This window comes from Cibotium barometz, chromosome 51 (genome assembly GCF_041138505.1).
Source record: "Cibotium barometz isolate CiBa-2024 chromosome 51, ASM4113850v1, whole genome shotgun sequence".
In the NCBI taxonomy this organism is placed as follows: Eukaryota; Viridiplantae; Streptophyta; class Polypodiopsida; order Cyatheales; family Cibotiaceae; genus Cibotium; species Cibotium barometz.
In genome coordinates, this window is record NC_141096.1 from 2449747 (window position 1) to 2510694 (window position 60948).

Here is a 60948-nt window from a genome sequence, read left to right on the forward strand (position 1 = left end):
AAGTGGGAATCACCACAAATACTTCGTCACATCATTACGGGCGCCCGTCCAAGTTGTAGCTTTGGACACTATTGCTTCATATCTTGAATGTATGACCCTTTGGTGTATCTATTGTGACTCCTTGATGTAAGATAATGGTGGTAGATCTTGTTAACCCTAGGAATGGGTTAACAGTGTTGCACCTATCTCATATGAAGTGGGAAGATCCTGTAGTGGTGAGAGGTTTTTGAATACAAGGGTGGCAGGGCTGGTAGGTGGTGTTTGCAGTATCGACTCTAGAGCTGTGGTCTTAGAGGGCAACCTCTTTGTTAAGCTCATGCTCTCCATTCCCAATTATGGGTCGTGTGGTTGTTACGTCTGGTGGTGCTTGGTGTTCCTCAAGAGCCTGTTGATATGAGGCAATGTCTTTTAAGACCTCCATTAGTCTCCTCTTCCACCTGTTTGTAGGCTGTCCCTTATCTTTTTAGGCTTCCTTGGCTTCTTACCTTCCTTGTTTCCCTTGGCAATGCCCTATATAAGCTCTTTTGTCTCTTTAAGGATAGCTTATCCTTGTTGCAGCTCTTCCAAGGGTACCAACCCTAGAACCCATCAATGAGGAACCACCCAAGGATGAGGAAGTCCTCGAACCAAGAAGAAGTGGACAATCTACCTAGGGCACCTTCAACAAGGAGAATATCGGCTCTATAGAAGAGAGGATATACATGACATGATGAATGATCCCACATTCTTGCAACACATGGAACTTTTAATTCAACAAAGGCGAGCTGCGATAGCCAATGGTGAGCCAGGTAACGATGATTTACCCGGACCTAGCCATAGATCCAAATTGAATAGAAGAACCAATACAAGAAGAGGACAAGGTCTAGGTAGGGGAGTAGCTCCTTGAAGGCCAATTGTGGATCCTAGCACAGATCTAAATGCAATTACAAGGGTGGATCTGTTGAATATGGCTAGATAAATGGGCAAAAGGCATGGTTAGGGAACTAGGCATTGCCCTTGAATCCATACCATCTTAGATGAAGCCAAACATCATCTCAAAGCTTGTGCAACAGTTCTCAGGAGATGGGGACCCAATCCAACACATAGAGGTCTTTGAATCAACCTGTGAAATATGTGGGCCAATGAGCGATGTAACCATGATACATTCTTTTTCTCTAACCCTAGAAGGGAAAGCCAATGGTATCGAACCTTAAAGCCTGAGGAGCTTAAGAATTTGTTTATACCAAGCTTTGCTCACAGTGGTGATAGATGGAGTCCTGTGTGTCTCAGCTCCATAACATCAAGCAAAAGGAAAATGAGTTTATGTGAGATTATGTTTCTTGGCTTATTTGAAAATGTTACAGATGGCATCCTCAGAATCCTCCGATCCGGGGTGTGAAGGGAACTCCGGCCACCATCACCCAAGCTAGCACAACAGGATCATCAGCCGTCAAAAGAAAGCAGGCGCAAAGGGGCACAAAGTAAACATATCTAGGTCCATATGCATAAGATTTAAAAGGGACTATGTCCAAATAGATATCCAGACCAATCAAGGAAAAATTATCTTCCAATACCATAGCCTAGAGAGTGCCTAAAGATTATGGAAGACACTGATGTGCATTATAAGCTAGAGAAGGTGGGGCTACGAAAGATGACAGAGGTACTCTCCCAGACAATCAACCCATCACTATGTGTAGAATTTATCAAATCCTATGACAAGAATACAAAAAGGGGGACCATCACAAAGCCAGATGGATCTGCAAACATCATCACTAAAGCCATAATCAGAGATGCACTACAGTTACCCCCTCCCATTCTGACACATGTGCAACCATTAGATCAGATGCCCATGGAGGACACGCTCAAGAGGGTCTCCTATAATTCCAATCGGGCTGAGTATGAGAACATATGGGAGGAAGCAGATGAAAAAGCCTATCGAGCAATGTCGATGCTCATGCAAGTGAAACCAGTGGACAGGTACAACAGGATCACTCTCCATAGAATCACCAAAGTACATGAGGAGAGCTCTAGTACCAACTTAAAAACTAGTTGTAAAGATGCTCACAAACACCAAGAAAGACACACATACTAGCACAAAGATGCTCTCTCACAACACTCAAGAAAAGAAGCACTTCCATGGAAGGGAGCTATGGGAAGGGAGCTTTGATACCAACTTAAAAATTAGATGCACTAAGCTGAAATAAGCTCTTAAGGAGCATGAATCAAACATAAGAAAGAAGTACTCAACACAATCACCAAGAAAGAAGCACTTCCATGGAAGATATATTTGAAACCAAATTAAAAATTAGATTCACTAAGCTAAACTAAGCAAGAAAGAACCACAGTCTATGAGTAAGCAACACAATGCCAATCACCAAGAAAGAATGCACTACTAAGCTCCTATAAGGAGCATGGATCAAACATAAGAAAGAACCACACTCTATGAGTAGCAACATAATGATAAAATCACAAAGAAAGAACTTAATCAAGATGTGAATGACTCTACACATGCTTAAGAGAAAAGGTAAGCATAGAACATAAGTATTCCACAAAGCAATCAATAGAAGCACACGTTTATATAAGCTTACCAAGATCTCTCCCATGACCTAAGTAATGATGTCAAGGGCATGCCACCTAGCCCTATATCTATCCTAGGTTAATTTTAAGGCCTAGTTTCACCTAAACTAATGTGCGTACACAATATATGGATACTAGAGATCACTCATATTTTCAATAGAGCTATCCATAACCTCATGTCTCATGAGACTTGGTGCTCATTGGGCTGGCTTACACTAGCACATCTAATCAAGCACGGATAAGAAATGTTGACTCTTTTTAGGTTGCATGCCCTTTACTTGGAAGGGGAGTTATGTCATGCCTGTAGAGCAGTATAATGATCACAAACACGAAGAAGTACTCCTTGTACAAGGATAGGTAAGGCACAACAAATGATTGGGATTCAAGAACAACCTACAACCTCAAGAAGTAACTATGATCATGACATATGAAGAACCCAAATCCCTAAAGACTTGAAATAACCTAAATCCCTAAAGACTTGAAAGGGAAATGATGGTATCACTTCCACAGTGAAAACTCTTCAGAGCTTAGGATCCCCATTAAAAGAAACCTCACTATCAACCATACTAATTAAGAAGAGGCCTATTCTTCAACCATACTAATCAAGAAGAGTCCCATGCTTCAATGATGGTATCACTTCCACAATGAAAATTGTTCCTAGCTTAGGATCCCCACCACCATTAAAAAGAAACCTCACCATCAACTATAGTAATCAAGATGAGACCTATGCTTTAACTAAAGACCCCAAGGTAAGTCACCCCATTCCTTTCAAAAGCCTCTCCAACACAGGTGGCCTCACCTTTGGCCACCCCCAATGAAGTAATTACTCTCACCTACTACTAACACTATGAACCATTCCACTAACTCAACTACTTACACTATGAACTCTTCTACTAGCAGAACTCAACATAGGCTCTTTTTGAGCAAATTGTCATGAGACCATCCAAGCCTACCCATCAAGAAGGTTAGAAGTGGTTAGACCATAGACCATACAAGTTTACCATTAGTCCAAAGTGGTGGGTGCCTAAGTGTGTACTCCAAGCACAAAGATATTATGAAGGCAATGGTATTATTATTAAGACCATCCAAGTCTACCATCATGAAGGTCAAAAGTGGTGGGTGCGTAAGTGTGTACTCTAAGCAAAAAGATATTATGAAGTCAATGGTATTATATGGAGTCACAAAAATGGAGTCAATGGTATTATATGGAGTCACAAAAATGTACCCATCATTACCCCTACTAGGAAGGAAGAAGAAGCAAGAGCCTTAAGCCTCATCCCCATAGACATGGTGGGTCAAGGATGATCTATAGGCACACATGGACTCTATGAAGGTGGTAATTCACAACTATGGCCTCCTAAGACAATAGCCACAACCTTCTCACCCTAAAAAGATAACAACATCAGAAGTGCCAAAGAGGTGACTTTGTCTCTTTCTAAACAACTATGGCTTCTTAAGATAATAGCCACAACCTTCTCACCCTAAAAAGATAACAACATCAGAAGTGCCAAAGAGGTGACTTTGTCTCTTTCTAAACAACTATGGCTTCCTAAGATAATAGCCACAACCTTCTCACCCTAAAAAGATAAGAACATCAGAGGTGCCAAAGAGGTGACTCTGTCTCTCTGTCTCTCTCTCAATCACACTCCACATCTAGTTAAAAATCACAATTAAGAATCAAGCAAGCTTATCTTAAACACACACACACACTCAAGCACTCACACATGCAAGCAAGCAACTTAACAAGACTCTATAGCACACACACTCAAGCACTCACACATGCAAGCAAGCAACTTAACAAGACTCTATAGCACACACACTCAAACACACACACTCAAGCACTCACACATGCAAGCAAGCAACTTAACAAGACTCTATAGCAAATGAAAAACATAAACATGAAAGCATGTAAGAATCAAGAAGATATTAAGACAAGTAAGAATGAAGGATCTCTCAAGCTTGAGCTCAAATGTAGATTATATTATCAAAAGTGCCTTTACACACAGAAGTCACTTATCTACAATTGGGTTTTGCCTACCCTGCCCACACTTATGTGGTGCCCAAAACATGTTCTCATTATAAATTCAAGTCTTTTATGGGCTGGATTTTGTTACAACGGTAGGCCTTTGGCCATACACAATGTGAAACACTTATGCTAGAAAGTACAAAAAGGAGTAACAACCTCCCTGCCTAGGCTAGCTTCCATCCTTCGAGGTGGTTATCTGAAGAGACCATTTGTTTGGTGGGAAAATTGTGGAAAGCTTTAATCAGAGGAGTGGATTAATTGAATAGGGCTAGAAAATCTTGGACATCCCTATTTGGAAAAATTCAGTCAAAAAACACTCTTCGAAGGTCTATAGATGGTGGGTTAGAAGGCCCTAGACTCACTCATAGTAGCTATAGATTTGTCGATGGGTCACAGGCCGAGGGCGAAATTAAGCGCTAGCTATTGGAAAGGGTGCACATAATAGCCTTTACCAATCTTAAAATTTTCAGGCAAATCAAAAGTGTTTTAAAAAATTTACAGGTCATCTGCACATGGAAATCTTTTGAATTGTGATGTTCTTCCAAAAAGTATCTCATAACTTGCTGCATCCAATCTGCATCCATTTGCTCTCACTTTGGCAATGATGGTAGCTTCGAAAAGTTTACTAATTTTATTAGAGCTTATTTGAGTACTCCCTCTAGCCATAGATCTTGGATATTGGCATGTACTAGGGATCAATCCTCTAGGTAGTAGGGGCATGTATATAAGTGTCTCTATAAAGGCGGCCCTTTGCAGAACCAGGGAAGTTTCTATCTTGGCTTATTTTGTATGGTGCCCTAAGTATAGAAATTCCCCTTTATGGATCATGTGAAATTAGCCCTAATGTGCTTTGGATTATTCTGCCTGCCACTCTTCCCATCTAGCATCAAGATAAACCTTCAGTATTGGCATGCCGATTCGGTATATGTGCGAGGTAGACTCTACTAGCTTATGGTGGTGTGGACAACAATTGCATAGATTAACCTATTATACTTTGTGATGTTGTTGCACTATAGTAAACTGACATCTTCTGGTGGCAACTCATAAACATCCTCCTTTGACAGTTGGTCATCATCCGTCTAATCCCATTCAGTGGGAGGAAGGTTCCAATGTGTTATTACCTGCCCTCGTTAGGTTTGGCTATTTGAATTTTGGATTCCTCTGGGTTTGGCAGCGGGGGAGGTACTTGTTTGCATCTCTAGAAAGTTGTCACCACCTTCTTCCACTTTTCATGAGTCATCTATCTTGTGCTCTTCTTTGCTTCGTTGACTAGAGTTAGGCTTGCCCTTGGCTTCCTTGGCATCATCCTTGTGTTCTACCCACTGCCCTCATCCTTCTTAGCGTCATCTTAATCTTTGTCTTTTCTTAGTTCCTGTGGGCTTTTCTTCTGATCACCCCCTCTAAATCTTTGTCCTTCTTTGGTGGCCCATTTTCAATCTCTGTTTATAAGTCATTAAGATCATTATGCTCATCTAGCTGTAGATGATTGAGGTATGCAACATTTTCAATCTCTGTCTATAAGCCATTAAGATCATTATGCTCATCTAGCTCTAGATGGTCGGGGTATACACCATGCTTTGTGTCAAAGAAGTAGGCATTTTCTTCTCCATATGTTTGCGAATTCTTAGATACAATACCAAAAATTATCTCTAGAGGATAGGCTGGGTACTTAAGTATACTAAGCTTTTGGTACCATGTGAATTGCTAGCCTTTTATCCCTGTCTACCATTTAATGTATTTAGAGCACTCGTCAACTTGAAAGAGTGCCTTGTGCATAAATAAAGCAAGTTTGGCTATGATTTGCATGTTCATAGGGAAGTCTAGCAAAGTTTTGTGGGTTTGACCTCATGATCGTTATGCATTTTTGCCATGTGGATAGGTATAATATCTATCATTTTCTTTTCTTTTTTCGCCTAGGCTTTAGCTTCCCGTTGGGTTCATCTCTTCATTTTAGCCTCCTGTTTTCTCCTTTCTTCAACCTTGTGAATGGCTTGAAGTTGTTCATAAGACAACGACCCATAGTAATTTCTACATTTACTCCCATCGAGGAATCCTTTGAATGGCTTGAAGATGTTCATAGGACAATAGCCCATAATACTTTATACATTTACTCCCATTGAGGAATCCTTCCATTTGGACTCTATCAAGAATCTAGGTGTGTTACCCCTCTAGTCTCATGAGTTCATAGATCTTGAAAGAACCCATCCCTCTCAACTTCAATTTCCTTTTATTTTTCTTGAGGTTATAAAGTAGGACTAGGTCCGCTTCCTTGAACTTCTTGGTTTTGATGTTGGTACCGAGCCACCTTTTTCTTCTCTTTTTCTCATATATTCATGCCCACACTAACTTCTTGGTTTTGATGTTGGTACCGAGCCACCTTTTTCTTCTCTTGAGGTTATAAAGTAGGACTAGGTCCCCTTCCTTGAACTTCTTGGTTTTGATGTTGGTACCAAGCCACCTTTTTCTTCTCTTTTTCTCATATATTCATGCCCACACTAAGTACAGCCTTTAGACAACTCATTGCCCATCAATTTGCTACCCTCAAAGTTAGGATCAGGAATTATACTGGGAGTATAGCATCAAGTCTAAAGACTAGGTTATACGGCATTGTCCTAGTTAAGGTTTTCTAGGCTGTTTTGTAGGCTCATAAAGTGGATGAGACCTTCTGCTCCCAATCCATCCTTGATGCTTCGACTGTCTTTGTTGTTGTAAAGCACAGTGCATAGGTCATTGATAGTGCCCTCAGCATGTTTATTTGTTTGTGGATAGTACATGGAAGACTTATAGTGTACTACCACATTAGTTCTTCTAAGAGAAAGTCTACCATGCTACTTAAGAAATTGGACCCTTAGTCATTGCTAATGAGATCCAGATGACATTCGAATCTAGTGATGATGTACTCATAAATGAACTTGATAGTCGTTCTCGCGTTCGTTTTTACTGTGGCCTTAGCCTCAGCCCACTTGGTCACGTGATCAGTACCCCAAGATTAAGTCATACTCCATTGTATACTTTTAGCACGATAGGGTTTATGGGTCTTATGAAGTCAATACCCGAAAGCTCTTGTGGACATGATTGGCTGTTGTAAAGGTATTCTATCCTTTTGTTGGGGAATGGTCAAGTGCTAGTACTCGTCACTCACAATGTTTGACATACACTCCATTGTATTGCTGAAGAGAGTGTTGGCCACATAGTCATGCGTATAAGACTTTTCTTGCTATGATGTCTCCTTTGAAGTGCCCTCTAGAAACTCATGCATGAGCTTGTTTGAGAATATCCGCATACTCATCTTAGCATACACATAGTCTTCAGACGTCATCTTATCTTGCAATGAGAGTGTACGAGACTGTCGCCTTCACTAACTAGTGGTTTGGTTTTATCTAAGAGAAGTCCATTGCTCGAATGCTCAAATACTGAGCAATCTCATAACCTCACCTTAGCACTAAGCTTATTTGAAATAGGGACGCATCTAGAAGATCGTCCTGGACCCTTGTTGGTCCCCTTCCCTAGTAGAAATTCTAGACATGTGATTAACTCTGACATGTGATATTCCTTTATGAGCTGACTGACACCATGAAATCGAACTCAAGAAGAAGTAAAACAAACCACCACGTAATTTGCCATGTGGTGCATGGTTTATTTACAAGGTAGAGAAAAGCTTGATGGTCTACAAAAAATACAAAATTATTCGCCAAAAGATAATGGCGAAACTTCTTAACTGCATAAACCATTGCTAAGCCTTTCCTCTTTGCGGTGGTATAATTCTCCTCATGATCATTGAGTTATCTACTAGTGTAACTAATAGGAAAGTCTCGGTCCTTTTTGTCAGGTTGAGCTAATATACATCCTATAGTGTAAGATGATGCATATACTTGAAAGATGACATCCCACCTTGGCACATTGAGAATCGAAGCTACTATCTCAAGGCCTCCTTAGGCTTATTATGGAATGACTCTTCACACTCCTTAGTTCATACAAAACATACCAATAGGGCATATAGCGGTCTAGTGATTTCCACATACATGAATATGAAGCATCTATAATACCATGTGTGACCCATGAATCTTTGGATTGCACACTTTCACCCCACTAATCACTTAAAATTTCAACTCCTACTACTAGTTTTGCAACTCATGGGCAAACTAAATCAAATAATAGATGAATAGAATGCTTCTATTCCACTCTAGCACTAGTTTGATCCCCCTAGGTGCCTCTTATTTATTAGGAAAGTTGTAGCTTTACAACAAACATTGTCTTCACCAAGGAGTACAACCTATCTAGAGAGTGAAAGCAACAAGGGCCTCAAGAGCTTATGCAGCGTTGGGGAGACTAGAGAGGATGTGTTTGCAGGTTCAGTTTCAGGAACCTCGAACAAAGCTCTGGCTCTTTGACACTTTGGTCACTTCAGCCATGCTGTATGGAGTGGAGATATGGGGACCCTCAGTGGATCACCACAGCCGAGCTAGTAGCATTGATGGATGGAGACGTATGGAGAGGCCCTTGGTTTCTATGATTTCCCGGAAGATTAGGGCCAAGGCCTCCGCACCACATGATATTATCCGTGCAGAGATGGCTACCCCCCCATTGGTAGTAGAGGCACTCACTCGATCAGTCTCCTTTATACATAGCACTTGGGCTCTCCCTAGAGACAGATATGCTCACTTAGCCCTGGAGTCTTCATGACAGTTGGCATCACAGGGAGACGGATCATGTTGGTATGCACAGATGACAGCTTGTGGTTCCAGCTGCATGGCTTTAGTATGGACAGGCTACCTCCATTTCAGTACTCCCTAGATGCACCCTCCCTCTCTCTCTCACACGGGCAGAGATTACTAGACTTATCAAGTAGGACTTGATTCAGCTGGACACTAGGAGGACATGGATACAGCCGACACACGAGCTTGGTACGAAGATGGCTTTCTATAGAGATCATCTTCTCCAGCTCACGCAGGATGGGTTTGTGATTAGACCCAGCTACATGGATACTCATCTTTCTCATGGGGTATGATGTGCTATTGGTCAGATGCGCACATCCTCACACCAGTTAGAGATTGAGACTGGTAGATTCAGAGGAGTACCAGCAGCTGAGGCCAGGATTTGTCAGCTGTGCCAGATGGAGCCAGAGACAGAGTTACATTACATATGTCACTGTCCAGTATATTATGAGATACGAGGCCGTTTTCACTGCCTGTTTAGAGAGGGTTTGGACCACTTTCTAGAGCCATGAGATACCAGGATCAGAGATGCCTCGGATTATACTTGCTGGAGCTTCGTAGACATAGAGAGGGTCTCTTGAGAGGGAGGGGATAAGAGAGGGAGAGACACCTACAGAGGGAGGGGATAAGAGAGGGAGAGACACCTACAGAGGCAGATTACAGACTTCTTTTGACCAGAGATTGAGCAGTCAGGCCAGCAGGCATTGCAGCTAGCCCCAGAGTATAGCCGCACTAGAGGTACATTGATTGATCGGGCTATAGAGCTAGGGCGGTCTAGGCACCCCAAGATGAGAGGCCCATCTCGACACCGGCGGAGACTACAACAGAGGATCAGGATCATACTGGCACGGCATGGGAGACGTCCAGTCAGAGTACTCACCATGGAGGACATTGAGGATATCCGCCATCGACCGATGAGAGACATCTTTGGATAGTGATGTGTATGATGCTTACCTTTGTTGCTGGAATTTTCCTCCCAGATGTTATCCATTAGGAGCTCCTAGTACCGTACTTTTTCCCATATTTGTTTCAGTTTTAGTTAGTTGTTTAGTTGTTTTTAGCTTTTCTTACACAGACATTGTATCAGATCCACCAATTGTTGTAACCTTTTTGGTCTCATAGGTCATTTTGGCCTTCTGAAGACGTTAATATATCATTTCATTTATCATTTCTCTCTCTCTCTCTCTCTCTCTCTCTCTCTCTCAATTATACTCCACATCTAGTTAATCACAAGCAAGAATCAAGCAAGCTTACCTCACACACACACACACACACACACACACACACACTTAAGCACTCATACATGCAAGCAAACAACTCAGTAAGACTCCATAGCCAATGACACATAAACATGAAAGCATGCAAGAATTAAGAAGAGATTAAGATAAGAAAGAATGAAGGAGCTCTCAAGCTTGAGCTCAAATGTAGATTGTATTATCAAAATTTATACAATTAGGCTTATGGGGTGCCCAAAACATGTTCTTATTACAAACTCAAGGAGGTATAAAAAAGGAGTAACAAAGCTCAAAAAGGTTAATGTTGCCCATAGTTTGTAATCATCACTCCTCACCTTACACACGGACCATGAGCTTGAAAGAGTTCGTGGAGCAAAAGCTTACAACTTCTTGGGTGGCTTCTCTAGCTATTACCAAGTGTAATTGACCTAGCCAGCTAGTATAAAAAACATTTGTTACTACGGAATAGGGAAGCTACACATACCATGTCATGCCATTGGCTTGCCCGCCACCTTCCAACCCTTGATGTGTATATAGCCCTTCTTTGGAAGATCCTAGAGATATTTATCGATGACCTATATGTGAGCTCAAAGTGGAAGATGAATCTCACTTATCTTAGGCTAGTTTTTGAGATATGCAGACTCTACCGTATTTCATTAAACCCACTCAAATGTCAATTCTAAGTTAAATATGGTGTCATCCTTAGACACATTGTCTCCTAGAACAACATCTTCATATAGATGAGAACAAGATCCACATGATCTTAGAGTTGCTACCACCAATCAAATATACAAGGGGGTGCAAAGACTCATAAGGCACGTAGGGTAACTTCTTGTATGCCAATATATGCTAGACCCTTGTATAAGCTCTTCTAATGGATAAACAAATGCAAACAAAAAACCCAAGAAGGCATTAGCAACTTAAGATCCCCCAACTAGGATCTAGTTTTTTATGCCTATTGGACATATCCACAATGAGTCTTATGTTCGAGATATTCTTATAGATGCTGATGATGCTATTCCAAATCTTGTTCTTATGGTGGATGAGCATGATGATGCTTACGATCTTGTTCCATACGGTTTATGTTTGATGTAGATATTCTTATGGATTATGATGGTTCAAAATATACTTTATGATGAGGCTTCTGAAGAGGCTTTATGCCTACATGATGCCGATTTTCCTATTCTTTATGGTTATATGTAGGATGCACCAATCATCATACATGAGCATGATGCTTTCTTATTTGATAGACACTCATTTACGACATCCATCTAGTAGCAGTTTCTATGTTGATGTAGATATTTATGCTTACGTGAATTGAAATTTGCAAGTTGTGAGTGATTAGGGTGGATAGTAATGGATTAGGCTCCTTATTTTGGCATAATCCATGTTGAGAAAAATAATTAGTTAAATGACAAGATAATGACTATATGGTCATCAGCCCATGGCTTCACTTAATCTCTGCCTAATCATCTCCCTTGATTTTAGGACCACCTCCGATTTAAAGCAAGCATTGAATGAGCCTCATAAAAAAAGGCCAAGTTTTGAGAATTACATTGTAAATTTATGAGGCTACCAAACTATAGGTGAGGCTGAGCCGCCCGTCATCCCATTGAAGATTCGTTGTGACGGCCGCCCACATGTGAAAAGACCGGTCCGTTCGTCGTTCGTAGTCGCGCAGCCAGTAAATCAAACGAAAAGAGCGCTGATTTTCTTCGCTGCCTTCGATTTCAAAATTCAAGGCATTCACGGCTTTCTTTCTTTCTCTTATGTCGTAAAGCTCTAGCACCAGGCGCCCAACCAGCACCTCAGCATTCTTCTGTTCAAGCTGTCCGCAGTCTGATCAAGAGCCTTATCCAACACGTTTTCGGCGTCAATCGTTTCTTAGTGTTCTATGCAGCTCAGGTACCTTGCTATCTGAATTAGCTTGTTTTTTTTTCTTTCTCCCATTGTTTTGTAAAAGATAGCGATGGTGGTGTAACAGGCAGAAGCTCTGGGTAGCTTCTTTCAGCCCTAAACACTCTTGAGAACCTTCTGATGCAAAAACGCAGGTATAGAGGGAGAGTAGAGAGAGAGGGAAGTGCTGGAATTTCAGTATAATCTATGGTACAAAAAGGGTACATGTCTGCAGCCATGGGCTGCCTTCATAAAAAGGTGGTTAACACAAAAATCTGTCCCCTATGGGACCTCTAATGATCCAAACCCCTAGTGGGATTGAATGACTACAACATAGAGCAAGGGGGGCTATTTATAGCCCTTGGACTACATGGGGAACTGGTGAGTTACAAGTTCATTAAAATCCTTTTAATGCAACCCGACTAGATTTGCTTCATGTTCTTGATGCGCCTGCTGCTGTCCCTATGTGCTGGTTCAGCCGACCATGGCTATGGGCAGCGGACACCCCCTTTTCCTTGCCTTGCTGATGTCAACCGACAGTCCTTTCTGGAACCAGCCGACTGCTTCTTCCATGCCTTGCTCCAAGTCCTGCTCCATGTCCACCTCAGATGCTACACCTGAAGCTCCTACATTCTGGTTCATACTCTTTATCTGGTTGCCTTTTCTGGATCTAGCCCTGAGAATGTCCATGGCATCTATGATGCACATGACAGGTGGTGTGATCAAATCCTTTGCTTAGCGTTTGCCTCCATCTCGGAGATTGTCGGTTGAAAACTTGTAAGAGGGGAATTCATATTGAAACACCCCAAGTAAGATGTACACTTACCTTTCAGAAAGTGCTTTCCCTAAAATTTAGGTTTCGTATCTTGTGCATGGAAATCTCATCATGGAATACAAGGAGCACGAAACATGAGAGGAGCATTAGCCCCCATTAGATCGTATACCACTCTCCAAAATAAAAAGCATGTAGCTAATGAGTATGGCCGGGAGGTCTCCCTTAGCTACATCACGTGGAAAGGTAGCTCGATGGCGATGGAGCATGTCTTGGATCTGGAGCTGACGAGGGGATCATCCAAGGGGCTGAGGGCATTGGGTAGGCTGGAATGTTGAGCCCCAGTCCGAGGTAACTCCTCTCGGGCAAGGTGGGTCTATAGAGTAGTCGGAGGTGGGTCCATTGTATGGGTGTCCTCCTCTTGGGTCCGTGAGAAACTGGTGATGGTTGGCTGGCGAGGGAGGGGTTGGGGCCGAAGCTGTGTCCTTGTGTCTACGGAGCTCGAGCAGGAAGAGCCCTAGGTAGCAACGCCGGTTCGGGAAGTCAATGGGCCAAATGCCTCATGGAACAAACAGTGAAACCTCCCACGGATCTCGTAGTATACTAGGCAACGACATATGTATTGCTCCTCTGTCTAACCTCAGTGTGGCATAATTGGCAGATCCTCCCCTCCTTGGGTCTCCATATGAGCTCCCTGGCTCTGAAGACATGCTTAGCCCTTCCTGTCTCAACTTTGAGGCAGTGGGATGGAACCTGTATCTGGCCAATCGCAATTTGCATGGCATGGGACATGTGAACACTTAAGTAGCCCGGTTGTTGGATGAATCCATCCTCAGTGAGCGCGTGAGGAAGTGATCTCTGCAGAAGTGCATCTTCGGTGGGAGCTCCGAAGGTGTGATCCATGTGCAATGGGTGTAGAGGCTGAGAAGATCTAACCGGATAATCCGGTTGGTGTGCTCATGAGAGAGTTGGAGAAAAGGGGAGTCCAAACTGTACTAAAGGGGTGGGAGGCGGTCCATGCACAACCCATATCCTGAGAACCAAGTGGAAACTCACGCATAGCATACTCAAGGGTGGCCCTCGAGTGCTAGCTGCTCGAGGGCTCTAGGGCAAGCCTGAGGTACCTATGGGGATCCATGTGACTGATGCAATGGAGATATGTGATTGTTTGGAAGAGTGCATCCACTACCATCAGGGTTGTAGCAAACTCTGCGTGGATAATCTAGTGTGGAATTGATGGTTTGCTGCGGATCATATAGGAGAACATCATGATTTTGGCCTCTCACCTCGCTGCCAATCCTCATCAGATAAATTTGGCCACCAGAAGGCTGCTCCATACATCAAGGCTAGTGTGATGAGGGTGTCAAAAAGCTAACCCTTTGTCCTAGGCTCCTGGAAATGTGCCTGGAAGCACTGTCGCTCAAGTCAACTCAAGGGTGCATATCCCCATTTCACTTTGAAGTTTGGCATGTGCCGCGGTAGACATAGGATGAGACAATCTCCACAACATCGCCTTTGTATGTGAAGCTCAATCTGGATGTGAACGGGCGGGAGGTATTGAAGACCATTAGGTTTTACCAGGGTTAACATTGAGGTCACACTGAGTGCAAAAGTCCTGTAAGGCACCACATGCCTTTGAAGCCCCTCGGCTGAATCACAAAGGAGGATGATGTCATCGGCATAAAGTAGTAAGGGGATCAATATGCCTGCTAGTGTGGGACTAGCCCCGCCTAATCCGTCAATGAAGTTGGAGATCTCATCAATGTAGAGGCCAAAAAGAGGGCAGCCCAATTTGGCCCCAATAGTGCTGGAAAACTCTTGCGATGTACCTCCTAGGGTCTCATTCATTTGGGGACAAACTCATAGAGGGCGATAATACTTCTAACCATGTAAGATATGGGACTTCTATCTCCTGGAGATCTTCTAGGAGGTGGGCTTGGGGTACAATATCAAAAGCTTTGCAAAAATACACAAAGTAATAGTAAATCCTTTGATGTCGTGCTCTACTCTCCTCGATGATGTCGTGCTCTACTCTCCTCGATGATGGCACGGAAGGTGAAGATGTGGTCCAAGGGTGGAGTAGCTCCTTGGAAAGCTTGCTCTGTTGGTCCTAAGGCTCTGCATCCCTGTCTCTTTGCAAATGAATTGAGCCCCACCTCTAGCATTGATCCATAGAGTTTGGCCAATGTGTGGCCAATCATGATCATCTAGTAGTTATTAGGATCACGTGGATGGGGGTGATGGTGTTAGTGGACCGAGAGGGTGGAAATCCTTCACAAAGGGCTCTATTGAACATGTAGGCTAGTAGGGGTGCCAGGGTATCATGGGCATGTGAGATGTACTCGGCAGTGAGTCCCTTGTGATCCTGGGCCCGCCCCCATTACGTAGTCTATGGTGGATGGCCTTGAGTCTTGAGAACCATGCCCCGGTGGAGGTGGTGGGTGGGGGTAGAGGTGGCTGATGGGGGATATGATAGAGGGAGCGTGCATAGGAGTGCCATGTGTCTGAGTAGGTGATAGGTGCGGGGGGCCAATGTTCTCGGAGTTTCCTCCGGGCCTCTTTGTAGTTCGGCCCTAAGAAGTGTCAGTATACTTCATTCTCTTTTTGAGCGTAGGACTCCCGTTTCTTGCATTGGGTGAGGCGTTGAGAAATCTGTTGCTGCTTTGTGATTTGCCCAATCCGTACCTCATGCTTAAGACGGGAGCGTGTGGCTCGGAATTCATCATCATACCAATAGTTATGGGGCATGGAACCGCAAGGTGGCTTGGTGGTAGACTGCTGTGCACAGATGAAAGAAGTGGTGGCAGATGTGTGGAGAATGGTGGCGAGCCATGATGTGAGGGCAGGTAGGGGGACAACAGGATCCACATCTTGGAGTTGGCGATAGATATGGTCGGAGTAAACACGGTCAAGCTTGTGATCAAAATGGACTTGTGTGTAGTGGGCAGGGGACAAGTGATGTGCAAGTAAGAGTGAAAGAGAGGTAGGCAACGGTCAGCTTCAACAAAGGGGGGTGGTGGGATGGAGAAGTCAGGGAGAAGGCTTACCAAAGCCGAGATCTCATCAAGTAATCCACGATGGCGGTAGCTTTTGAGTAAGGGAAGGAGTTGAGGGCGTCGGAGGAGGGTCATTAGGACATCCCATTATAGATAACAAGACCAAGAGTTGTATTAACATCTACAAAAGGCCAAAATGACCTATGAGACCAAAAGGTTACATCATGTCCATGAAATACATCATCATGGGTACTAAAAATAAAAATCAAAGAAAGTAATAAGAGTTGAAATGTCAGATCTAATCCCAAAACAAACAGTGTCCAGCCCTCATATCACCCTAAAATATCCCACATAGGACGTTGCTGTTAGAAGTCATCTCTTGTCTATTTGTATACACCAGGGCCTCTGTTGTGGGTGTGCCCGCTCGTATATCATTTTTCCACACTCCCCGTATTTTTTCCCTATTTTTCCCATTTTTTCCCTAGTGGCTGGAGGGCTGCCAGTTGATGCCAGGAGCACTCTGAAGCTGGCCGATTGCATCTGTATCAGTCGTGGGCTGTAGGAGTGCTGGCCGACTTGTTCTGTCCAGGCGTGGGGCATCTGATGCTGGCCGACTGCTATATTTAGCAGTCGTGGGATTTTGCTCAGTCGTGGGCCCTTTCTAGTGCTGGCCGACTGCCCTCATGGGCTTGTATATATTGCCCCCCATCCTCCTCCACTTTCTCATTCAGTATCTTCGGGATCTTGTGTATAGAGAAGAGTTTACACACATCTCTCTGTGTTTCTTGTGCTGATTATTTTCTGCAGTCTACTTGCTCTTGTCTACCCAAGTTTGGATATCATTTCCGCTGCATATTCTGACATGGTATCAGAGCCCTAGGCTCTAGGAGATCTTGGGCGTTTTTCTGAGCAAGAGGGGGAGCAACAGGTTGCGGATCGGTGGACTGTTTTGGGCTGAACGGGAAGTGAAGGTGCAAGAGGAAGGCGGGCAAAGGGCTGGACAGCCACTTGCATATTTTCTGATTTTCAGATTTTTCCCACCCACCCACCCTTTCAGGTTACTCCGAGATGGCGGATTTACTCGAGATGGCAAAGAAGCACGTGAAGATTCCGACTCTCCCCACGTTCCCAGTGGATCGGCAGTTGGACGGGTCCAATTATGGCATCTGGAAGGTCATGATGGAGTCAGTTCTGGAGTCATATGATCTTGCTGATTTTATTATCAAAGGGGTGCCAAGGCCGGAAGCTGAGGAAGGGGAGTTATTATCGACGAGGAAGGACCGAGAGGCACAGGCACAAATGTGGGACCGTGTCAACGCCAGGGTCCGGTCGTTTATATTCCTCAATTGCACAGCACAGGTGATCAACCATGTGAAGCACATGACGCTGGCGAGAGGCATATGGGAGCACTTGGCTTCTTTGTACAACAGGGTGTCACCCATGAAGCGGATATCCTTGGAAGTGCAGATGCGGGTTATGAACCTTGCAAAGTCTTCGACGATGCGGGAACACATTAACAAGCTGCAGGCCCTTCAGCAGGAAGTCCTTCAAGCTGGGAAAGAGATATCGTCCGAAGATATGGCCATCACGTTACTTTCCCACTTGCCTGGTCAGTATTTCGCTTTCTATTCCTCGTTGATCACGAGTGGCAGGCTCAGCACCATTACTTGGGAGGAGCTTGTGCCAATGGTCCTGGACCAGGAGGAACGTTTCACGAACCCTCCTCACGGTGGAGGTTCGGAGGCCTTAACTGGCCAACGGTCGAAAGACCGTAATACCAACAAGGGCAAAGAGAAGGCTTCTCCAGATAAGTCTTCCGAGAAGAAGCCTGATCCAGAACGAGAGAAGCTGAAGGCCGAAAGATCGTGTAATGATTGTGGCGAGAAAGGCCACTACTGGAGGAAGTGCCCTAAGCGGACAGGGAAGAGTGCTGAGTCCAAGAGAAGGCTTCTCCAGATAAGTCTTCTGAGAAGAAGCCTGATCCAGAACGAGAGAAGCTGAAGGCCGAAAGATCGTGTAATGATTGTGGCGAGAAAGGCCACTACTGGAGGAAGTGCCCTAAGCGGACAGGGAAGGTTCGGAGGCCTTAACTGGCCAACGGTCGAAAGACCGTAATACCAACAAGGGCAAAGAGAAGGCTTCTCCAGATAAGTCTTCCGAGAAGAAGCCTGATCCAGAACGAGAGAAGCTGAAGGCCGAAAGATCGTGTAATGATTGTGGCGAGAAAGGCCACTACTGGAGGAAGTGCCCTAAGCGGACAGGGAAGAGTGCTGAGTCCTCAGCCTCAGCTGCGAAGACCCCGGCATTTGTGCACTTGGAGATGGTGGACTCCGATGATTCGTCGTCTTCGAGCGAGGAGGCAGTTGGCTTCACCGCAAAGGATACTCGGGAATGGATTCTTGACAGTGGTGCTTCCAGGCACATGACTCCATCCCGTGACTTCTTCCTGGATCTGAAACGGCAGTCAGGTCGTATCTTTATTGGCGATAACTCCACTATTCCGATTCATAGTGAGGGCCGGATGGAGATCATTCCCGACGGCAAGGGGGGCAAGCATGCTTTCCGTGTTCTTTATGTCCCTGCTCTGGGCTTTCATCTTTTGTCAGTGCATGAGGTATGCAAGACTGGCTTTCGGGTGGAATTTGAGGAGCATTCAATTGCTCTAAGGGACCGTGAGACAGGCAAAGTTGTTTGGGAAGGCGGTGTGGAGAACGGCATCTACAAGCTCTCTGCACTCTCCTCACTGACAGGCTCTCAGGTCGGAGATTTGTGGCACTTTCGTTTTGGACACTTAAATGTGGATGCTTTGCGGCGCGCCTTCCGGGACCAGATGGTGGTTGGCTTGCCAGATGTTGGTAGTAGGCAAGGACGCTGCAGTTCTTGCATACGTGGTAAGCAGCACAGGGAATCCTTTCCGAAGCAGGCTTCCAGGCGGGCTTCAAAACCTTTGGAGTTGATTCACACTGACTTGTGTGGACCACAGCAGATACCATCCTTGGGAGGATCTCTCTACTTCATGCTGCTTGTTGATGATTGTACCAGATTCACGTGGGTCTACTTTCTTTCACAGAAGGACCAGGCTTTTGCTCGGTTCAAGGATTGGCACGTGATGGTGGAGAAAGAGTCTGGATTTCAGGTCAAGACTCTCAGGGCTGACAAAGGAGGGGAATTCTCCTCGACTGTATTCTTTCGGTTTTGTGCAGATCATGGCATCAAGAGGGAATTGGCCAATACCGGATCGCCTTCGGAGAATGGAGTTGTTGAACGTAAGAACAGGACTGTGGTGGAGATGGCGAGGACTATGCTGGAGCATCGTGATCTTCCTCGTCCACTTTGGGGTGAGGCTGTGGCAACAGCTGTCCATACCATTAACCGCTCTCCGACGACTTATGTATCCCATATGACTCCATTTGAGGCATATTTTGGCAGGAAACCCGATGTCTCGCACTTCCGTGTCTTTGGGAGTGACGCGTATGTACATATTCCGAAGAAGCAGAGGGGGAAGCTTGACTCCAAGTCCCGCAAGCTGGTATTTGTGGGGTATAACTCTCTTTCCAAGGGATACAGGTTGTATGATCCAGAGAGGAACAAGATTGTTGTCAGCCGGGATGTGGTCTTTGACGAGCATGTTCCAGCATCCACTGTCGAGGAGCCGCCACTTCTTGGAGATCCAGAGTCTGATGATGATTCCCAGTCTACCACTCCAGTTGATCCACCTCAGTCATCACAGGAGGTTGAGCCCGCAGCTGGAGTTGAGCCCCTGTGACCACAGGAGGCTCCACGATCTGTTCGAGTACCTAGGTGGTTGATGGACACCCTTCGGGAGTCAGGTGTCACGGAGCTACCCTCCGAGTGGACCACAGAGGACGGCCCTTTCTAGTGCTGGCCGACTGCCCTCATGGGCTTGTATATATTGCCCCCCCATCCTCCTCCACTTTCTCATTCAGTATCTTCGGGATCTTGTGTATAGAGAAGAGTTTACACACATCTCTCTGTGTTTCTTGTGCTGATTATTTTCTGCAGTCTACTTGCTCTTGTCTACCCAAGCTGCATATTCTGACAGTTGCAACATGGCACCCAATGTAGTAAAGCTGGGCAGTGGGAGAAAGTCTTGTGGTGGTGGGAGATGATGGCTCTGATTCTTCTATAATGACGCGGGCATGGGCGGAGACTACGAGGTTGAGGGCGCTGGGCTCTGCATAGCTCAATAGCTCTGTCTAGTATCACTCCTCTCGCCTAGCCTGAAGGTTCGGTGTAGCGGGTGAATCAGCTCTCGTCACTCTGGTCTGGAAGAAATCGGTGAGAGCTCTTTGTACTTGTCCTCTAACAAGAGAGAGAAATGAAATGTTATATTAACGTCTTCAAAAGGCCAAAGTGACCTATGAGACCAAAGTTACAACCATATGACATCTGATACACTATCTGGAAAAGAAACGAAAGGATTGAAGGTAAGTATCTAGCCCTACAATACATCAGTAGGGAGCATCCGGAATACAAAATGACCTATGAGACCAAAATGTTACATCATGTCCATGGAATACATCATCATGGGTACTAAAAATAAAAGAAAGGAACAAGAGCTGAAATGCCAAAGCTGATCCCAATACAAAGAGCATCAAGCTCTCACATCACCCTAAAATATCCCGCATAGGGCGTTGCATCATGCAACCCAATGTAGTTAAGTTGAGCCAATAGGAGAAAGTCTTGTGGTGGTGGGAAATGATGGCTCTGATCCTCTTGTGGTGACGCGAGTGTGGGCAGGGGTCACGGGGTTAGGGGCGTCGAGCTCTGCATAGCTCGATTGGCTCTGTCTAGTGTCACTCCTCTCGGCCGGGCTTGTGCATCAACTTGGAGGTCGAGTGTAGTGGGCAGATCTGCTCTTGGAGCTCTAGTCTAGAAGAAGTCAATGAGAGTTCTCTGTGTTGGTCCTTGGGCGGGTGCAATTGGTTTGGGCCGCAATAAGGACTCCTTGTGTCTGTGGAGCTCTAGAAGGAAGAGCCCTAGGCATCTCTTGGTCTGGGAAATCCATGATCCTAGAAAGTGGTCCAAATCCGTCTCCGAAGAGGCAATGGAACCACCCCTGATCTCATTGTATAGCGGTTGTAGGCCTAGCGGGACGTGCCGTGACAGACTCAACCACGTATCCGAGGGATAGAGATATAGAGAGAGGGGGAGAGAGAGAAAGAAAGTTATATTAAACGTCTTCAAAAGACCTAGTGCGTCTATGAGACCAAAAGTGATGTCCATGCAATCTCATCGTGGTACAAAAGAAAACAAAGAGAGCTATGAGCTGAGAATGTCAAATCCGAGCCATATAATACAAAGTGGGACCATCATCATACAACCTATGGAGCTGACCCCCGGTAGGGGAAGGGGTTAGGGAATTTTGCACAGTACACCTCACTGAGTGGGGACAGGTCCTGCCCCCTTTCAGGAATTTATTTAGGAACAATCCACGGGCATGCTAGCCATGATCAATACATCAATGAATACAAAAGCAAACAAATATGCCGATGTAGTATGTCCAAGTTGATGTCAATGTCGAGGCACGAGATCTCTGATGCCAAGCACACCACGGGAATGACCCACAAGAATCTCTCACTGGGCTAGCACCAGATCCAATATCCGAATCCAAGTCCAGATCCAAGTTCAAGATCCAAGTCCAAATCCAAGTTCAAGTCCAAGTTCCAGTCCAAGTCAAAGTTCAAGTCCAAGTCCAAGTCCAAGTTCAAATCCAAGTCCAAGTTACATCAACCTTCTTTCCATGACAGATCTCTCTGAATTAGCCTTGAGCTCGTTCGAGATATTTCGCTTTAGGCTTGGGAGGCACGTGTCGTGTTTTAATTCACGACTCGATCACGATCGAGTACTTCGCCCGAGATGCGTGGATGTCCCAATTTTAGAGAGAGTGAACGAAAGTGAGTACCCTCATCTTGCAACCTCCCATCCATGCATAGGCCATGCTACAACATTGCAAATTCTATAGCATGGCCTATGCACATAGCCATAGCTATGCATAGCCATCCCTATACAATCCCTATGCATAGGCTATACATGTCTATGTGTATGGATAGCCATCCATATGCATATGTTATGCATACACATGCCTATGTGTAGGCTATGCATGGTGTAGGCTTATACTCTATGTCTACCCATTGTAAACTTGTTAAGGCTGGTGGATTTAGATGTGCCATACATTGGCAAAATTTATGAGGCTATGGATTGGATGGTTGAAAACATCCGATCTATTCAGACAGATGCACAGGATGAGGAGGAGGAGGAGGAGTTTGCACAATTCAAGAAAGATAGTGAGGAGCTAGCAGTAGCAAGATGGAACCAATACTACTCTGCACTTCATTCTGCAGCTTACATGTTGGATCCTGAGTTCCAGCATAAGTCCTTCAACTTGGTATCAGATAAAGAGCTAGTTGCTGGTTGGCCAAGATGGATCCTTTTGAAAAACGTCGAGCAGTGAAAAACCAGCTCGCAAGCTACCGCTTGAAGGAGAGATTGTTTCGATTGGCTGATGCTTAGGCAGATAGGTAATCATAGCTCCTTAAGGCTAATATGCATCACTTTTATGCATAGACATGCAATGTGCTTATGATTTATTATGTTGTGCTTGCCTTATGCAGGTTCAAAGTAGGCATTGTGACGTGGTGGGAAGACTACGACAGATGCTCGAGAGCTTCAAAACTTGGCTATTCGGATTTTAGGTCAAACTTATTCTTCTTCAGCGGTAAAGAGACTATGGAGCTCCTTTAGCAATATCCACACTAAGAAGCACAATCGTTTGGGAACATAAAAGCAAACGACCTTGTCTTTGTCAATGCGAACTTACGTTTGCTGACAACGATGAAGAGATAGTACAGTTAGGATCTCTACATTGGATTTCACAAGTCCGAGACGACTCTCCGAAGTAACATGTGGATATGGAAAACACCCTTGGTCCACAAAAGCAACCTGCTTTCCATGACCAAATTGTCCAAAACATCTCTTAATCCACTTGTCCAATAGCTGGCAACCCCTATATAAGTTCTGGGATGGAAAGCACCATAAAAGCACTCGATAAACCTCGTTGCTTTTCTTATATACCTACTGTCCAGCCTTGTATTCCCTGTTTTCAGTACCTGGGTAGCCCATAGAATCAAGGATGATGTTTGGAAACTTGTACAAACATGTGACCAACCTATGTAGGTGTGCACGCTACCATAAGCAGCTGTTTACAGCTCTGTCCAGCCCTGTGGGTCAGTGCTTCAGTCAAAAAACAGCATGTAAGAAGGATGCTTTTCAGCCCGGGAGCCTCAGATATCAACGATCAGCACGTGTGCTTTCCTTGCAAATGATCAGCCTTGAAAACCCGCTGGTAGAAGGCGACCAGCCCTGGGGAGACCCTGTATGCATGGATCGACCTTGTGGAGCTCCTAGATGTATACAAACAGCCTGAGAGAGCGTAGGTGGCGCACATAAGCCTGTATGGCGGTGGTCGCAGCAAACACTGAGTGGCGCATAGATAATGGTGCTGGCCAGCGGCGAAGGCTGGCACTGGTCAGTGGCACTGGCTGTCTTGACTGGCGGCAGCTGTCAGAAAGCAAAGGTGGCATAGACGGTTCAGAGGCGGCAGCTGGCTCCAGGTGGAACTGGCGATGCAGGGGACAAGCAGCGCTGGCGTAGATAGTGCAGAGTCGGTAGAAAACAAATGGCAGTTCTGTTGGCAGGAGCCAGGTGCTGGGGGCAGCTGGTGGCAGCAGCAATGACCTGTTATCTATGCGAATCAGCTCTACCGTCATCTCTTGGATGTAGACCCATCTGCACCCCTCACCACCCTCACCTCACAGCTCACAACAATCATCCACACATCTGCCATCGACAATTTTCCACACACCCACCGCCAGTCCACTGCCAAAGCCTGCACAAGTACCATGCCTCAGACTTGTTGGTATGACGACGAATGTTGTATCACACTTGCACGTCTCTTTCGTGAGTTAGCTACCGGCCCAATCGAGAAGCGTGAAGCTGACCGGACTAACCGGCACCTTACCTGCCGCCGCAAGAAACGAGCACATTGTTGTAAACAGCATGAGGACTTGTACCAACTCTTCCTGAGCGGGAATTCTGAAGAGGCTTGGCGTAGGATCTGGAAATCTCACTTGCCCACCCCCATCACACCCACACATCTGGCACTCATATGCACATGTGTTATACCACATACCCCACCAACCCCCCCTCCCACATCCACCTCACGCATGTCCCACCACATCCACCTTCACAGGAGACATGGTGTGAAGGCTATACGGGCTTCAAAACGGCTGATCATAGGATCACGAGGGGCTTATGGCTGAGCACCTCACTTTTGCAGGTGACACCTTGGCACCCCTCCTAGCCCATATGTTTAATAAGGCCCTCTCGGAGGGCTTTCCCCCCACCTAGTCATCACACATTATTGGGCCTATCCATAAGGCAGGAGACGCCATGGATCCTAATAACTACAGAACCATCATGAACGATCATATCTTGGCAAAGCTCTATGGATCTATACTTGAGTCTGAGCTCAGCGCACTAATGGGCAGTGCCTGTGGTGGGGTAGGTGATGTGTAGATGAGGGTGAAGGTGAGGTAGCTGTGGTCAGCACCAAGCGGGCATGGTAAAGTTAGGTATCAATGAGGCTAGTTCCGACGATCCCATAGGATAATCGATTGTGTTGGTGCCCCTCTGTAAGGAAAACTAGTAAGCCCTCTTGATGCATGCCACCGTGCCATCCCATAGGATAATCGATTGTGTTGGTGCCCCTCTGTAAGGAAAACTAGTAAGCCCTCTTGATGCATGCCACCGTGCCATCCCATTATAGATGGTGAGGTTGTGGCGTGAGCCAAGCTGTAGGAGGCATCTCCCATAAAAAGTGATGGCTCCATGGTCCTGTGAGATCCGTTGTAGCCCTGTGCCATTCTGGTCTATCATCTGCAACCTGATACGGTCCTCAAAATCATACATCTGTATCTGCTCACTCTTGGTCCTAGCATTGAAGTCCCCAAGTAAGAGGACCTCGCCTAGTAGTGATATCCTCAGAGAGAGCTGTGTATGGAGACTCCCTCCGCTCCTGTGGGGCATATCGTGAAGAATCTGGGACAAAATAGCATATTGCCACATAGATGCATCGTGAGGTTGTAATCTGCAACCGCACCTACACGTAGCGGGTCTCCACATCCCTCTTGACTATGCTAACCATGGGCTGTAAGTGTGTTCTAAATAAAACCGCCACTCCTCTTGATCTCCTCAACCCTCCTACTGTTCCTTTCCAGGTCATCTATGATACCTGAAAGCTCTTCAAATGATGGAGTAGTTTTCCAAACCAATAAATCTGTCTGCAAGCTTTGATAGCTTGGAAGAAGTGCCTTCAACACTATGCTCACCATATCCACATCATCCACTTGATCACCTATCCCATGCAACTCATCACACACCTCTTTGAGGCTTGTCAAGAAAGATGCCACTGACTCGTGCTCTTTCAACCCCAAATTGTGAATCTTTTGCTTCAAGTAAAGCAACCTTGTCGTATTTTTGCTTCATACATGCTGAGGATGGTATTCCATGCCTCCGTTGGGGAATCGGCACCACTTATGTGTGGAATGATGTGGTCTTGGACTGACATGCTGAACATGCACAACTAGCTCAGCCTCTTTGGTTGCAAGCTTCTCCTTCTCTTTGGGTGTCAACTCCTCATCATCAAGGGGTGATCCCTCTTTGGCTTCATGTTTCTTCCTTCTATATGACTTTTCTCCGAATCCATGGTAATTTCCCATAGGAGGTAAGAGGTCTTTTCTCCGAATCCATGGTAATTTCCCATAGGTCCTTTAAGTCCAGAAAATTCACCATCTTAAACTTACATATTTGATAATTTTTGCCATCCAATTTGCTGCTGTCCCAGCAACACCAAGGCATCCATCTTCTCACCCATCTTCACAAGTTTGTTTATTGAGACAAGGGAGCAAGGTGAAGTATCCTACCGGCAATGTACTTAAGAAGGGCTACGGTCTCATGCCAAACTTGAGACCGGTATGGGCGGAATATATAGAGATCCACATGCCTGTTTATCCGGGCTTGCTCTTGAGGGATTCTTTTTTCCTTATTACCCATCTCCAAACCCCAGGATTGTGCTCAATCATGCGTCTAACTGGGGGAGAGGACTCTTGTCGTCACCCAAGCTATGCAGACCTCCATTCCAGAGGGCTGGAGTGGAAACCTTGTGTGAAAACCCGATTTTCCTTGGTTTTCTGGCGAGGAAAAGCTCAAAAACTTGCTCTCTGTTTGTTTTGCAGGTTTGCAGGTCCACACTTCATTAAAGTTTGGACAGCCAGGCACATTAAAAAAAAACTGTGTTCTCACCTTATTAAACTTTGTCCATGTTCACCCTTTTTTTCCCCCTCCCAGTGGCCGTCTCTACTCATAACTAAGGTTATCAAACCTTATAAGTTTAATGTTAGAAAAAAAACATCTGGTGTTTTTTTTTTTTCGGAAAACACCTACGTCGTCTTCTCGTCTTGCTTGTTCGACCCCGTCGCCATGTGCAAACTGTCAACCTCTTCTCCTCTTATGCAAGTAACCATTTAAGAAGGCAATCTTGATATCCAACTGATTTGCATTCCAACTATGATGCACTCCTTTTCTCATGACCAGCCACGCAGCAGCCTACGCCTTCTTCATGAACCGGTGCCTCTCTCATCTGCGCCAGCCTACGAACCTGCACCCTCCATGTGGAAGCCGCCTTGCGTTGCCCTTCTTTGCATGTGTGAGTGCTCCGCCTGTAGGCTTGTATACACCTCTCTCTTTCTCACGACCAGCATCACAACATCTTCTGCATGCTGTAGTCGGCCATCTGATCGCTCTTACATTGGGCTGAATACGTCTCCTTCTGCCAAAGGCCTCTTCGATTTCTTCTCTCGCAGTGCTTCTCCCACAGGCCCAACCAGAACAACGCTCTGATACCACTTTAATGTCTAAAGTTGAGATTGACACTTGAACATCATTGAAGCATGAAATCTGCAATTGAATTGTTGACAGAGAGAAAATACCATAGATTTCTTACATGGAATACACGATCACAAATTGCATATGTTAGAGAGGTTAATGCAAGTACCTCTTCATGGCTGATAAAAGTGTTCACACCTAATAAATGTCCTAAAGTCACTTATACATGCCCATACATTAAAACTGGAATAGAGTTCTACTTAATGAAAATGTCCTATGCATCCTATATATCATTACGAAGCTCCTGATGAGTGCCACACATCTCTCCATAGCTGATTTGCAAATCTGCATTATATCTAGAGTCCACAGGGTGCACGTACACCGCCGAGTGCTGCCTTATATAGGTGAGAGTGGTGGACAGCCTTGCTTAACCCAATATACTACATGTATCTCCCGAGAGTCCCCAGGGTGCATGTACTTGGCCAAGGACTGTCTGCCTCATATAGTGCCATCACACTCCATATCATCTCATGTGGGAAACAGAGCTGGTGTCCTATCAAAGAGGATGGGGGGGGGGGGGGGGGGGGGGGGGGGGGGGGGGGCGGCAGGGGGGATGGAGTCAAAGGCTTTGCAGAATCCACAAAGCAACAATACAGATGTCTCTTCCGTGACCTTGCCTCCTCTATGATAGGTCGTAAAGTAAAGATATGGTCCAACGTAGAGAAGTTTCTTCTGAAGCCTGTTTCCCATCCTCTCTGCCATAGAGCTCATCATGTCCTCTAGTATAGATCTTGGCTATTGTGTGGCCAATCACGATAGTCTTGTAGTTACTTGGGTCCACTGGCCTTGGACTATTTGAAAAGATGCAGGGGGGAAGAGAGCTTGAGCTCTTGCAAGCACACACACACTCACAAAACCCTAATAGAGAACACACAAGGTGAGAGGCTGAAAATCTTCTTCTTCACTCAACACTCAACACTCAACACTCAACACTCAACACACCATATACAAAGATCAGAGTACACATAATATGAAGGTACTCAACCAAATACATACAAGGGTTCTCTATAGTGTGAACCCAACTAAATGAGTTGGCGTTATAACTATGCCAGTCTCTAGAATGGCTGTCACACAGCCTGTCATCTCACTGGCCGCATATCACCTAAGATCTCACCAACCATGCCAGTGGTGTAAGTGTGGGGCCTATCCCCCAGGCGGGTCATCAGTGTCTACCGCCTCACTGGATGAGCTCGATATCTCAATACTTCTCCTCGAGCTCAACTCCATCTCATGTACACCAAACGAAGCCCTGAATCTGCGGAGCTTCTCTGTACCCAATGCTTTGGTAAAGATGTCAGCTACCTGATCCTCTGTGCTGACATAAACAAGGTCAAGGTCTCCTGCCAAGACCTTCTCTCTGACAAAATGGTAGTGGACCTCTATATGCTTCGTGCGAGCATGAAAAACTGGGTTCCTGGCCAAGTGTATACTGCTAATGTTGTCACAGAAAATGACAACTTGTCTATCCACTGATAGATCCAAATCTGCAAGTAGCTTTCTCAACCAAGCTACCTCACATCTGTACTCGGCCTCTGTACTGGATAGAGCAACCGTAGGCTGCTTCTTGCTGCTCCAAGTCACAGCAGCACTCCCCAAAGAAAACATGAAGCCACTAGTAGATCTTCTATCATAGCAGCTCCTCTGTACTCGGCCTCTGTACAGAGGCATAGCAGCTCCTCTGTACTCGGCCTCTGTACTCGATAGAGCAACCGTAGGCTGCTTCTTGCTGCTCCAAGTCACAGCAGCACTCCCCAAAGAAAACATGAAGCCACTAGTAGATCTTCTATCTGAGATACTACCAGCCCAATCAGCATCTGTGTACCCATGTACACATATCTCTGTCCCAGTCTCATAAAATAGTCCACAATGCAAAGTAGACCTCACATACCTCAGTATGCGTCTCAATGCATCCAAATGCCGTTTCCGTGGAACCTGCATAAATTGACTCACCAACCCAACAGCATAGCTCAAATCTGGTCTGGTGATCGTCATGTAGATCAAACTTCCTACTATGCGTCTATACATAGTAGGATCCTCCAAAATCTCTCCTGAATCTGCACTCAACTTGCCATTCTGATCCAATGGTACGGAAATAGGCTTACAGCCTGTCATACCATACTTGGATAACATGTCCAAGCCATACTGTCTCTGTAGTAATCCAATACCATGTGGTGACCTAATCACCTCAATGCCCAAGAAATATCTGAGCTCCCCCAGATCCTTCATCTCAAACTTCTGTCTAAGCAAGATCTTTACATCAAAGATCTCTGCATCATGGTCCTCCGTAATGATCAAGTCATCTACATAGATGACAACAAGCACAACTCCTCTATCACCATGTCTCACATACAGCGAGAAATCTGCATTGGCTACATGAAAGCCAATAGTGATAAGATATTCAGAAATCTTGTCAGACCATGCTCTTGGTGCTTGTTTTAAGCCATACAAGGCTTTCTTCAACCTGCAAACATGCTCGGGGTGACTCACATCCTCATAACCAGGTGGCTGCAACATATACACCTCTTCTTGCAAATCCCTATGCAAGAATGCAGTCTTTACATCCATCTGATGTAAAGACCATTGCTTTGACGCAGCCACTGCTATCACAACTCTCACTGTTGCCATCTTGGCAACTGGGTTGAAAGTTTCCTCATAATCAATGTCATGTGTCTGCGCATACCCTTTGACTACCAATCTAGCCTTATACCTGTTTATGCTTCCATCACTGTTATGTTTTACTTTGTACACCCACTTGCATCCAATGGCTTTCTTGCCTTCAGGCAATTGCACTAAATCCCAAGTTTCATTTCCATATAGTGCATCCATCTCCTCATCCATAGCTTTATCCCAACACACATTTCCAACAGCCTCATCAATGCATGTGGGCTCTATAACCTGCACAACCTTTGCCATATATGCATAGTGATATGCCACATAACCATCATAGGTAAACCTCTGCACAGGATTTTTCAATATCCCAGATCTTCGCAGCTTTTCATTCATGGCTTTCATAGTCTTCTTTACACCAGGTGTTCTCATAGCTGGGATCCCAAGCTCCTCATCAAGGCTCATCTCTGAGCCACTAGACTCTCTATCAACATGAGAATGCCCTGCAGAAATGTCAGGCATACCAAGGGGCTCAACCACTTTCTCTTTTCCTTTACGTGATGTACTAATCACATTTGCAGGATTGGTATTATGATGCAGCCTGCCACTCCATGGTCTATCAACAGATCCACTAGATGAGGACTCTCCTGGTCCACTCAAAGACGGTGATTGCTGACCTGCATTCTGTGCAACCACACTTCCACTCACATCAGCCCCAACAGCTTCTTTTTCAGCAGCATACCAGCTGCTCATCTCATCAAAGACAACATCCTTGCTTATCCTCAACTCACGTGTAGCAGGGTTATAACACCTGTATCCCTTTTGCTCAAGGGAATATCCAATAAACACACATTTTTCAGCTTTTGGATCCAGCTTAGTTCTCAGCTCATCTGGCACATGCACATATGCAATGCATCCAAAGACTTTCAGATGAGACAAATCAGGTTTTCTGCCAGTAAACCTCTCCTCTGGAGTTACATCATGTATGGCTGCAGTTGGAGTCCTGTTCATGATGTATACTGCTGTAGAAACAGCCTCAGTCCAATAGCTATGCGGCATATTCTTCTCTTCCATCAATGCTCGCGCAATCTCAGCAATGTGCCTGTTTTTTCGCTCAGCAACTCCATTTTGCTGCGGAGTGTATCTGCATGTAAACTGTCTCCGAATACCATTCTTCTTCAAAAATTCAGAGTACTCATTGGAGAAGTACTCTCCCCCTCCATCTGTCTCCTTCATGAAATATACCCACACTTTCCTTGTGTGGTCATCAATGAATGTCACATAATACCTGCAGTCTCTTATAGACATGGTCTTCGTAGGACCCCATACATCTGAATGCACAACATCTAGTGCATTTCTGCTCACATATCTGTTATGTGGAAATACATGCTTTGTTTGCTTTCCAAATTGGCATGCTTCACATATTCTCTGCATACCTTCCACTTTAAACTTTGGCAGCCCTGTCACAATTCCTTTAGTCTGCATAGACTTTATTCTCTGCACAGTCACATGTCCAATTCTTTTATGCCAAATGTCTGTGTCTGCAACAATTCCTGAACCATTTGCAAACATCGCAGCACTCATTTCAGGCATGTCTACATTCAACGTAAACATTCTGCCCACTCTGTTGCCTTTTGCAACCAACCTGCACTTGTCTTTAAAATCTTCAACATAACAACCATCAGGGTTAAACCGAACCTGTAAACCCTGCTCAATCATCTGGCCGACTGAAACCAGATTCTTTGTTATGTTCGGAACGTGAAGTACATCTGCAAGGTACTTCACTTTGCCATCCTGCATAGACAATGGCACATCTCCAACATGGGCAATTGGATGAGCAGTGTGATCCCCTGTTTCCACAAAACCTGGTCGTTCAAGGTTTTTCATCTCCTTGAACCACTCCCCATGACTTGTCATGTGGTTCAAAGCACCTGAATCCACATACCATACATCATCTTTTTGTGCTGCTTCAACATTTTCATACATGGCATTAATGACATGCTGCATAACAAACAACCTTTCATTATCCTCATTGTTTCTGCTTGAGGATGCATAGTTGTTCTGCTGCACTTTCCCATTTTGCATGTCAGCTTGCTTCTTATAACATTCTGCCTGCACATGTCGAGGCTTACCACAATAAAAGCATTCACGTGCATCATTATATTGCCTTTGCCAATTTCCACGTCCTCTTTGACTCCCTTCGCCTCTGAATTTGCCTCTTCCACCTGTGTGTTGTTGATGTTGTTGTGTATTCTGGGACTGTTGTTGTTGCTGCTGCTGACCATAATTTTGATTACCTGTTCGGCCACCTCCTTGACCGCGTCCACGGCCTCCTCTACCTCGTCCTCTTCCTGAACTTGTGTAGAAAGCCTGTTGCTCTGAACTGTTTTTGTTTTGTGAAGACTGTTGGTCTTCACCCAAGATCTTCTCTTCTATAATCAGCATAGACACCAAATCTGTAAAGTTGGGAATATTTTCCCGAGTCTAAATAGACGTCTTGAACGCCTTGTATTGTGGCCTGAGACCACGTAGACAGACTTCCACCTTATCATCATCATCTACTGACACACCAATAGATGCAAGGGATTCCACAATACTCTTTATCTTCAATACATAGTCATTCACAGACATGCTTTTTTTCTCCACAGTGTGAAGTTCATTCTTCAACTGTATCTTACGTGCCTTGGTATTTGTTTCATAGAGTTTTACCAAGGTGTCCCACGCCTCCTTGGGGGACTTGGAATCCTGAATGTGCCCAATCATGGTGTCCTGTATACTAATGAAGAGCCAATACATAACTTTCCTGGCTCCTTGGTTCCATTCTTTAAACTCTTTCACATTTGCAGCAGTCGGATTTATGTCCGCCGGTATCTCCGGTGCCTCTTCATGCTCACCTTCTATGTAGTCCCAATAGCCCTTTCCCATCAGGAAATTCGTTAACCTGAACCTCCAAGCATGGAAGTTGTTCTTATCAAGCTTCTCAGCCACAATCTGGGTTATGCCATCATTTGACATCTTGCCAGACACACAAATTTACCAGAAACAGCACTTTGGTTTGTCCTGCACAAACTGCTGTATTTTTTGCAGCGGTACTGTAGTACTCTCAAATGTCACAACCAGTGACTTCAATATGCATACATACTGCAGTTCTTAAAACAAAGTTCTGCAGAGAATCGATGACTTATCCGCAGTGCTCGAAATCGCCTGCTTTCTGAAAAACGGAGGTCCAGACGTGCCCGAAACGTGTGTTCGGCCCAGAAAATTTTTTGTCCGATAGGACAACATAGTTGTCCTATAGCTTTACTCCCGCGAAGAAAGCTCCTCAATCAGAGATCGTTTGCCGGTGCCTCCCGTAGAGCTCCCGAAGGGTGTAGTCACCAACACAAATAGGGAAGAGTAGTTGAAGCTCTTACCCTCGTACCGCTTCCTGTGGTTCTCTTGCTTGCAGCTCAGTCCTTAGCATGAACTTGGCTCTGATACCATGAAAAGATGCAGGGGGGAAGAGAGCTTGAGCTCTTGCAAGCACACACACACTCACAAAACCCTAATAGAGAACACACAAGGTGAGAGGCTGAAAATCTTCTTCTTCACTCAACACTCAACACACCATATACAAAGATAAGAGTACACACAATATGAAGGTACTCAACCAAATACATACAAGGGTTCTCTATAGTGTGAACCCAACTAAATGAGCTGGCGCTATAACTATGCCAGTCTCTAGAATGGCTGTCACACAGCCTGTAATCCCACTGGCCGCATATCACCCAAGATCTCACCAACCATGCCAGTGGTGTAAGTGTGGGTCCTATCCCCCAGGCAGGTCATCAGTGTTCACCGCTTCACTGGATGAGCTCGATATCTCAACACTATTGAGATCCTGTGAGACCACCGGGTCAAGTGAAGAGTAGCTGTGGCACTAGTGGGAGTGAGAGGGAGGAGATGTTGCGAGTGTCATTGTGTGATTGCTTGCTGGAGACAAACTCCTTGTTCGTTTTCTTGCTCTTACTATTCTACTCCTCCATATTCTATGGATAGTCCTTTCCAATATGCCTGGTGGAGTCACAATAAAACCATTGTCTGCCATGCTCTTCAAGGGTGAGGTGAGGCACAAAATGCACACTTGACCTCGGACGGTTGAGATGGATCCCTAGCTGACTCGTCTTGGACTAGGCTCACATGGGACCAGTTCACCATCCCAGGTCCTGCACCTTCTGTACAGAAATGTCTACGTGGCATCCAAGTGCGGGATGCACGTGACATCCCCTTCTGCTTAACTTGACGGAAGCTGCATAGCCTCCAAATAATCCGTCAAAAACGCCGGATAGTCTTTGAAAAACTCTTTGTGGAGCCATACCGCTTCATGAGTTCCTCGGTCCTGAAACTTCGTGAGGAACTGTCGTAGTCGTCGGCCTGAGCCATGCTTGAAACGGTGCAGAAGGATCTGTTCTGGATTCTGCTTCATCCACAATGTCTGGTTCCGCTTCGTCTTTGACCGCTGAAGGGGGTGGACCTGCATATGGCTTTAACCAACTGACATGAAATACATCGTGCATAGTCCAACTCGGAGGTAGCTTTAACTGCATAGATACCTCCTTAATCTTTTTCCGGATGGGAAAAGGTCCGAAGCTCCTGAAAGACAATTTTGGGCATCGCTTGCTCACCTGTTTCAGTCTTTGCTTCATAATCTGAAGATAAACCCAATCTCCTTCCGAAAACTTCATATCCCTTCGGTCTTTATTGGCTTGTCGAGTATAGGCCTCTTGTGCTTTAGCCAATCTGTCCTTTACTGACTCTAAAATCTCCTGGTAAGACTCCGTCACTCTGTTCGCCTCCGGTACTTAAGACAAAGTCCTGGTTAACAATGACTAGAAAGGTCTTCCAAACGCTGCCTCATATGGAGTCCTGCCAATAGTTGAAGAAAAAGAGGCATTCAAAAGAGCTTGAACTAAAGGCAAAAACGACTCCCACTTACCTTGCTGATCGTGGACATAACACTTCAGCACATCAAAGGCCAACTGGTTGTATATCTCTGTCTGGCCATCTGTCTGTGGGTGGAATGCACTGGAAAAATTCAGCTTAGTACCAAAATTATCAAACAATGTTCTCCAAAAATGACTGGTAAACTTGGCATCGCGGTCTGACACTATGGTTCTAGGAATCCCGCCAATCGGGTACCAATGCCGAATGAATATCTGGGCAACATCCTCGGCAGTCACATTGGCCCTGCAAGGAATAAGCATAACAAATTTGCTAAACCTATCAACAATAGTTAAGCACTGCGTATTACGCTTACTCGGACTGGGAGGCAGATTTGTGACAAAGTCCATCGAAATGTCGTGGAAAGGACCCTTAGGAATTGGCAAGGGCTGTAACAACCCTATCTTCTTTCCACGAGGAGCTTTCACCTTTTGACAAATGTCACAGCGTTGTACATATGTAAACACATCACGTCTCATCTTTGGCCAATAGTATTGCCGTTCTAATTTCTCCAGAGTCGAATTCATGCCCCTGTGACCACTTGTAATGGCGTCATGGGCATCATGGAGAAGAGCTACCCGAAATGACTTCCTGACACATAGTCGGCCTTTGTAGAAAAGCCAACCATCGCGTATCAGAAAATGGCATGGTCCTATGGCATCCAATGCCTGTTCTCACTGAGTACCGAATTCCTCGGAATCCACGTACGTGTGCTTCATGTCCTCTAAACCTGTACCAACAAGGTCAAGTCTAGTGGTCTGAATCGTAGACACTTGTCCCTTCCTGCTCAAAGTATCGGCCACTAGATTGGTCTTTCCTGGAAGGTACTCAATCATAGCACCGAACTGCTGGAATATCTGACTCCAGGGGTGTTGTCGATCACTCCACTGTGCACTTGGCATCGTCTGAATCCAGCGGAATGCCTGATGGTCAGTGCGAACCGCGAAGTCACGGCCATACAGGAAATGTTTCCAATGTTTCAAGGCCTGTATAACTGCTAGGAGTTTACGATCATAGACTGAGTAGTTCTTTTCGGCGGGCAGTAACTTACGAGACATGTAAGCTACTGGATGACGATTCTGTTGCAATACACCTCCAATTGCGATATTACTCGCATCGGTGATCACTTGAAATGGTTCGTCCCACGAGGCAAGGGCTAAACAAGGCACTTCTGATAAAGCCACCTTGAGGTTCTGGAATGCCTCCAACGCTCGTGGAGTCATTCGAATCTTTTGCCTTCTTGTTTCCACTCCCTTTAGCAGATCGGTGAGATCTCCCGAGAGATACGAAAACTTGTCTATGTGGGTGGAATATGCCTGGCATATACCCACAAATGATCTAATGTCATAAGCTGTCTGAGGTACTTCCCAGTTAACAATCTCGACCACTTTAGCCGGATCAAGTCGAATGCCTTCAGTACTAATTATATATCCCAAGTAATGCACCTGGAACAGATAAAATTCTGACTTCTTTTCATTGACATATGTCATAGAGCTCGTTGCTTTCCAGCAACTTAAGGACTTTCTCCACATCAATGTCATGCTGCTCAACTGTAGCTGAAAATATGAGTATGTCGTCCATAAATATGAACACACTTTCCAATCAAATCCCGGAAATATGCATCATCATGCGGTTAAATGTAGCTGGGGCGTTCGTCAAACCAAATGGCATGACCACAAATTCATAGTGGGCCCGTTCTGTCCGGAAGGTTGTCTTGGGGATGTCCCCCCCTACAATCCGTACCTGGTGGTACCCACTCTTTAAATCCAGTTTTGAGAACACCTTTGCTCCATTCAGCCTCTCGAGAATATAGTCAATTCGAGGCATCGAGAATCTACTCTTGATAGTTAGCTTGTTGAGTGCACGATAATCAACACACAACTGGGAAGACCCATCTTTCTTCTTGACAAACAAGATCGGTGCTGCAAATGGCGATACGTTGGGGCGGATGAAGCTAGCTTGCAACAATTCTTGGAGTTGGTGGTCCAACTCCGATTCCATTGCCTTAGAAAGGCGATATGGAAACTTGCTCGGGGGTTCCGAGCCTGGGAGGAGGTCAATCCTGTGATCCTCTGGTCTGGGCAGGGGGAGCTGGGGAGGGAGGCTGTCCCGAAGAAAAATCTTCTGGAACTTTTCATGGAGAACGGAGTACTCCTCGGAAGCACTGGCCACCGTCTGGGCTGTCTGGATATAAATCATCGCACACTGTGTGCCTTTCCTGACTGCTCGCTTAGCTTGCAAGTGGCTTATGAGCAGAAAGTTCGGAATACCTGGCTCACACTTAATGGTCACCGGGGTGTTTGACACATTCCGATTGATCTGGAACGTGTGCTTGTCCCACTTGACATCAGGAAGAACCTTGTGAAACCACTGGATACCCAAAATTATGTTTGCTCCTACAAGAGGGGCAACCATAAAGTCACGCACAAACTCTATGCCCTGAATCACTAACTTAGCACCTAGAGCTTCATACTTGATGCTCGTTGTCATACCTGTGCTTGTTTGTCCACCGGAGTCAGCTCGTAACGGGCATGCTAGCGGCCTGTTCCGTGACCACATCCTCCGTGCTGCCGCTATCAAACAAGGCAACGACTCTCTGGCCACCTATGTAGCCAAAGGACTTGAGCAATTCGTTGCGCTCATACTCCTGGTCATGGTGGGTGTCCTGCTGCTTATCTTCGAGCTCCCGACTAATAATTGCTCCAACTGAAGCACCGGGGTTTGAAGAACTAGGGGTAGCCACTGGGGTCTGTGTGGGAGCTGAGCTCACCATGGAAGTTGTGGAGGCGGCGGCGGCCTTTGGAGGCTTCTTCGGACAATCCTGAGAAGTATGTCCTTTTGTATGACAAAAGAAACATCTACCCTCCTTTTTATACTGAGAAAGCTCCTCAGCACTCAACTTGCCACCTGTCTTGCTTGCCTCCGCTTTCTGGTCTAGAGCAAGCTTAGATGCATTGTTCGAGTTCTTGGAGCCAGAGGCTCTCGAGCTTTGTCCTGGGGAAGACCCGTCTGTAACTGGCTTTTGCCCCCCGAGGTGTTAGCCTTGGGAGAAGCCGGTTGAGAAGTCTTAGGCTTGCCACCATTGTGTTTCATTTCTGCACTTTGCGTCCTCAAAGGTGGTTGGCCTAAACATACGCACCTCCCATTGGATTTGCGTGTCCAGGCCATACAAAAACTGCCCTTTCTTGTCTGTATCAGATAAGCCTAATTGCAGACATAAGGTTGAAATTTTATTGGCAAACTGAAGGACTGGTTGCGCGTTTTGATGCGCTCCCTTGAACTCGTCTTCGAGTCGCTCAAGGTAGTGGGGCGGTAGAAACCGCTGCTTAAGGTCGCGGACAAGGACAAACTTGTCCAACACATAAGTTGCCATACCTGCTCTGGTGTGGGCATTAGCCCACTGAGTCCACCAAGGAATGGCCTCACCTTCCAAGTACCAACTGGCTAAGATCACTCTGTTCGTATCAGATAAGCCTAATTGCAGACATAAGGTTGAAATTTTATTGGCAAACTGAAGGACTGGTTGCGCGTTTTGATGCGCTCCCCTGAACTCGTCTTCGAGTCGCTCAAGGTAGTGGGGCGTAGAAACCGCTGCTTAAGGTCGCGGACAAACTTGTCCCACACATAAGTTGCCATACCTGCTCTGGTGTGGGCATTAGCCCACTGAGTCCACCAAGGAATGGCCTCACCTTCCAAGTACCAACTGGCTAAGATCACTCTGTCAGTATCTGTTTTTCTCACTGCGGCAAAGTAAGCTTCAAATTGATGTAACCATGAATAAAGAGTTGTGGGATCGAGTTTACCATTATACTTACTGAAATTCATTTTCTCGAGAAAATGATTCGAGGGCGCCGTCGGTGTCAATCTAGCGTCCAAAGCTCTGAGGTAACGCTCGTGTTCCACACGTCGCATGGCGTCGTCTTCTCGTTGTCGGATCTCCAATGCACGCATCTGCAACTCAAGCAAGGAGCTTGGCTGCGGTTGTGACCCCGCGAGAGGGTCCCTGTGACGAGGATCTGGTATTTGGGATACGGAAGGAGAGGGAGGACGAGATGGAAAACACGACGCTGGAGAGCGGGTACGCTCCTCCAGAGCCAAGATCCGCGCCTTCTGCTCATCCAACTTGGCTGTCTGTTCTGCGAGTGCTCGCATCATCCGCTGGAACATGTCTGTGACACTCAAGCCGGGTGCCCTAGCTGGGCTGCCTAGTGTACTCTGGTCCCGTGGTTCTGGGTCTCTCTCGTCGCTGAAGCTCGCCATAGCAGGAAAATGCAATTCCTTTTCGGAACGCAATCTGACCATCCACTATTTGTGAGGCCTCCGGAGGCTAAAAACCAACTGTCCTTCGAGGGACAGGAGTCACTCCGAAAAGGGTAGTCCACCGGTGTCTAAAAACCAACCACACGAGCTAGAAAAATTTTCTGGTTTTCTTTGCTGAATCTTTGTACTTGAAGTAGGCTCTGATACCATTGTAATATGCGGAAGCTTCGGAGAAAGATCGGTAACTTCAAAAACTCAGAATTCAGCACTCTTTTCGCGACGGAAATTAACGCACAACACTTGAAAGGAGAAGTGCAGAAAATAGAGAGAGAGAGAGAGAGAGAGAGAGAGAGAGAGAGAGAGAGGACACAGTATTGGGTCCCAATTACCCTTTGTAGGGCCCCCACCACGGATGGTGTATTTGCTTTATTAGAATGATGAGAAAATCTGAAAGAAAATACAGCAATCTTGGACCTTTTCTTGGCTGGAAAATCCTGCCCTTGACCTTCAGTTCTCCATCCCTTTGCTTAGCAAGTCCCTTGGCTTGTCTAGCCCTTGATTTGCTTGAGCACTTGGTGAATAATGAGATGAATGATTGGGATTATGGGCACTTCTATTTATACTACCCCATCAGGAGCAGTCGGCCAGCATCAAAGGCAGTCGGCCAGCATCAAATATTCCCATGACTGTAAATTCAGCATTTAATGCTGAAAAATCCCATTAAATGCTGGAGAAATTCCCATAAATTCTGCGCATCTCTTCCTGGCTGGCTGGTCATCAGGCGCTTGCTTCTGATTGGTTGGACACCACTTTTGCCCACAATCCAAGGGCTGGGCAGCCTGTATGGGTTGCCCCATACTTGCCCTACAGCCATATAAAGGCTGTAAGCTCCTGTAAATAACCTTATCTTTGCCCTAGGGCTGTCCTACAGCCCCTCCATGGTTGGTGGGTTCAGCCTGGGCCTTCCTGGCCCTCATGGGGGTGGTTCCACACCATTCCCATGCCCACACTAAGATCCGGGGTAGCTCTATGGGCTGGCCCCTTGTCCTAACCACTATCTACTCAGTGATCTGGCATCCGGTACCATACCAAATACACAGAACCACTGTCATCATTCTAGAGGGAGACTCGCAACGCGGACTGGCACTGTTTCATGTGCAGGAGTGTGTGCACATCTGACCTTGGACTCATGTGGAGGACAATGCACACTTGACCTCGGACGACTGAGATGGATCCCTGGCTGACTCGTCCCGGACTGGGCTCACATGGGACCGGTTCACCATCCCAGGTACTGCACCTTCTGTACAAAAATGTCTATGTGGCATCCAAGTGTGGGATGCACGTGACAACTGACCCACAACCTTAATTATGCTGGCTGACTGCCACACACATGGCACATGTGTTGACCAGAAGCCTGCGCAGGGGTGCCCGATTGCTCTTGGCTGCTCCACGCTTGGAACAGTGCCTGGAGTACCTATAGGTGTGTCGCAATGTGACATTGCCTTTCATTTAATTTCACCAGTAGGAGACACTACGGAGATGGATATCTAATTTGGCAAGTTTAGATTGGATTTAAGATCTTATGGGCAAACCTAGTTACACTCCCTTTTTGTGGTCTAGCATCCGAGGGCCAAAAATGCCCTTTTTTCACCCTGTAGAGGCCGTTCATTTGCTCAGCCCTTGGTTGGGCCTTGGGCATGTTTTGTAATTATAGTTGTCAAAACTTGGCGTTGGCAAAATCCTATCCCCGTTCTATCATTTTTACCCACAAGGTGCCAATGGCCATTGCCAATCCCCTTGAGCCGTTTGCATCCCAACTTGCCACAGCCAACCCTTTACAATGCCATCATCCTCAACGTAGGAAAGTGTTGGTTGGCAAGTTGGGAAAGGCCACATTGGTTAGAATGCCACATCAAATCACATTAGCTGTCATGGTGACTGAATTCGCCATGGTATTTTGGAGCCCGGATATAGTTTTGGCTGGGGATGTCATACCACTGGGTCGTACTTGTCTTAGTTTGTAGATGTATGAATAGATGTCAAGATTGTTTAACAAGGTTTAAGTGAGTTATTTTTTCCAGAAGGGTTATGCTCTTCAGAACACATATTTTGCATTGTTTTTTTACCGTGATTCAATTATGACTATTTACTTATCTACTGGTTTTGGTATTGGATTTTGCAGGATTAGTCAATATAAGCAAGAGCCATGTTACTGAGATAAACATACAAAGTCACAAGTACCCTGTAAGCCTATATGAGAAATTGAGAGGCTATGTCACCTGACATCTCGGAGTCAATGAGAGGAGAGGTGGTGATTGATCATGGGCTTGAATTTCAAAGGCGACAAGCAGATTCATCATATTCCAGAGTGCAACATGTGGAGGACCTGGAATTGGAAGATTTTGAGAACCTTCCTCTTCCAACAAATGCTCATACCAAGAGACTACGGTGGTGGTTAAAAGTTGTACTTTTGAGTGCTCTTGCATCGGGAGTTACTGGTGCACTAGCCATGTGGGTCTTTCCATTCTTGCTAGATAAGGTAAGTTTGAGTCATTTCATTTTCATTCCATCAGGTATTCAATTATGGAGAAAGAAAGAAAGAAAGAAAGAAAGAAAGAAAACTATATTAACGTCCTTTAGAGGCCACATCTGACCTATAGGACTAATCAGATACATCCATGTGATTACATTCCACTTCGGGGGCAACAAAATGAAAATAGAGATAAAACTAAAAATAGTTCAAATTCCCTACATGACCGTAGGAGAATCCTAGATAACATGAAGGATTTCTCTAGCAGCTACTCTTCATTACTACCATGTTTGGTTGTCCTGAAATCTGCAATAACAGCTCTACCTCTACGGTAGACTGCCCATTTTCCTTGTTTCCTTGCTTCGTATACTTTATTGAGTTCTTGTTTCCTGTTTTTTAGTTGTGTGGCTGTGAGTTCATCCGCCATCCACACCTTCGTTCCCTTAAGTGACCTTGTTTGCTTCATGACTTTAATTTTGTCTTTCATATCTGCGTACCTCAAAACCACATGTTTTTCTTTGATTGCCACTGAGGGATCTCCAATGTCAATGAAAGGGATAGCTCTGCACAGCTTTCTTTGTAGAATCTCGCATTCCGGGACATAAGTATCATTCACAATCTCCTCGTCCTCCAATACCTCCACCTGTTCCCAACCCTCTGACAAACCACCCACCCTAATTTCTTTTGCAATCCATTGCTGCTCGTTCTCTTCATTAATCTGTGATATTACTTCTTTAATGAGAATTTCTTTAGGCTGTGGATCAAGTAAATTTACCTCTGTGATTTCCTCCGTGTTTTCTTTTTCGTGTTGTTGTTCCTTAATCTGTTTCTCCAAGATTGAAAGATGTTGTTTTGTCTGATGTAGTTCATTTTGCAAGGCTGAATTTGTTTGCTGAAGATGTTGAATCATGCTCAGGAGGTACCGCTCCCATGGTGATGGTTTTTCATTGGGTTTGGTAGGAGGGGAGATAAGGGTTTCGGAGAAGGTTTTCTTGCTGGCCATGTCAAACTGCTGGACTGTTTGAGAGAGAGAGAGAGAGAAGAAAGATATTATTAACGTCCCCTAAAGGCCGAAGTGGCCCATGAGACCAAAACAAGGTACAACTAATGATGATGATGTCTCATCATAACAAATCTGAAAGAAAGAATGAAAATAGTAACATCCTAAGAGAGCTAAGAGCTGAAAGCTGAACCGCTGAATCCTCCGGTGGCGGGCAATGATGGCTCGAATCTGCCAATGGTGAGGGAGTCGTGGATGCGATCCTCGTGGTCGTGGGTGTCTCGCTCTACAGATGGCAATGGCTCTGTCCAGGGTGACTCCTCTGGAGGGTGGTCTGCCAGGTAGGCCTGTAGATGGGGGAGTAGAGGCTGGTGGGGTTACAGTGCTAGCTCTGAAAAAATTTGTGAGGGCTCTCTGTCTAGGCGGCTCTGGTCCCACTGCCCTCCTGTCCCTCAATAGGCTCTCTTTGTTGTGGCGTCTAAGCTCAAGTATGAAGAGCCCTAAGCACCTTTGGTCCTCGAAGTCCATGATCTGATGCAAAGGGCCAAAGCCTTCACGGAACAGGCAGTGGTACCTCCCTCGGATCTCATAGTAGATAGTACAACGACATATATAGTGTTCCTCTGACTCCACCTCCTGATGGCAAAGCTGGCATATGCGGTCCTCTAGTGATATATCCTCATATCGACCTGTCTCTATCCTCAGCCGGTGTGAAGAGGTGCGAATCTATTCAATAGCACTCCGAATACCATGTGAGAGGTGTGTGTCCATGTAAGCATGGCGTATAATAAACCCGTCCGAAGAGAGGTGTAGAAAATGACTATGGTAGTGTGCCATTTTCGTGCCCAACAGCTGCGGGGGCCTGGGCCCTGACCCATGTCCTCTCCGTATCTAGTCTCACAATGTCCATCTTGATCACCCGATTCAGCTCTGAACGGCTGAGATCTAAGAATGGGCAGTCCAGGCTGTAAGCAAAAGGTGGGAGTGCATCAATACTCATGCCATGCAAGGCCAGCCATGTGCGCATCTGGGCATACCAACATTGGGTGTCTCCCTCATCTGCAAGCTGTTCGGAGGAAGTGTGTGCTAGGCGAGGGTATTTCTGCTGAGGGAGCTCCCATATTCTATGGAGAAAAGTAACTGCACGGAACAAAGCCTCAGTAACCACTGGGGTGGTGTTCATGTCTGTCCTTATGTGAAGCTGTAGCTCCTCATAAAGGGCCTTATCTCGTCGGGCCATCTTCGTAATCCTTCGTGAGCCAGGGGACATGATTCCTTCCCTCAGTCTTCTGCGGTAGGCATTTGGTGCCTTCGTGGGAGTGTGAAAGGTTGTCTCACCATCCTGTTCCCCCTCTAGGGGTTGAGACATGTTTTCCCCTACTAGTTGCTGCCTTGGGGGCCTGAGCAAGGGTGGGTGGGAAAAGCGAGCAAACTGAAAACTGGCAATGCATCTTACTGTACCTTCTCCCCGACTGTACCTCGTGCACCTTACTGTTGGCACCTGCGCAGCTTGCCAATAGTCCTCCAGCCGTCTGCAGTTCTACCTGACAGTATACAGAAGAGAGAGAAAGGGAAGTACAGTCCCTTCTGTGCTTTCTGCAACTACTTGCAAACCCAAGCACCTCCTGCAGCCCTGCACCTTACTGTACCTTCTGCCTGACTGTACCTCCCAGCAGACAAAATGTATCTACCCTTGCAAAGAGAGCGAGAGAGAGGGGTAACCAGCACAATCTATCAAAGAACCTGTCTAGTGGGTCGAGGACGGACGCTGGTTGCACAGACGAGAGCACGACGGCTACCTCCAACTCGACCGCCACTGGTTGCGCAGACGAGAGCACGGCGGCTACCTCCAACTCGACCGTTGTCCAGTGGGTTGAGGACGGACGCTGGTTGCTTAGAGGAGAGCACGGCGGCTACCTCCAACTCGACCGCGACTGGTTGCGTAGACGAGAGCACGGCGGCTACCTCCAACTCGACCGCTGTCCAGTGGGTCGAGGACGGACGCTGGTTGCACAGACGAGAGCACGGCGGCTACCTCCAACTCGATCGCCACTGGTTGTGCAGACGAGTGCACGGCGGCTACCTCCAACTCGACCGTAGCGAATATTAACGTCTGCTCAGTCCTGTGTTTTTGTCCTCCTGCAGTCCAGCCCACCGGCTTGCCAAGAGGAAGCGAGAGAGCTTTTCGCTTCCTCTTCTGCAGCCGTCTTCAGCTCGCCAAGAGGAAGAGAGAGAAAGAAAGCTGTATTAACGTCTACTAGAGGCCGAACTCGACCTATGAGACAAATCAATGTACAACTGTCAATGTCTTTTGGATGTCCAGAAAAAAAAGGACAAAATGAACATGAAATAAACTATGAAAGTACTGAGCTAGTGGGGGGGTGTGATGGATGGAGCACTACTGCTAGAGGCTCAGTATGTAACCTATATGCGCAGGGTATACAAGAATGCAATGCAGATCTGTCTAGCTCCAACCAGTACCATAATGGGGGTGTAATATGTGATACATAGGCGATGGCGAGGCAAAAATACCTCGGAGCATGATCTCCGGGTGTGAGTGTAAGTGAGCTAATCGCTCCTGGATATGGTGCTAATGTCGAGCCTGTATCTCTGTGATCTCCCTCTGATGTAGTCTGGTAGCCTGGTAGCCTGGTAGCCTGGTGCTCTCGGTCTCCGTCTGGCTCGGAGGTCCGCAGCGCGTTGAAGTGTAACCCCCTCCTGTGTCAGAATAGGCACTGGGATAGATCTTTGGAAGAAATCAGTGAGCTGGAGCTATCACCCACCTCTCCCTGTGGTATGAGTCCGTAGCAGTGTCTCTCTGTGGTGCTGTGTCTCTAGCAAGAATTGGCCAAATTTGCGTTGGTCTGCGGACTCCATGATCTGGCGGAGTGAGGGATGTCCACTGAAGATGGTGGTGTATCTCTATCTAATGACACTATATGCTCTGCATTTGCATACATAATGTTCCTCACTCTCAACCTCCTCCTGGCATAGTCTGCATATCCTCTCTGCTCTGGGGATCCGTGCTGCCCTACCTGCCTCAATCTCAAGCTGGTGTGCTGACACTCTGAACTGGCCAATCACCACTCGGGCACTGTGAGGCCTGTACACATCCATGTATCCAGGTTTCTGTATGAATCCATCCGCTGAGATACGCATAAACTGATCTCTGTAGTATAGCATCTTCGGCGGTAGAGGCTAACTGGGTGTAATCCAAGTCTCTTTTGCATCAGATGGTTTCCAAAAGTGTTTAGGGCTGACCCCAGAGCTTCCGCGTGTTACAAGCACCTTGTGAATTATGAGATGGCCTGGACTGAATTATGCCTTGGGTTTATATATCCCCTTCCTAGACCTGGTTGGCTGGCTATCTGGGGTCGGTTTGCTGAAAAAGACCCACGACCAGCTTTAAATAGCATTTAATGCTAATAAAGCCACTTCGTTTCACACTGTACCTTCTGATCTAGCCTGGCCGCCTTGTGGGCTGCTGTCTAGGTCTGCGCAGGCTGCTGGGCAGCCCCTGGGCAGTGGCCGACTGGCTGCGAGGCAGCCCCTTGGCCTGGCCGCCTGGCTGGGCTGGCCCATAGGCCCTATGGGCTGCCTGGCCAGGCCCCTTGGGCTGGCTGACAGCCTGCCCAGCCCATACTAGGGCTGGTGGGCAAGGCCTGGGCCCTTCTTGGCCCCCTTGGGGTGGCTCATAGCCTTCCCCATGCCCCTACTTAATGCAAGCCTACATCTACACAGTCGTTTGACATTTGGTCGCAGACCAAACACACAGAGCAACTGACATCATTCCAGAGGGAGACTCACAGCGCGGATTGGCACTGTTTCATGTGCAGGACAATGCACACTTGACCTTGGACACATGGAGTACAACCTTGGCTGACTCGTCTCGGACTGGGCTCACATGGGAATGTCTACGTGGCATCCAAGTGTAGGATGCACGTGACATTATGGCTCATCACCCATTCTATATACACTTAGCACTATAATCCATACCAATGTATTTATAAATCATACACATGATATTTACGATGAGCACTCCACGTATTCTCACACCCAATACATAATATTACATAAAAACCCTTGGAATCCTTTATGTGAAACAAGATGATTGGAGCCAAATCATCATTGGAGCCAAATCATCATTAAGCCGTTGAAGAAGAGCCGCCAAGATGCCGTGAGCTTCTCGGCCCGACTGGTGGTCTTCTTCGATCCTTAGTCGCCACTGCCGCCTTGTCCTCTGGTTTGCCTGCAGCCGCCTTGCCCCCTCTGGTACAGCCAACAACACCAAGTCATGCAGCCGACAGGGTTTTTCCCCTTGCTCATCATGCGCCGGCTCCTGCCTTCCTCTGGTTCAGCTGACCGGGAATGTTAGCTGGAGAAAATGTGTGAAAAGACCTACAAAGGAGAATATCAACTCTTCAACTTACAAGGTATGCAATATGCATTGAGAGCACATAGAGAAGCAGTTTGTGATTGTCACGATGAGCAACAGCAGACGGCAGGATGCTTTCTAAGTGAACATAAAAAGAAAGCAGTGAATAGCACAGCGAATCATTGACGTTGTAGAAGCAGCGAACAACACAATGAATAGCAGAAAGCTCAAGAAGAGCTGGCTATGGCGGTGGTTGCAAAGAGAGCAACCAGTGACTCGGAAGAGGAAGATGACCTCGTGGTGCGGGTCCCATGTGCAGGTTGTTCCCAAAAAGAACGCTGATGCGCGTGTAGAGAAAAAGGTGGCCGCATTCTTTTCTTGGCGAGTACAGTCTAGAGGAGAATCTCTGAAACGTCAAGTTGGATGCTTTTGGAAAACCTTAATGAATCAAGGGTTTGTTCACACACACTCCATTTATAAAACCTTGGTCACATGCTTGAAAATGGTGCTTTGTAGTCATCTTCCAAACCTAGTCCACACACATGAGAATGTATCGCCCTAAGGGCAAATATCGGCTTGCAAAATAAAGCCATGGATTTTTTTTTTTTGGGGGTGACAACTTGGATTTTGTGGGTACCCTGCCCGACTACGGTCAAAATGGAAGTTGTAAAACATTTCACCCATGTACTTAGGGGTAACCGTACCCGAGCCTGTGTGCTCAAAACGAGATGTGTATTCACCCATTGGTATGAGGGTTGCCTTGTCCGAGCTCACTGAGAAGCTCAAAATGGATGTCGTGATGTGTGCATGAGCGATACACATGTGAGGTGCATGCGTATGGGTTGGTTCCCACCCGAACTTCTATGTTCAAATCGGACTCAGTGGTTCCACTGGAGCAAGTGGGCTCAAAATGGATTTCGGTGTCTAAGATGGTAGACACGTGCATACACGTTCATTGGCTAGCACTCCAATTCCGCATTGAGGGGGAGTGTTGAGAGACGCATTGCATTTGGCAATGCTACAATGGTGTTATGGGTGATGGGTGAGTTGTGGAACACCTCGATTAAGAGGGGGTGTTGAGAGATGTAATCGTGGTGTTGTGTGTATGTGGGAAAGCACCCTAGAGGTACAAGATATTGAGGCAAGATAAGAATGCCACATATGATATTGTATGGTGTGTGAGTGTTGACCAAAAGAGTGGAAAAGGGAGTGCCACATGGATGATGATGATGTGTAAAGTGGGATAAGGCTAGAAAGCCTATATCATTGTATGGTTCATTGAGATATGCAATAGAATGGAGATCTTGTGTTGAGTGTGCAATCTCTTTCACCATTCAGTACTTTTTCATTTTGTTGGGATGACAGAGGATACCCCATACAGGTACTCCGATTTGTCTCATAGGCCGAGTTCGGTCTTTTGGAAGACGTTAATAAAATCTTTCTTTCTTTCTTTCTTTCTCTCTCTACTCATGGAGTTTTTAGTGTGGTATAACCCACCTTAATCTTATGTTTAATCTTGTGTCTATCACCATGATCAATCCCATTTTAGGATTGTTAACATAAACACATCTATAATAACATCCATGTGATCTTATCAATATATATACCATCCCAAGAGCATTCATCATCATTGCTAGACATGTCTTCATGGGAGAATGCATCATATGATATTTCATCACAACTTCCATAGTGAGTGATCATCACAAAATCATGAAAACATACAGTATCTTGCTCCCTGTCTTTGTCAAAATCTAATGAAATGAAAGAAAATAACAAAGCTAAAATGCTAGAGCTGATCCGTGTACAAAGAGAATAGGCTCGCATATCATCCTAGGATATCCCGCATGGGCTTTGTGGGCCAAAGCCATGGCCCATGGGCTGTCCCCCATGGCCCAAGTGTAGAGCAGCATGGTAAACCTATGGCCGTGCACTCTACACATGCATCTACATGCTTCATTAGGTGCCTTGCATCTGCCTACAAGCCTATCAATGCCCTGAATACCTATCACATCATTCCAGAGGGTGACTCATAGTACGGACTGGCACTGCTTCATGTGTGGAACTTGGCACATGTGACCAAGACCATGTATGGGACTTGTACACCTGACCCTGGACATTGAAAGTGGATCCGTGGCTAACTCATCCTAGACTTGGGCTTACGAGGGACTAGTTACCACTCTAGGTCATGCACGTGCTGTACAGATATGTCCACGTGGTATCCAGTTCTTGTCAAGCCACACCGCTTCATGTGTCCCTCGGTCTTGAAACTTCATGAGGAATTGTCTTTCTTTTCAACATGAGCCATGTTTAAAACGATGCAAGAGGATCTGTTCTGGAATCATAACTTCAGGTTCGTCTACTATGTCTAGTTCTTGTTCATCGTAGACATCTGAGAGAGGAGGTCCAATATAAGGCTTCAACCAACAAACATGGAAAACATAATGCATGGTCCTATTGGGAGGTAGCTTCAGCTTCATAGAAACCTCATTGATCTTCTTTAGAATGGGAAAGGGGCTCCCAAATGATAACTTTGGGCATCGCTTGCCCACCTCTTTCAACCTTTGCTTCATTATTTGTAGATATACCCAATCTCCTTCGAGAAGATCACATCTCTTCTATCCTTGTTGGCTTGGTGAGTATAGGCCTCCTGTGCTTAGTCAACCTATCTTTCACAGACTCCAAAATCTCTTGTTAAGACTCCGCGAACCGGTTAGCTTCAAGCATTGAGAATGACATCCTGGTCAAAAAGACTAGAACGGTCTTCCAAATGTTTCCAATAGTTGAAGAGAAAGAGTCATTCAACACAGCTTGAACTAAAGGCAAATAATGTTCCCACTTATCTTGTTGGTCGTGAACATAACACTTCAGCACGTCCAATACCAATTGATTGTAAATCTCCATGTGGCCGTCTTTCTTTGGGTGGAATGCATTGTAAAAATTCAACTTAGTATCTAAGTCATCAAATAATGCTCTCCAGAAATGACTAGTAAACTTGCCATCTTGATTCGAAACAATGATCCTAGGTATGCCACCTATGGGGTACCAATGCCTGATAAACAACCTAGCAACATCTTTAGCAATAATGTTAGCTGTGCAAGGAATAAGCATAACAAACTTGCTAAAAACGATCAACAATCGTCAAACACAGTGCGTATTACGCTTATCCAGATTGGGAGGTAGGTTTGTCACAAAATCCATCAAGATATCCTGTAAAGGTCGTTTGGGAATAGGTAAAGGTTGTAACAACCCTATCTTCTTCCCACAAGGAGCTTTCACTTTTTGACAAACCAAATGATGCTGCACATGAGCGAACACATCTCGTCTCATTCTGGGCCAATGTCAACTTTGATTTGATCCACTCTGCCTTGGTAGCCATGAAGACCCTTGTTCGCCAATAAGTAAAGTTGATTTGTCCTCTGACATGCCCTCGCAACTAGAGATGCCACTATTCAAACCATTCATGTGGCCTACCCAGGTGTGCCAAGGGTGGTCATGACCTTCCAGTAGGCAAACAAGTTGTCCATTTGTTGGTTCACCAGACAGACTTCGATGATATAAAAGAGTGTGTCAAGGGTGTTATGGGAGCGTCCTTGGAAGATGAAGACCCTTACATAGGTTGGAGAGCTGTTGCTCATGGATGGGCAAGGACACTTCTGGATCCTTCCCATCGACATCAATGGCCTCTTCCTATGTGGTTGGTTGCGGCACCTCATTGAGGTTGGGCCCCTTGTGGAATGGTTCGATGATTAGGGACTCGTGGATTTGGGTGATGAGGTGGTTAAGGTGAGGGAGAAGCTCGAGAATGGGAGAAGGGGAGGGGGGATATGGATGTAGCTGGTAGCCCTGTGGATGATGATGCATGAGGATTGGTGGCAAGGCTTTCGATGGGGTGTTAGTTTAGAAAGGGCCGAGTGGTTGGTGGGGTGATGTCAGGTCCCCAGTGTCGGCTTCGGGTCCTCCTCCTTCGGATCTTCTTTTGTCATCCATGCAGCTAGGAGAGCGTGGTTTTTGTTGCCTTTTGGATCTTCATCCCTTGAAGGCTTGCCCTCAACTGCTTGCCGTCTAAGGAGCCTTCAAGGTCATCTTCTTTATTTGCAGGTTTGTGGCTTCTGACAAAGGGCTAGGCCTCCTATGCCTCATCATTGGAGGGGTCTGGCAATAAAGAGGATGGCAATTTATTTATCCAAGAGACTGACTACATAGCCGTGTGACATTTGGGAGTACAACCTGATAGTATCTCCTAAACAATCACTACATATGGAGAGAGCACATGGCCGCACTAAGAGAAGTCCGCATCGATCCAAGGTTCATGCCGATCAAAAGAAGATGGTCCTGGCACAAGTTCTTGCAAATGGAAGGCAAGGAGCCTGTTTACAACTTTCCTTACATTGAAGGTGCCACGCCATTCTTCACCACCATAGAGATGCAACTCCGCATCAAAAATTTAAATGATCTCTACGACCCAAACAGACCCGACCCAACCATAGTTGCCACATGCCGCTTCTTCAAGATTATTATCCTCATCCTTGAGGAGGTGCCCAAGGACCAATGGACAAGTAAAGAATGCTTGGTCTTCGATCTCAATGGAGGTCCAAATTTTTGCCAACAGCTAAATCCCTATGGCATGGACAAATACTTCCACAGCCACAGGGTGATCACCTTTGAGGATATGCCAAATACCGTGTTTTGGAAACCCTTTGACATTGTGCAACAATTGGCAAGTAGGTGGATTTTCCGCAAGCCCTTCATCACTTCTTCTACGAGACTAGCAGTGTCTTTGGCACCAATGCAGGCTGGTAAGTCTCACTGCCATGCCAGTCTACCACTTCCCTTTTGTTTGTGTTCTTCTCCATGTGAAAACTCCAACTCTCTACTTTCTTCGACTCTTATTTCTGCTTCCTTCAACATTTATCTTTCATCTTGGTTTTGGGAAATCAAAGTCATAAAGCTTTTGCGGCACCCCACTTTCAGTTGACGAGGGTTTTGTACCAAGTCCTCATAGTCCATGCACAATGCCTGCATTACTCACAAGGGCTTTGCACTTCACAAGTACATCTTGCATACATAGTCACTCACAATAGGTAGCACCTGCACCAAGCCTCATCATCAACTTCCATCCAACTACATCTCTAGATGGGGGGCCATGGTGGAGGAAAATGTGGCCTATGGTACAACCCATTGCTTGGATCCTCTTCAATTGTACATGAATTGCCAAAGATCTTCAAAGAAAACTACTACTTGCGGTTTGTCCATTGGATCTTCCATGTCTAAAAACCTCACCACCAAAGGTGCAACACACAACGAAGTAGCCCCGTCTCTAGTACCACCATGAGATTTGGGAATCATCCCTTGTTGGGTCAAACCATTCTGGATCACCATGGGTCATTGCCAATGAAATGAAGGTGATCTTGGTGCATGAATCCACAAAGCAATTTTTTTTTCTTTGCACGGGCCCAACCAACTCACAATCCTGGAGATGAGGCCTCACATCAAGCATTTTTATGTCCACATGACACCACATGGAGCCTCAGCATGCTTCCTAACTCAACGGCCAACCAAAGTCTATCTTCAATAAGTCCCGAACCACGTGGATTGGTCTCTTCACTGACTACATCTTTGGCCATCCACATCTCTATGGAACCGGCAGCATCTTCACCACCCAAGCTTGGTGATGCGAGGATGTGGTTACCATTAGGAAGAGGGATATGTTAACCACTTCGCCGGCTAACATGGTTTTGCCCGCCTGTCCTACTGTAAGCACTTTGTCATCTTACCTGCATGTAATGGAAGCCCATTCCTTGTAAGACGGCGTTGGAATGAAGGGGCCTTGCCTTGAGCTTAATGTCAAATAAGGAAGTTACAAACTTCATTTACATACTTGCTTAAGACTAGAATTAGTGGCCATGGACCTTTTTAAAGTTTTGTTCAGCCTAATGTGAAAGCTAGCCATTTGTATATATGTCATTTTCGACACTAAGCATTACACATTCATTCCCTTACAATAGAATACTTGTGAGCTCTCCCTCTTCTCTACTCTCTTACTTGCTTGTGTTTTGTTAGTTTCTTGCATAGCTTGATGGTTGCTTGCATGATTAGGATTGAGTGTAGGTTTCTCCCTCTCATGAGCTTCTCCTCTACGCATCTCTCGTGAGAGAGAATCACTACAAGGGCTATCCTCTTCTTGTCTCCATCTAGGCAAAGAGAGCTCTTCCTTCACTCCCATAGCCATGGAATCTCCTCGGTGTGACAACAAAGAGAGGATGTGAAAGGGCTAGCACACCCACAAGGGAAGTTGCATTTTTGGCTCTACGACGAAGTACGAAATGACACTTGTTTCAGTATAGGCTAAGGTAAGCTCTTGCCTTGAACAATATTTCTTTGTGAAAGTTGGACACATGATAAAGAAAAATGTGCACAACATTCTTGTATCCTCGTGCAAAGGCACATGTTTTTTCGCCATTGATTTGTGAGCGATTGTAGTGACATGAGAGTTTATTATGAGGTATATATGTCAAGATGTACTTTTTATTGACCCTAATAACATTGTGCAGGATATTATACTTTTCCTAGAAGTTTCGTAAATGTTTCATACAAGGGGGGGAGGGGGGGGGTTGTTTTACAAGGGCCAAAAATACTAGATATTGCTACTACAGCTTCAAGAGCATATACAACACTTTGATACACTCAAAAACTCCCTGGTATGCACTTGAGAATTTGCATACATGTATACAACCTGAGTCCTGAGTCCTAAGTCTTGACTGCTGAGTATTGACTCCCATTCAGACCTATCACCTATCACCTATCAGTGTCAAGGATGAAGCATAGTTGTTGAAAGACTATCAAGTGACTTTTGGACTTGTCACCTGTGGTTTGCACTAGTCAAGACAAGTTACAACAATTTAAATGAAGCCAGTTACCATGCATGATTCATGAATGGTGATGCATGCCCTCAGACAATATTCAAAACAAACTTCAGAGTGTCAAAGTCGAAAGACCAATACATCAAATGATATATGCCATATGGCATATCATATATGCTTTGAAGATTGAAATCAAAGAGTCAAATAGCTAGCAATCCCAGAGACTAGTAGCTACTAGCAATGTAAAAGACTCAATCATCAATGACTGAGTGATCAAAGAAAATAAATGTGTGATACAAAATGATAGAAATAGATGTCCATGATCCAAGAATTCACGGCTCATGATCACGACTCAGGAGTCGGGACCAAGCCCCAAGGATCTGCATCCTCTAGGTCTTCAATATCCTCCATGTCCGAATCGTTGGACTCCTTTGATGTCTCTGACTCAATGCCAGAAGAGGAGGATGCCTGATGGCTCTCATCTGGATCATCTTGAAGCTTTGCAACCACGTTGGTCTCTGCTACTGCACTGGTGTCCTTTGAGTCGGTGCTATCATCTCCTCATAGAGCATGGCATAGATGTCGCGCTCATCCTAAGGAATCTCAGGAACATCCTTCACCTTCTCGATGTCGATTTTGTCCACGTTTACCTGACGTGGCTCGATGGGCTTACCTCTCTGCTCAATGAGATAGAGGTCGCAATGACTATACCAACTGTTCCAATTGAGCAGTGCTGAGCAGTTTGCTTCTCTTCTTTGTACGGAAAGGGCCCAGGTACTCCAATTCCTCTCTCAAGGATCCAAGCTGCAATCCTGTGAGAGAGCTCTAATGGCAAGGCATTTCTACCATTAAGAAGACAAGAAACACTACAAGTATCATATATGCAATATGTATTATGTTATATGTAATCACAGTTCACAAGTTTTAGACTCACCAAATGAGGAGTGCTAAGCCCATATTTCTCCCACCAAGAGACAAGCTGAGTCTCTCTCATAACAGCTGCTGTTGCCCAACCAAAAGCATGGCTACCATTGTGAAAAATCAAGAGCTCATCCTCTAGCTGTCTCAAAAGATTAACATCGCCTCTTGTCCATCGATTGATGTGCTCATGCCATCCCTCTTCAATCTCCTCGTTGTTGTATTGGTCTCATTGCACCACCAAAGGTGCAGTATATGGGCAACTGCATGGATTGGTTTATGGAACCGATCCCATTGAACCTCTCGAATGTCCTGGACCCTAAAAAACAGCCTTGGTATGATTCTTAAAAGGGAAAAAACAGCCATGGTTGCATATTATTAACTTCAAAGTTGATAATGTCATGACAAGATAGTGCATCGGTTAAGTGCTTCACCGATCTTGTCCATGAACTCATATAAGAGTCCAAGAGTGCTGCCCTCCATGTCAGTGATGCATAGCACACTGTACAAAGGCTGAATTGCCTTCACTAGATTCTCGGTCTCTGCCCACCATGCATCATTCATCACTGACTGTGTAAATGCCACTGCTTTGGGCTGGTTACGATCCTCCCAAACTTGCCACTCTCTAGAGACAACAGTATGCAAGAGCCCATGGTGTACTCTGACCAACCTCTCAACTACAATGAACATGTATGCAAATCTGGTCTTTGATGGCTTGAGAAGATCCAAATCACTATTAGCCCGATACATTGCAAGAACCTTGGGCCTCTTTGTGACAAATTTCACTATGCTACTGCAAGATGTGTTAAAGATTTGACTGACCCACCCAATTTTGGCAACATCCTCAATGAGCAAATCCAAGCTATGGAGTCCATACAATCTGTGGAAACTCATCCATGAGCATCCTACCCATAGATACACAACTAGACCCATTATCTGTGACAACCTGCACAATGTTATCTGGACCAATCTCCAAATGAACTCTCCTGTGACAAGTGTGGTAGGTACAGATGCATCTATGGCTCTCAAGCACATGGTGCCCTTGCATGAAGACACGAGAATGTTATAAAAATTCCTCTTCGGCACATCTGTCCACCCATCACACAAAAGAGTGCAACCATACTTCACCCATGTGGCTTTCGAAGGCTCCATCTCTTGCTTCACATGCAATGTCCCCCTTCTCAACTCTTTGGTACACAAGGACTCATAACTGGGTCCCTCCCACTCATGCCCTATGTGGCTGTTTGCTTTAATTGCTTTCTTCCAACGAGGGGTGCGTACCATGGTAAATGACAAAGCACATTGTATGAAGAGCTTTGTCAACTCCCTAGTAGCTTCATTCATAGCCTACTTCTGTAGACCTGCTCTTATGTTTGCTCTTCGTAGGGAGCCTCTGGCAGGCAAGGCGGTCCTGTGGGCTCATGGAGCTGAGGCTTGAGCTACATCCAATGTTACCAGATACACTTTGACTTGGAAAATCAGTTGTCTGCCCATGTCATCCCCACTAGTCCTAGCTCTCTTGGATACATCGGCAGTATCCTCCTCATCGTGTGGGTGTTCGGGGTGAAATCCTCTCTATGCTTCCTCCTGTTTCCTCCATGCGTGTAAGGAATCATAAACCTTCTTGGGAACATTCTTGCATGAGGAAACCCCTTCCCCTTTCAAACCCAATAAGTGTGCCTTCACACGGGTTACACTGCCACAGCACGAAACGTGCACTTCCATTTCTTCAATCCTGATTTCTCATAGCTTGACAACTTTGTGACAGGCTCCCATGTAGCATCCTTGGCACGAGGCATGTTCCTCAACGCTAATGTATGCTGATTTTTGGGAGAGATTGGAGTAGCCTGGCACAAAAAGCCCTAATTTCAAAATCTGTTTTTTTCCCAAAAAAATCAACAAAAGCAGGATGTATAGATTGTGGCTACCTCAAACATGCATGTAGGAAGTCCCATGGGCATGGAGATGCATGTCAGGGGGCCAGAAATCTGAAAAACGAGCTTCGCAGGTTGATGCGTTTCATGCACAGAAGCTTGCAGCCATCGTTTTTTCGTTTGTAGTATGATATGTGGGTCGCTATCAGAGCCTTATCTTATAACATGGAAAAAAACGTTTTTCAAAAACTGCCAGGAAATTTCATAGCTACTATGGATCATGGGACTGGATGGCATAGATGGACCGAGATGAGCCAAAGTATGTGAGATTTGCTCATATGGTCTTAAGAGACACTTGGTGGATTGATGTGGATAGTCTTGTGAAGGCACTTCAGTCCACTTACAATGTTTTTTGGCTCACTCAATAAAAAGGCAATGTGATTAGACTCCTTTATGAGTTCATTAACAAGTTTGGGGAAGCTCTGTATTTTTGTTCTTCAGAGAGGTACTTAATAAGTCACTTGGTTTAGCTAGAAGCCAGAGCCTGCTAGCAGCTAGTATCTAGGATCTGCTGAACAGCTTGAGTACTATTTTCTCTCAATTGTACTCATTTGATATTGTCACATTTGTGGTATTTTGTATTGCAGTACATTGTACATTGTTAAACGTATACAATATACAATGTTGGGACTACATTCATTAACCACTTTGATCGTTAACATTTGTGCACCATGCTTTTGGGATTTGTCATGGCCCATTGCCCATGCATATTTGTTGGGGATTGTTTGTGTTTTCATGATTCATCAGTCATGAGTCATGAATCATGAACTTTTGATTGAGTCTTTTGCATCTACATATTTCATGGTCTTTGGCTACATATTTTATGGTCTTTGACTAATAATACATATTTCATGGTATCTGCAGCACTTTTGGACCCAAGTTAATGTTGGTATGCCAGAAAACAGCATTTTTTTAAAACATGTAGCAGGCAAAAACATGCATTTTATATCCCCTTCACTGTATGAAACATTTCAGAGAGGTAAGAAATGTACGAATTGTTTTTGTTGAGCACGCTGCGTACAAGGTGTTTCCCTTTCAGAAACGTCTGGCCACACGCTTAATGGGGCGCTCTTGGTTATTTTATGTAATAAACATGAACAAGCTCAATTCATTAGAGAATTCTTAGCACAAGCAAGCACTAAGGCATGAGGCTGAGCATGCTGTACATTGTTCAATGCTCTGGCTATGTGATTCGCGATATTCAGCGGTACTCCGGCCCCAAACTTGTTCCCTCCCTCCCCTGGTTTAACCTTGGGGGGGTGTTACCACTCTCTCTAGTTGAACAAATCTGTAGTTCACATAGCAGATGCTTCCTTTTTTTTTTTTTTTTTTTTTTTGTGCCTGTCTATATTGAAACCGTGCTATGTCCTGATACAGGTGGTGGTACCATTGATGGAATGGGAGGCTACAACTTTTAGTAGGCCAGTGCTTGTATTGATACTACTTGGCTCATTGGCACTCTTGCCTATTTTTCTCATCCCAACTATACCATCCATGTGGCTTGCGGGGATGATTTTTGGCTATGGTTTAGGATTCCTCATCATAATGGCAGGAACATTGATGGGAACCTCTTTACCGTTCTTCATAGCCCGATGGCTTTTCCATGCAAGAATTCAGGTGTTGTGTATAGCTGTTTGTTTGTTTCATAGAATCAAATGCCAATGCCCTCTTTAGCTGCATGTAACTTTGTTCTCAAACTGATTCCTTTTTTTTTTTTTTGGGATGGTTTGTAGATGTGGATACAAAAATGGCCAAAATGGGCAGCCTTAATCAAATCAGCAGATCAAGGAGGCTGGCTTCAACAGTTTCGAGTTCTATTAATTCTTAGAGTTTCACCGATACCATACCCATTATTCAACTATGCTATTGCTACCACGAATGTCAAGTATGGCCCATATTTTTGCAGCTCGAGTGTCATCTTGTTTCCAGAAGCCTTTATCACTATCTACAGGTGTCTTTTGAATCCCTTTCTCCCATTTCTATAGAGGCTTTGTTGGGATGAGCTCAACTGTGAAATACATTCCTAGGTTTTGATGCATGAGACACCTGGAATTTGTTGTGTGGTTTCTGCATTGAGACAACCCACGGTTTAGCAGGCAGTCTCGTAGTTGTTGGTCAGTCACAAACCCCTGGGACAAGTAGAGGGCAGAACCTCTGTCTGCTGGGGGGTTTCCTGTGAGAAACCGCTTTCAGTGAGTATTGCTGACTGTGCATTACCATAGCCATGGTACATGAGATAAACCAATTGAGGTGTATGCGGCATGTATACCGTGCTAAATGCGATATACATTTTGGATTTTCTGAAGAGATTAGGATAGGGGTTGCATTTGAACGACTCTTTAATGGTTGTTTATGACAAGAAATGATTCATCTTTTTGAAGCTTTGATAGCTGTTGGTTTATTGTGGATTTTCTAACGATATACCGCCTGTTACAGTGGCAGGCTGCTCAAAACGTTGGCTGATCTGAAGAGCTCAACGCAGCACATGACTACATTTGAAATTGCTTGCAATGTGTTGGGCTTTTGCATGGCTGCGTGTGTGACCATATTAGCCACCATCTATGGAAAAAAAGCACTGCGGGAACTCGAAATCAAAGAACAGGCTGAGAAAGGCGAAGCGGCAGAGGAGGAGATGAATGGTTCCCCAACAATCCAACTGCCAATTATGAGAGAGGGGGGCTTGTGAGCATTGTGGAGGTTCCTTGGGCTGCATCAAAGACCAATCCTCCTTTGTTCCAAGGGGTGCTTAACTCAGTTTCCATCACTTGGGCGCTTGGCAAAAAAATGTATTGAAAGGAGTAGAGTATATGTGGTAGAAGAAGGAGTAGACACAGACAGTGGTGGGGAATGAGGAAATAGGGTCAATCACGGGAAAGGCTGTGCACAAGAGAGACTCAAAGATGGGAGGCTAGCTTCTATCGAGGTGGTTGATTGTATAACAACATAGTGTAGGAATCGGTGACACACAGAGAGAGTCCCAAAAAAACCCACCAAATATATCAACTCCCACTATATTACCTGCATTAGCTTATAACATAATCTTGCTAGCTACCGTCTTGAATTAATTCATTGGGTGGTCTGTTGAATTTAAATTTAATTAATGGTTTAATCCATTAATTAGGAGGCAATATCCTCTGCACGATGTGAGAAAGCTTAAGTTGACAGTCTCAATGCTAAAAATTAGCACATCTATTTAGCCAAGATGAAGGCTTGCTTCTATAAATAGCACATTAATTAGTTTAATCTCATTTTTACCTTACGAGTCACTATGGTAGTGTAGTACAAAGTGGTAGAACTTGAGTTCCCAAATTCCCACTTGAGTTCAAACCTTATCAATCTCATCTTTTCATGTTTCACTATAAGTGCATGATGTGACCCTAGGGATTAAATCTCCCATGGAACTGGGTGCTAAACAATTTGAGCTCCCATTTTTTTGGTAGATAATTTAAACCATCTCTCATTAGTAGCATGCCTCTCGGATCTCAGCTTCCTCTCAAGGGCGCACACAGAAGTTGTTCTCTAAGACACTAGCAGCAGCAACACTACCAACAAACTGCACAAATCACTTCAGCACCACCTCCCTCTCTCCTTCACCACCACTTCATAAAAAAGAAGGGAATTTTTTTATAGCTATGAGCACATTTGTACACATGCCCCCCTTGATTTGTTGGAAGAGCCATCCTCCTTAGCTACCATGTGGACTGGGTATTATCCCATATGTTGTATAAGGGTTGGAAAACCCTTAGTATAAGGGTCAAAAGATCCTTATGCCTCCCTCATCCCTCCATAAACCTTCACGGTTGAGTGGGCTCTATGGGGGGGTAGCTAGCTGGGCCATTCTGTGCGCACTCTTGCTCTCTTAGAATCTACATAACTATATTGCCATATGTACATCAACCTTCCTCTTATCAACATGTAAATCCTCATATGCTTTCCTCACCAAAGACCAGGCCAAACTTGAAAAGAGGTAAGAGTTCATAATAAACACCTACTTACGTATGAGAAATACACCCAAGCACTACACCTGTGCACCTTCTCACGTATGAGAAATACTCCCCTACACCTATGCACTATGACTATACCCAATGATTCTTTATTAGTGGTTCTATAAGGCCATAGAGCAAAAGGTAACCATTGATCCCAATCTCTCTTCTTCTCTTGGGTGAGCTTAGAGATGATTCCACATAGAATGCCATTGGTCTTTTCAACCAGACCATGACATTAAGGATAATATGGTGAAGAAAACCTATGTTGCACCTTGAG

The 60948-nt window shown here is 45.4% G+C and overlaps 1 protein-coding gene across 2 annotated transcripts; it reads left to right on the forward strand.

Annotated features, from left to right (window-relative positions):
* The first annotated feature begins 12222 nt into the window (after nucleotides 1-12222).
* Nucleotides 12223-59940, forward strand: LOC147609213 (Golgi apparatus membrane protein tvp38-like). Of its 2 annotated transcripts, none has more exons than XM_086787886.1 (5): nucleotides 12223-12437; nucleotides 41251-41607; nucleotides 58063-58302; nucleotides 58419-58636; nucleotides 59122-59940. In XM_086787886.1, the coding sequence occupies exons 2-5, from the start codon at nucleotides 41341-41343 to the stop codon at nucleotides 59369-59371; spliced, it is 975 nt and encodes a 324-aa protein (XP_086644012.1). In that variant the 5' UTR covers nucleotides 12223-12437; nucleotides 41251-41340; the 3' UTR covers nucleotides 59372-59940. The 2 variants fall into 2 exon arrangements, with proteins under 2 accessions (XP_086644012.1, XP_086644013.1); XM_086787887.1 differs by lacking the exon at nucleotides 12223-12437 and adding an exon at nucleotides 12514-12583.
* Nucleotides 59941-60948: the final 1008 nt, after the last annotated feature.

Coding starts and splice junctions, on each gene's coding strand:
- LOC147609213 (XM_086787886.1), top strand. CDS start 41,341: ATGTCACCTGACATCTCGGAGTCAATGAGAGGAGAGGTGGTGATTGAT. Junction 41,608..58,062: donor TTCCATTCTTGCTAGATAAG/GTAAGTTTGAGT, acceptor GTCCTGATACAG/GTGGTGGTACCATTGATGGA. Junction 58,303..58,418: donor TTTTCCATGCAAGAATTCAG/GTGTTGTGTATA, acceptor GATGGTTTGTAG/ATGTGGATACAAAAATGGCC.